Source organism: Cuculus canorus, chromosome 2 (assembly GCF_017976375.1).
Source record: "Cuculus canorus isolate bCucCan1 chromosome 2, bCucCan1.pri, whole genome shotgun sequence".
Lineage (NCBI taxonomy): Eukaryota > Metazoa > Chordata > Aves > Cuculiformes > Cuculidae > Cuculus > Cuculus canorus.
In genome coordinates this window covers 41,131,458-41,203,546 of record NC_071402.1, presented here as the reverse complement: position 1 = coordinate 41,203,546, position 72,089 = coordinate 41,131,458, and the positions used below count along the sequence as shown (strand labels likewise).

Here is a 72,089-nt window from a genome sequence, read left to right as displayed (position 1 = left end):
TTTTTTTTTTCCCTTTTTGTGTGTCTGTGTGGGGCTATCAGTCTTCCAAAGGAATGTCATAATTTTTTTCAATGATTACATTGTCCTTTGTGCTCTAATAAAAGTGACATGGCTGAGCTGGTGCTCAGAGTCATGCAACTGCTTGGATCTGGATTCTGCTATCCTAGCTGGAAAGCCTGTCTTCGTCTTTCTCCTTTGTAAAATCAAAGCAGGTTGTCCTAAATGAATCTTTATCACAACTTGTAAAAGAGTTGATTCTGGTGCTTTAAACTGGTCGATTCAAACAAATACCCTGATGGTATGGTAGGAAAAGTATATTTTTATCTCTTGAATTGTGGTCAAGATATTAGAAAAGGTGACTATTCATTATATACATCAGTGAGTTCTTATAACGTATTAATTAAAGGGAATTTAGTATCTAGATTTTCTAATTGCAGTTTAGGGCAAAGTTGCTTTGGGAAGAACACAGCAGTAAAATAAGTGTGCTAGGCATTGATCTTACTTAGGCTTGTTAAAATTCGGTTTGATTTTCAAACTGGCAAATTTAGTGTATATTCTTTATAATAGTATATATTCTTTTTAGCCTTGAAATACAATTCTTACTGAGAAATTTTGTCAGTCCAGGGAAGAACTTGTATCTTATAAGTGTTGGGAAGTATGGCTGAATGTAACACACTTTCAGCACTATCTTGAGGAGAACTTTGTATGAGTGTAGCCAGGCTGTAAAACTGAAAGATTTACCAGAGTGGAGTGTTCTTGATGTCTGATCTTTTCTACTACTTGACTTGCAAAAACCTATTTAAGAAATAGAGTATTTTGATAAGATGGAATGTCATCAGCAGAAGATGCCTGCCTTCTAGGTGCTTTTCCATTCCTTTTCCTTACCACAGCCCTTCCCTTTGTTGATATGGATAAATACAAATGACTAAGCAATGTGTAGAAATTTGGCAAGTGATTTCAGAGCAAAATTCACGGTAAAACATAATCAAAATAGAAACCTCTTATTCTACCACCTGTATCAATACAATCTGTGGCAATGTTTTATCATAAATGTCTTAAGATAACCAGATTTGAAAGGAAATGGGAACAAATTATTAAGGATTTTGCAGAGGAAGATTCTCCTTCGTTTCAGTGTGGAAGACGGCGATGAGCTAATTCAGACACTGATGTGTTGTGGGTATTGCTATAGGCTGCAGGTGGAAACAGTCCTGCTAGTGGTCCCCACTGGTGGCAAGAGCAGTCCTAGTCCTGCTCTACAAGCCCTACTGTGCCTGCTTGGTAGGATGAGGACTTTGCATGTCATGACAGGTCATGGAATAGGAAAGATGTTGTGATACTCTGCTGTAAATGCATGAGAGATGGACTTTGATGTGTTAGGAGCAGCGTGTTAGGATAGGGGTTGGCCCATCTGGGAGAAATGTTTTCAAGTGGGATAAAAAGAATGTTATCTTCCAGGCTGGCCCTCTTGGGGACTGTAGGAAGAACTCTGATATAATCATGGTTGGGTGCATTAACACAGAATGGATTGTGAAATTTAGAGAAGAAATAAAATAGACCTGATTCAAAAAGAAGAAAATTCATCTTTCCTGATGGGGATGGCTGAGGGCTATTGGTATGATTGCTCCAGGTGATAGCATTGGAGAGAGGACCTTTCTTTCAGCCTTTATATGCAGTTCAGGCAGAGTCCAAAAAACTGGGGAGGCACTAAATTCACTGGGATAGCTTTCCATCCAGTGGGACAGGGCAAGAGCCTGCCTGGCTATCCAGCAAAACCTTGGACAGTTTTGGCCTCAGTGATCATGATTTCTGCTTCTGATTGTTTCATAACCAAATAGAAGTGGAGAATACTGAGCTCAAGAGCTCATTCCACAATTGAAAAAGAACAACATAGGCATGTCATGGATACAGCTACAGTGATGAGGAGAAGTCCGAGCAAAACATGTCCTATCTAGGGACAAATGATAGGAGTAGAGGCACCATTTATTCACTCAGAGCATTTGAGCAGGGCCTTATGATTGCTGATGCTGAAACATCAGAAGAGGAGGAAAAGCACTGTCAAGGCTGAAAGTCTGCTATGTGGTTTTCCAGGCTTTTCACTGCAGATTTATAGTCAGTAAACTTGGCTTCTGAATTATAGGGATGTATTCAATTTTTTTTCTGGCTTCGGTATGCTGCTGATCTTCTGTGTACAATATTTTTCTTCAGAAAAATTTCCATTTCCTAGGGAATGGATTGTAGATTTAAGTTCTTCTGTTTTCTTCCCTACTGAAAATAATATACTTGTCTGTGCTCTAGAAGAGCTAATCAAGCTTTCAATGTTTGTGATGCTTTCTTTTACTGAAACAGCCTATCAAAGTGTTGACATAGTCACAGCCTCATACAGTATAGCCAAATACATTCACAATCTCAGTGAGAAGCTTTTTTTCAGTCTGGCTCAGGAAAAGAACAGATTGCAGTGGCAGTGAACAACTATCTGATGTCATGAGACTGATGATTTGTACAATGCTTGGGCACTGAAGAATACCCCACTTCACACATCTTATGTGGTAACTTCATTCTCTATTTAAAAAGATGATAGAAAAGCTGGATGTATTTGACTTATTAGGAATGTTATTGCCAGAAAGACACTTAATTTTTTTTTTTTTTTTTTTGCACAGGACATGATAAGAAAACAGAATTATGCTTCTTATTCTGAGCCCTTTTCTGTGCAGTCATCAGTTGAGAGCAAAGACAGATGAGCTCTACAATAAGCCATCATGCTTTGGCTTCCTGATAAATGTCCCATCTAAACGAAATAATAATTACCAACGCATCAGTTATTCCACACTCTGGTCATCTGAACTTTGTCTATAACTGTGTCATGAAGGGTCTGAATCCCATCAGTGTTTGAATTTGTGGTGGAAGAAAGCAACCTGTCCTTTTTTTTTTTGGACACAAAGATATGCTCCTCTATCAGGAGAGGGGTACTTACATACAGGCTGAGTAGCAGCCCTGCTGGAAAAGACCTAGGTGTTCCAGGGGACAAATAGAAGTCACATTCGAGCCAAGACTGTGTTCTGGCAGACTATAAGGCAAACTGCATAGAGGGCTGCACTAGGAGGAGCATGGCCAGGTTATAAGAGGTTATCATTCTCACCGAATCATCTAATAAAAAGGTGCAATAAACATAGGCTGTGGCCTGGGATGTTTAGGATGGACATTAAGGAAAACTTTTTTATTAGACTGATAGTGCAGCACCAGAGAGTGAGTCCAGGGAGACTGAGGAATCTCCTTCCAGTTTTCAAGTCCTGGCTGACCATGTTGTCTTGAATGGGAAGTTGGGTAGGAATCCCAAAGTGCCTACAATTCTGTGATAAGTCCTGAAAAAGAAAAGATAATTCTGCCTGCCTGAAATGAAAGTTGGCAAAGTTCAGTTGCACTTACTACAGCCCGTAAGTATTTTTCATGTGATTTAGGGATTACTCCAAACACAGTGACATCATTTACACAGCTCTGAGCTGTAGAATGGTTATAAAGAATCACTGCTGTTATTTCTTGGCTATTGATAGATGTCTGTATGGCACAAATTGAAAACATAAAGCCTCTACAATCCTCGTCCCTGGATACTTGCACGTGTATACTTCTTAAACAAGAAAAACACCTGTGCACTGTGTTTTAAATGGCTCTACAGCAAATGGCCCATGAATCATGAGAGGGAAGGGATCAGTCACCATAGCCTTCCCTGGTTCCCATGTGACTGTTATAAAGATGCATCATAGCCTTGGTGCTCCTCTTCATCTGTCTGTGTGCATCTGTACTAGTAAAGGAAACAGCTTTTAAAGAAAAATAGGTTTTTTTGTCCTTAGCAGTCAGCACTCTCTCAGACAATGTGTGGTCATGGTTTCCAGGACAGTACAGACCAGGGATGGCTCCCAAAGGTCACCCTGTTTTTGAGAGGAAGAGCGTTTAAGTTTGAGGACCTCAGTGACTTGACATCCTACTTATTATTCACATACTTGTTGTAACACAAAAATGCCCAAAGTTGTACGTATCCGCAAGGTGTCAAGTAAAAGACTGTTGTTTCTCTGGTGACTCACTAGACATAAAGATTCAGTCAGTAGCAAACATTGAAGTATTGCTAGTAGATTCAAATACCATGAAAAACTTGCTCATCTAGAATATAAGATTATTTATGTGTTTGCAGCTATCCTTCTAATGAAAAAGAACCTGTAATGGTATATACATTTGTATCTACAGTGCATTTTGTTGCCAGCATCGTTTGATATCTCCCAGACGTTTTAGAGCAGATTCTCTATTCACCTTCTTCATGCCACCATTGATTTCTAGACCTCTTATCCTATTCCCTGCTGTCTCCTCACCAGGTTTAGTAATCTTAATCTGTTCTACCTCTTCTTTACAGGAAGGCCACTCTGTGGTTCAAAATTAGTCTTGCTACATTTCTCTCTGTAAATTTCTGTTATGCCCTTTCAGTCATGCTCTTATTATTGGTAATGCGCATAATTGATTTTATCCAGTAGTATAATGACAGTTTTTTGTCTTGTCCAGTATTCATTTCCTAATAATTTCACTTAAAAAAATATTATTCAACACAGATATTTGATGTTTGTGTTGATATTTTCATGTAACCACATATTATGTCTTTAAAATCTCAATCATTAGTAGTAATAGACAATTTGGGACCATCATTAGAGTTGTAAGCATGTTAGGGTTATGTTTTCATGTATCATTTTACATTTGTTTACATAAATGTAATTTCCTCTGCTTAGTCACTCAGTCTCCTGAGTCACAGTTGACATTTACTCCTGTGTCTCCTTTTTTTTTCTGAACAGTTATAATGATACAAGGGCTTTTCCTACTAGCCTTTGTCAGTGTCTTTTTTTTTTTCAATCTTGTCAAATGTCTGTTTTGAATTTGTATAGGCTGTGTTAACTTTTTCTCCCTTGTCTGTAGGCTTCTTGATTCCTTTGAAGAAGAGCAATATGTCTGTAAGGCAATGTAGTACCTTTCCTAAAGTGCATTAAATTGTCTTTATTCTGTATTTTTGGTGTCAGTCATTTACAAGTAACAGGTATTGCCTCTGCTTAGTAGAGGTAGAGATATATTGAATGGTTATGAATGGAAATGGACACCTGAAACCATGCAGAAAAAATATTTCTAGAATATAAAATTTGTTTGCTTTGTTAGCACTACTTTAATAATCTTATGACAGAATTGCAATGATGTACGCATTGCACAGCCACTGTTCAGTTTCCTCAGTCAAGAAATACTGCTGATGCAAGTTGTATTTTCCCATCAAAAATTCCTGAGTAGTTATGCAAAGGCAGCTACCCACTAGTAAACAGATATTATTACTTTTTCCTATTCCATTGCAATGAAGATGTGCAAAATATAAAGCAATGCTACAGAATGTGTTTTGGCCAAACACTAGTCTGTTCTGTGTTACAACTAAGAAAGTAAAGGACTCTCATGGCTGAAAAAGTATTGTAAAAATAAAAATAAATCCTGACATTCTCATTGTATTTAACTGTTTCAGACACCAAATCTTCAGTCTTCATTATGATCAATTAATTGAAGAAAATGAAATGGTGGACATTGTAGAGCTCAAGTGTGGATGACTTGTCAGCCCCCTGTGGATTCCAGCAACAAGTACTTTCTCTACAGAAGAAATAGGATTACTTGACCTCAGGCCTGACCATTGACCTACAGGACCTTTTTGCTTAGTGGCTAAATGTCACTAATTAGTAAAAATGACTACTTATAGAGAACCAGCAGGTTCACACCCTCCCATATGCTCCCACAGCACCTTAGATGGTCAGCCATTAAAATAGGTTATTTGCTCTGAAAGAGAAGGATGCTGGAGATTGTATTAAGTTGCTCTGAGTCCTTTCTACAGGCTTGCTGTGACGAATAAATGCTAGATACTATTGGACAGCTGACATGTGGAGTTCAAGAACAGTCTCTCTTGAATCTCTTTTATCATCAAGCTAAACTGATCAAGTGGCATAAAGTTAAGTACTAGAAAAAGACAGAAGAGACACTGCTCTATTACTTACCCATACAACCATGCTGCTCTTTCTGTCTTGTTGGCTCCGTACTTGGACAAAATTAGCCCAAGGATGAAAAACCGCTGTGTGAAACAGAACCCATGCAAGAATCATGATGTGAGGAAAGCCTTTCTGAGGAGTGCAAAATGCAGTCTACTTTGGAGTTAGTTGATCCACATCTGTAATTGATCAACTGAATCTATAATTTAGAAATCCTTTTGCATTCCTTGATTGTGCTAAGTTCGGACATAGCATTACCCATGAGTAATGCTTTCTATTAGCTTTGATTGGCTAGAAGACCCCATCCCATGCTGGCAGACAGTGACACGTTACTCAGTTATTTATGCTTCACTTGCTTTCTGGCTGGACTACAAGAGTCTGATGTATTTGGTCACCAGGCTTTTCAGCACTTAGAACAATTCACCTAGAATAAAAAGCCCTCAGCCATGCTGTTTATTTTGAGTGTATCATCAGGCCTGTCCTCAGCTGTCTACAATCTCTTCCCGCAAAGAAGTCAAAAGCAAGATTTAGTCCTTCTCATCACAGTGAGGTTTTCCACAATGGCCAAAAATAATCTAGACTTCAGTGTTGAAAACTGTACTCATCTGTGCCTGCAGACCATTCCTTTTGCTCCCTATCTCAATTTCAGTAGGGATAAATGCTGTCATAAAAGTTGTCTGTCTAGGAGACAAAATGTTCTGGGAGACCAATAATAAAATTAAATTAAGATAGTGCCTGTATTTTTATCTTTTGCCTTTTATAAGAACTCATCTTCTTCCATGTTCTACCTCTTGAGAACTTGGCAGAAACCTAACAATATTGAACAGTTAAATTGTAATACATTTTAGTGACAAATAGAGTTCTGTGCATTTAAAGGAAATACATGCAATGGAACCAGTGTCTTGGAAGCCCCGTAACAGAGTCCTGTAAAAGTTTCATGAAGGACCTACGATATTAAAATAATTTCTATGTCTCATTTTCCATTTTATAAATAAATATGAACTCTGTACAGGAACAACTTCTTTTTTTCTGGTCATGGGCAATTTTGACCATTGCAGACAGTGCCATGCAAACACAAGTTATAATTATCATAGAATCATAGAATCACCAGGTTGGAAAGGACCCACTGGATCATCGAGTCCAACCATTCCTAACACTCCTTTAAACCATGTCCCTAAGCATTTCATCCACCCATTCCTTAAACCCTTCCAGGGAAGGCGACTCGACCACCTCCCTGGGCAGCCTGTTCCAGTGCCCGATGACTCTTTCTGTGAAGAATTTTTTTCTGATATCCAGCCTGAACCTCCCCTGGTGGAGCTTCAGGCCATTCCCCCTGATTGACATTGACCACATTTTCTCTACAAAAATGTAGTTTTGTAGCACTCCTCCCCAAACTATTCAGTTTACCTGAGAGCTTCACTGCTTAATTTGCAGTTACTTAACTCCTATGGGGAATTACTAAGCACCAAAGGCCAGGCTGGAGATTACACTCCTGGAATCTCGCATAGTAAGCTATCAAGTTAATTTATAGTGTTAATTGAAGCTTATTTGCTTTCAGAGTCTAAGTAAATTCCAAAGTCACAACAGAATCTTTCCTGGCACCTTTCTTATTCTTTGTAGGTTCTTAGCCTTACCCAGCAGGTCTCACTATGAAGCCTGCAGCTGCCTGATGTGCTAGGAACTACTACCCCATACACAGCCAATCCTTCTTGTTTACATGCCGTCTTGGCTTTTCAGCTTTTTTCAGGTATGGGACTTAATTTGGGATGGTGAAGCCAAGAGGTATGTTGGCAGAAGGCAAGTGCAGCTTATCAGATACCTGCTGCTCTTCACAGAAGCAAGATCTTGCATTTTGCAAGAAGCTTTTTCTCCAGATGTTGTCTGCAACAGTTTTCAGATATCAATAAAAGACTGAGACAGGCAAACTAATTTCAGAAGTTGGCCAGGATATTGGTTTTCTGTTCTCAAGTGAAATTTGAATGGCATTGGGATTGTCTTCAGTTACTTTTTTGCATGTGGAATACTCTGTGACAGGAACGAACATTCTCTGTATTTAAATGTGCAAGTAGTGTGAATGTTATTTGACTCTGTGCACAACTGTGTGCATATCTGTGCACAGTGATGTAGGATTTTCAGCTGAATGCACAACGAGAGGAATTCTTTTTGTGATTCCTTTCCATCACACTCTAATTTGAAAAATTACAAGTAATTAGAAGGACAAAGGAGCTCCTAGAATACTTGTTAAAAAAGATAAATATGACTGAGGGGGGCAAATGTCAAGGGAATAATTCGGTTTTGAGGATGTGTTGGTTTTTTTTATTTGTTTTATACTTAAATCAGTTGAGAAAACCAGTTTCTAGAGAGGAAAGAAATGATAGCTAGTCCATGATAGCACAATCCCTCTTTCTTATTTGATTCTTCATTTAATTATATGCATGTTGGCATTCAAATATTTTCATGGCCTGTTATTTATTCTATGATTCTATGATTTGAAAGCACTTATCTAACACCCTCCACAGCCCCATACGTTATCAAACAGAACATAAGAACTACAAACAGGAGAAATTCTCAACTATTTACTGATAAATAGAATATGCAGTTTACAGAGTTTACACATAGATTAATTAAAAAAAGACTTGGATGAGAGTAATTATTTTCCTCTTTTACATGCAATGTGTAAATTTATGCTAAAATAACTTACTTTTTTTACATTTTTATAAGAAAGAGGTAAAAGTCCAGATAGATTTAGTATGAGACTCAATGTCAGTTATGTGCTTTTTGAAAAATAATGAATAGAACTGTATTTGTGAAAGAATAAAGAGCAATTTTCACAGCATCATTTTCTGAAAAATCTTCAATATCATTACCTAAAAAGGACTAAATCTAAGTAACTCATTAATTCTCCTAATTAGTAGAGAAGTTTAAATTACTACTACCAATGTTTTAAAGCTACCTAGTTTGAATCCTTCCATTTCTGAAGAATGATGTTATCTAAGTAGTTGAAAATCCCAAATTCAGTCAAAGCAAGCATTAGATGGATCCATATGACCAAGAACACATGGTAAATGTAATCACAGAAATCGCTAAATTGCTAGCATGTAAGAGCTTCAGAACCATTTGCTTTCAGTCATTTCCTTTTCATTGACTGAATCTTCAACCAACTGAGTAATTTCACTCGGTGGACAATTGCAAGATAAATAGAAGGTATTAGTATCACTTTTGAAGGTGCCAGCTGTGGAGACATTTTTAGTTAGCCTTGATAATATTGTATGTTCCCCTCAGTGATGATATCTGAAACTCCCTCAACTGTATCTAAGCCTCTCTGTTAAATTCACAATGTCTATATTAATATATAGTTATTGTAATATGATATTTAGATATTAATATAATACTACCTTCATTAGTAATAAATTTGATGATCTTAAATTTACATTTCTGACACCATTCTTCATGATCTATCTGAGTTTCTCAGGCTGCAGTTGAAGCAGGACCCTCACTCCAATCGAGCCCTGTTATTGAGAGAACAGTCAGTAACAGAGGCTTCAGAAACGGAACTGCCGATTCCTCCCTTGGAGGGCGTTTTGCCAAAGAATTCTGCTGGAGACTAATGGAAATTCTTGGACTAAATATATACATGTATGGGACTGGAAAAGTATATACGAAGCATGTGTTTCTATGGGAATTCTCTTCACCTAAAGCATAACAAGATTTGTAAACAGTCTTTCTCTGTGACACAGATTGAAAATTAATGTGAGCTTGACAGTCTGTCTTATTGAACATTTTTACTAGATTTGCAGTAATTGATATTTGCTAATCGATATTTGGCAGAGAGAAGAAATAGAGCATGAAGAGGAAAGATGCATTTTTCAGTGCTTAAGTAAGAGCTTGCTAGCATTTTCCATTTGAGCTTCAAGCATGATCTCCTGACAATGTACTTGCTGTCTAAAGTAGAAATTGAAAATGTGCACCTGATAAAATAAGAAACAGAGATTTCCAAAAAGATGTAAGGTTTCACATTCAAGCTTCCTTATTTTAAAGCAAATAATTTCAGTATTGATTCTCCAGTCTCTCTCAATAAAGTCTGTAAGAACAGCTGCAGACATTGTGAGATTTTAACAACGAATAAAAAACACTTCTTCCAAAGCCTGGTGAATTTTATAGGACTTTTCCCACAGTAACCCACTTGTTCAACTGTTTACTAACTCATGTGATGTACAAATATTCAGCGTTCTACTTCTGTAAATGCATGCCTAATCTGGGCCAGATGAAGGCGACTCTTTGTGTTCAGTTTCCTGCAGCGACACGGATGCTTTTCTGGGAAGGCAGACTTAATTTGCACACTCACATGCACAAAGAGGGCTCAAAATCTCAGCGGTACTTGAGACTACCTGCCTGCAGTCTCCTTTGCTTTGGTCTTTTCACTAGCTTCGTGAGGAGTACGTGCCTGCAATTACGATTGACAGTTCTCAGCAAATTCACTAAATAAAATGTGTTAAAAGCTGAAGCGCATGGCTGATGAGCAGAACTGGTGGGACAGCCTGACGACACCTGAACCATATCAACATTAACTGTGATACTCTCTGTCTGAAAAGGATGCCAGGGTTCCTGGGAAAGCCTTTTTACTTTCTTGTGCTGTTACACATTAGGAGCTATAAAATGCTGTCAAATACTTGTGCTTTCCAATGGAAATTGAAATAAAAGCATGAGGAATTACAATGCCACTTGATGGGGTGTTGAAACTGAATCTAAATGTGTTTGGGAGAAAACATTCTTCAAGATCAAAGCATATATGGACCGTACAAATAATTTTACAAATGTATGTAGCAGCACAATGGGTATCTCTGCCCCAGATGGCTACACATTAGTTCCAGGCTATCCATATGGTCACTCTGGTTTGAATATGCCAATAAAGTGTAGCCACACACTATGTGGGCTTTGTAGAGCCAGGAAATGACAGAGCCTGTGGATGAATGCATTTGTGTCGCAGTATCTGACCCCCCTCAGGTAGGTGCACCAAAGAACTTATGGTTTTTATACTGCATGTCGGCATAAGGACATATTTTTTCCTTTGTTTCTGAGGGTATTTGCAGAGTAGCTGTTCTCAACGGGGAACTTGATCTGCTTTGTGAGGAGCAAGAACTAAGCCTTCCTAAGCTCTAGACCTGGACCACAAGGACATCACTATTTTTTGACACTGCTATACACTCTGGATGGCCTCATGTTTACAGCAGGTGAAAACATCCACGCAAGACATCTCAGCTGTGTTGTACCGCAGGGAACCTGCGTTAGAATGAGAAGTATAGGAACTCTCTCCTGGAGTAGACACTAAATTTATGACTTTTCGGTATAAATTAGACCAGTAATTTATTCATCTCTTTATCATGCCCTGGAGGACACTATTTCTATTACATGTTCATAACTGTATCTTCATCAGTCTTAACATGGCTGATGTGCACCAGCCCTAACTCTTCTGCATTTTTCTGTATCCATCCTTCTCTACACCCTATAAATGCTGGGCAGCCTCATTGGCTTCTGTTATTTCATGTTAACAAGGCTTTCTAAATTTGACTCTGTCCCACGTCTAATCTGGACCCAACAGTCTTCTGGGCATCTCTTTTAAATACCTTGCTGCACTTTTATAACAATTTGTCCTCTGGGTTTCACTCTTGTGCCAAATCTTTACTTATTGCCAGGCTTGCAACTAATTAAGATATTCTTAAGGCTGTTGTTAAAAACCTTAAAGGAGGAATACAGTTAGTGCCCCATGCATGTGAATGACTTCAGGATGCTTTAGAAGGTGTACATGATTTTTCTGATGCACAGGACAGTTTTCTAAAAATAAACCTGAAAGAATACTTTCAGGTCAAACCCATGAAAATTTCACTTAAACACTGAAACATTATTGAAAAGGATTGCTTTCAACAGGCAGGTGTGTTATTCAGTGCAGAGCACTCCCTTGTGCACAGTGCTTATATGGCACGGAACAGCCAGGCAAGATCTTAGAAGTATCAGCTGGATTGAAGTTCTTACAGTTTTATAACAGTGTTACATGAATCTGTTCCCTTTAAATTGCTTTCTTGCTATACAACTGATGGTTGGACTTGATGTTCTTAGAGGTCTTTTCTAAACTCTATGATTCTATGATTCTATGATTCTATGTTTCTATTCTGTCCTGCCATTGAAAGGTGAACTCCTCATTCTGGGGGCTTGTGAAGGCAGGAGATAGAAGAAGGGAGTGAAAGGAGGACAGACCCTGCAGACTCTTGCCATAAAAATGCATGCCTCAATTTGAATAGGAAACATAACCTATTGGCAATTGTGGAAAAAAAAAAAGAAAGAAAGAAAGAACAAGCCCACCTTTTGCCTTATAAGTTTTGTCTGTAGAATTTGGGGAGGAAGCACAGAGGGTGTGGAATCTCCCATAATTCACCCCTCCTGGTTCATGGGACAACAAGATGATGACCAGGGGAGTAAACCACCTCGCACTGTAGAGGAGGATCAGGTTCATGGCCACCTGAGGAACCTGAACGTATATAAGCCTATGGAACCTGATGAGATGCATCCCAGAGTCCTGAAGGAATTGGCCAATGTGGTTGCCAAGCCACTCTCCATGATATTTGACAAGTCATGGCCATCAGGAGAAGTCCCTGGTGACTGGAAGAAGGGTCACATTGTGCCCATTTTCAAAAAGGGTCGAAAAGCCGACCCTGGGAACTACCAACCTGTCAGCCTCACCTCTGTGAGGCTGTGCAACACTTCAGCGCTGCAACATTGTGTTGTAAATGGTGACAGGCCAAAGTGAGGGGCTCCCAAGCTCTCCCTGCCAGGTTAGTCACCTTTAAATTGCTTTCAAAGTTATAATGGGTCGTTGAGTAGCTCTATTCTCTTGCATTCTGGGCATGTTGCTGTCTACACCACCCTTAGGAAGTCATGCCTTCAGTGGATTAAACTGAAAACATTCACCAGTTTCTATCTGGGGAAAACCAAAACAGTTGGTTTGCCTCAGTTTAGCTAGTAGCTAGCTAATACCTCTGCACCATGGATGCCTGAGACGCAAAAGTACCAAGCAAAGAAGGGAGTGAAATAAATTATTACAATGTCACGACTATACTTAATATCATCAGTTTATTTTGTTAGTTCACCCATCACCCTCTATTCCAGATCAGTAACAAATGCACAAAATGCACACAGTCCCCAGCACAGATCTCTCTGGGGTTCTCCAAGCACCCCACCTCCATTCAGTTGAGAAATCAACTCTTCACTCTTACTAGTTGTCTCTACCTTTTAGGCAGTTTTTTATATTTCTACAAAGACCTTCACTTTCTGTTCTCTAACAGCTTATTTTTCATAAGTGAAAAACAGCGTTTCTAGTTAACATAGAATCTTTTAAGGTACCCTACCAATCCATGTGATAATAAAGAGATGAAAAATTCAGAATTTGAACCCAAACTTCCCATCTTCATTAGTATTCTTCCTGACATTTGCCTCCCCGAAGCTGTGAATAAGAAATGTGAAACAATCTCTTTAGCCAAAATCACAGTCCCTAAAGCTGTTTCAGAAATGAGAGCTAGTCATTCCTAACTTCAAAAGCATTTTTGAGGATAATATCTCTTAATGCAGAAAAAATCTTTCACTCAGCATTGACCTCCGTAGAGGCTCAGTGATGTCAGGCAGATTTTACCAGAGGGAGACTGTTTACCTAAAATACTAACTTGAACACCTATAACTAGTTCGATAATCATAGGAAAGATATCTGGTATTTTAATGCCTACCCCATTCAACTCAGAACCTATTGTTTCTGGCTTGCCTAATTAGCACAAATTTATTATAAATAATTGCTAATCTGTGAAGTGAAGAAAGAAAGAATAATCAAACTTGTCAACAGCACTGCGGTGTTTTGGCATTATATATACTTGTAATATATAACATAATTTTAATATTAGCTATATCCTTCCTGTCTGTTTTGTTATGAATATTAAAAGTCCAAGTATTTGAACTCATACTGCTAAGAACACAGAATGGAATTCCTTTACCCCATTTTGAAACAATTTAATGGACGTCTCAGGACAGGAAATCTCATCAAACTTCCTCATCTGCTAGTGGAAATAGATTGGTGTGAGGTGATTCATGCTAACAGAAACCAATTAGGCAATGAAATGAGTAACTTGGGTCTTCCATCTCACCTCTAGATAACCAAAGTGAAGTGAGGTGGATCGCACACTCACTGCTGTGGGATCATTCTGGTGAGCAAATATATTTTAGTATAAATAAGCAAGTGCTGCACAGTTAGATCCTCAGTTTAAGGCATGCTTCAATCCTGTGCAATGTTCTCTGAATTTGTGTGAGCATCGGGAAGGAGCATTCCTTCTATTTATGCTCAGGAGAGCACTTCTATGATAGGTGGTGATGAAAGGGAAGATTTTCATGTGCAAACAGAGCAAACGGCCTCATGATATTAAGAAGTGAAAATCAGTAAAGACTAAAACTGGTTTAATTACCATCCTTTGTTCTGTGTTTTTGTGAGGAAAAATGGGGCATCTAGGAATAAATGCTGTAGGCACAATGAAACTTTATTAAACCACTTCTATCTTGATTGGCTAAAAAAAGCCACCAACTCCTTTTGTATTTTGCCCACTTTTTGTCCATTCAGAGAATTTTACTGACTGCTGCCTTTCTCAGTGTTGTGGGCCAGCATTTTTCAGAGGACTTTCCCTTGCTTCCAAACCAAGGGAACTATTTTACCTCTCCTGTTTGTGCTTAAAAAGATGGCAACCAACTTCAGGCTGACCTTCCCTTTTTCTGAATCACCTGTTCCTTCCTTGGAGTCTGTTTCCCCAGGATGGGAACTGTGGACCAACTATAAGCTAGGTACGTATGCGAACACTTTTTCCTTAAATGGAAATGTGTAGAAATACTGAATTAGCTATTTTTACAGAATTTTTCTGTCCAGGATTACATGGTTTGGGACGCAGTGTCATCCAAGACCTTTCTGATACATATTTCCCAAAATGGCTTTAAGCGTCTGATTTTTTCCCCGTGTCTGTGGGGAGGTAGGAGTCCACTGGTATCACAGATGTGGTCTCTAGCACATTCTGGAGTACACTGAGAGCTGTCTTTTGCTTCTGCTGATCTATAGCAAATATGTTTCTTATATAAAAGAAATTGTATTTCTCTTCCTGATTCTTACTTTAGTTATTGCAGTGGCTTCTGAATCTCACGTAAAAGTATGTGCCTTCTTTGGAAAGATGATTGTGAAAAAAATGAAAATGGAGGGAAATCGTTAATTAGAAAACCACTGTAAAGTCTGTGCATAGCAAGCAATAAGCTCTCATGAAATTTTATATCTTAAAGGAACATTGCCAGTTTAAGTTTACCAGGTGGTAAACATATCTGTATAAGGAGAGCATGGTCCTATGTAATGTGGCTTAAATATTGAAAGGGAACAATTTTCTTCTAATTTGCACTCCTGTACGGGCCTGCAGCGTGGGTGACCCCCTCCTGTATTTGAAGTCATAGTTAGAATCATGGATCTTCTCTTAACTGGCAGCTGTTAATTACTGTGGGGACTCTCAGATGTGCCAGTTTACCAGTTAAGGACTGCTATTCCTTCAGCTTCCAGAGAAATGTAAGCTATAGATAATGAAGAACTTTAGATAACAAAGTAGACATCAAGTCTAGCCTGATTTCCTACTTTATTTGCTGTCAGACTCTAAATAGTTTTCAAAGACCTTTTCAGGACTATCACACTCCCTGGCTTCTTTCAAATTCTTTTCCTGCCCTGAAGGAGTCTGTATCCTATTCCTTATTTCCTGTTAACTCCTAGCATATCATTCCAGGCAGACTGGCAACCCTTTTGACTCTTGAGCCAGCTGTACTTAGCCCATTCTGTTGCAGAAGAGAAAGTATCTTTTGTGTGTAAATTTAAAAGAATATATACAAGATCCAACTAAAAAACCCAAGACTAACCTATAGCTTGGGAATCCGAAGTGGGAAGGAAGAAACAAAGAGATGGTTACAGAACATGTTCTAACCTGTCACGTTGAGGCAAGGCTCAACTCACTATGCGTGGATGTGTGTTCAGATATAGATGTGTTCTTACCCTCAGTTGGAAAATATTGGTGTGCAAGACTGAACAGCAAGTTAATGTCAAGACAATGTGGCATCCCATAGCACTTTGTCTGTGAAGCAGCTTTTAGCTAATTACAAAATTACTGTGCTTGAGCACCCACCCTATTCAGCAAACCTGGCTCCCTTTTCCCCAAGATCAAGACGGTACTCAAAGGAACCCTTTTTATGTTGGTAGAAGATGTGAAAAGTGATTGTAGTTGATTTTCCTAATTTATTAAATAAAAAGAGTTATGGGCAGTCCTGCATTTTTGTGTCGGATTTTGTATGCTTGCATCTGTATGAAATTTGGTTTCTTTTAAGAAAACAAAAAAAAAACAAACAAAAAAAGTGAGAAAAAATGCATTAATTAATGTTTTGAAGAAGGTGATTTTAGCGTACTTCTTAAAATTTAGTATGTGTGGCTTAGAAATTTCAAGAAATCGAAATCTTTTGGGGAATCCACTTTCTGATACACATAGGTTAGTGGCTACAATGATACCATTAATACTTACCCCCTTTCACATTTATATACTTTGCTTTAATTATATATGTGCTCTCCTTCAACACTAGACTAAAATCCCTTGCATCATTCTTTATAGGACAGTTGAATCTTGTGTACATTCTGTAATGCCAAAAACTCAACAAGCACATTAAAATATGATAAAGCTGATAATTACATTAGGTCTTTCCTGCTAAAATGAAAAACAAAGGGTTTTTAGAACAAAATTCGTAACACTTATTTTGGATACACTTCTCTGGTGATGAATTGCCCTGAAAGCTTAGCCTTAGCAAGGCACATCAGTGCAACTTGGCTGACTATATGGTCAAAAGCAAAAGTAAAGTAAATAAAAATACTTTAATATAGGGAGATGCCTAGAACAAACCCATGGGCAGTGCTGAGAACATCTGAAGAGCTACAGAGCTCTTAGTGTCTTAGAATGTGGAATTATTTAACAAAACTTGTGTAGTTCTTAATTACTAGGTAAAATGGCTTAGATAATGAAAGGAATTTTAATTTTATTCCTGGATGCTTTGTCTATTTGTATGTCAATATCTCTGTTGTTTGTACTGGGCTCATCATTGCTCCTGCTTTACAAATTCTTTTTCTTGAAGGAGCTGAGTTTGGTAAAAAGAAAAACATTTAACACTATAAGATATTTGTTGAGTAATTGCTTCATGCAGAATTGATGATTCACCTGTACTTCAAAAAAACCCTGTATTTGGCCAGAAATATGTAATTAATAATTCTAATAATTTTAAAATGCTAATAGTGAAAAGATAATGTTCAATAAATTTTAAGATTTGCAGGTCTTTTGACTAAGCGATTGAGCAATGGAGGAATAAAGCAACAGTTTCTGTCTTTACATCATCTTTTCGTCTTGAGTGAAAAATAGAGACAGTGCATTTATATATGTTATGTTCCTTATACTATTTTTTTGTGCTTCCCAGATTACAAATGCAGACATTGGAATAGCAAACATTTTCCCTCCATATTTAAACTACTAGTTGTATAGAACAATTTTATGAACAAGTACCTCTAATCATCAGCCTGTGTCTTGGTGAGATGACAAACAGTGCTTCATGTGAAGAACCATTGCAATGGTGTATTAAAAGAAATATCTGAGATTTCTGAATCTTCCCTATATAGCATAGGAAGCTGCCCTGCTACCTGGGGAATTCAGTTGACCCAAAGTAAACACCTGCATCTACACACCTGTAGACACAAACTACCTGCATGCCCTTTAACGAAAATGCAGCAGGGAAGTTGTTTGTGGACACTGGACAGCAATAAGGAATAAGGTGAATGGTGACTTAAATGACATCCAAAACGCATATTGAAAATATCAGTGTATTCATTTGTTAACTATATTTTTGAGAAAGAAGCAATGGTGTAAGTGACAAAGCTTGAATGCCATTTCCACTGACACAATACATATGATCAACGAACACCCAGGAAGAATGGAATTTATAAAAGTATTAAGCATTGCCTCGTGGCTGTTTAAGCCACAGCTACCCCAGGCAGTGCTGCCAGCTGAGATGAGTTAATGAAATGGATAACCATCTGATCATTTATTTGGCTTCAACAACAGTGCTGTGCAATGGTAAATGGCAATTAGATCTGCATTCATTGTTTTTTAAATTTAAACAGTCATTGTTTGTTAGCAGCTGGTGACATCCTGAAGTATCTGAAGTATTGAACAGAGACGCAGTATTGACTGAAGAAAGAAATGAGGATAATCTATAGTAGTAATCAAGGTAGAATACTTCTATGTTAATAACAGTTCTTTGGATGAATTCAAGCCTTTCCACCTCATTAAATTATATTAAGTATTAAAAATAGTAGGATAATATAGAAAGTAATAATGTTTTTCTAGGCATAAAAATAAAGAAATTAAGATTCTGTTTCTAGTTAGCCTGAGAAATTGAATAATCACGAAGCCTCCTTGTCTACAACCTGTAACAGAGAAAAATAGGGACAGTATCTTTACATATATTTTTCTCCACTTCCACCAACTTTTGTGTTTTCCAGGCAACAAATGAAGGTATCAGGACAGCAGGATCAAAACTGTTGGTCAAAGGCAAAAGTAATGACAGAGGAACAGTGAATTTCCTGACTTCCAGCTCCAAGCCTATTCCTTCACAATCATGCCATTGCTTGGGCAAACTGTGAGCTAAACATCATTCCATGCAGAGGCTAGAAGAAGATACAAGTTACTCATGAAAAAGACTTCATGTACTGTAGGATGTAAAAATACATTTTTCACTATGAGTTAGTACATGACGCTAGCTTCAAATTAGCTCTGAGTATCTTAGTGCATCTTTTTATAAATGCTGTCTTATTAAAATGATTTATGTTGTTTCTCCCACTCTAGGCAATCTTGCATTAGATTCTCCAATTTCAGAATTACTTCTTAATACAATAGGAGAATAAAATGACACCGGAAACTCCTAGGATCTAGTAAGCAACATGCCTGTAGCACATGTTCCAAGGCTAAGTGAAATTAATCAGGATCTTCCCCACAGTGAATAACACATTCAAATACTTATGTGTTCTCCTCTCACCTGTGTGCAAATACACCTATAGCCTTTGTACAGACTGGGAGCATCTGATGGAAACAAATTGTCTGTAGCTATTGTCTTGAGATCTTTGACTCTGTTTCTTGCAAGCACCAGCATTTTGATGGTGTTCAAAGGAAATCTGGCAAAGACAGGTCTTCAGGTTGGGCTGTGCTCTCTTTTCCCATCTGTTTCCTTTGGTTTTCTTTCTGACTGCACTATTCGTTTACTTTTTGAGATTAGTTTCACGCTTCAAAACTGGGATCCAAACAAACTCATTAGACCACCTTAAATAATGAGTTTTCCAGGCTGACATTTACAGAAGGTGATGAGGCATTTGGAAAACCTGAAGTTGTTCTGGAAATGTTTCATAATTTGACACGATAATGTCAATTTGGGTGATTAAACAAACCAAGTTATCAGAATTTCTGACAAAGTCCAGTTGTTTTTGTGATATCCTTCAAGTTACATCTTGGCATCTATTAAGATGTTAAAGGCTTAAGTATATAAATGAAGAATTTGAACAAATATGTGGTATAAATCATACTGTAATGATGATTTATAGGGAATATAGAAGGAATTTAATTGAGCGGAAATATATCTCTGTTGTATAAAAGCTGAACCAAAGCATGTAATATCTCCATGCAATGGCTGTCTTCACTAAAGCTGTGTACTTCAGGTGGTTATTCTGATTTGGCTATGACAGCGCATTATGTACCCAGAGAGAACTGCAGACATTTTGGATCTGAGCCTACAAGTCTCCTGCATAGTGATGACTGTGCTATAGTGTATTGCACATTTGTTTAATACATGGTACAATATTCTCTGCTTTGTGAAGATGCTTTAAAAACACTCTTCCTCCAGAAGGAGCTTCAATGTGGGGCAGGAACTGAGTTACATTGAGCCATCCAGCCTGTGGACTTAATGGGACAAGGTGCTACCCTGAACTTCTCACTCTACCTTGTGCTCTGGGAGTTAAGGAGTCGCAGGGTACCATGTACCCTCAAAATCACCTTAGCCCTTGCTTAGGTGCTCGGGGAGTGTCACAGAGTGGCACTGAAATATTCAAGAGGTTACAGAAATTGCTGAGAACTTAAAGTTTCCTGTAGTTGACATTAAGATTTATTTAAAGATTTTTGTTAGGTTACAAAGTGACCCAGCATTATTCAATTTTGGTTTTACTCAGAATGCATATAATTTAAATATGATGAATGACCTTTATAAAACACTCGATTCTACATCTTCCTCTATAAGCTAAATACACTCTGAAGCGTATATTATATTAATGGGTGTAAAATAAGTGCAAGAAACTGTATTTTATCTGACACTACAGATTATCTCTCTATCAGTGCAGCAACATGGGTAGATTCAGCGCATGGCTAATCCTGCCAATCTGCTTGTCTCTTCTTTATCAGTTTCACAGAGAATCAGGACTGCTCCCAAAGGAGTAAAACCAAGGATAAACTGCCTGCCAATCCCATTTGCAGCTTCAGTAGTAACAACATTGGTTTTGTGTGGAGGAATTACTAATAAGATGAAAGGCTCAAAGAAGGAAAGCACACATTTCTCAGGGGTTCTCAGTAATTCTGAGAAACTTCTTAAGTGGTACATTATATTTTAAAATAAAAAATAATGTTATATTAAAAAATAGAAACAGCATTCAATTGCATCTTTGGAGCTTTAATAGGAAGGTCTTGGCTTACAGTTTTAGAGTTATGTTACGTTATCCAGCTCATGTCTTTTCTGCACAAACAAAAAATGAAATATTTTCTGGCATTTTCATAGAAAAGAATGAGTTACTGATTTCTAGGGCTGATAAGGAGATCTAACAGATCACTGTGAGACTTAGAAAGCATAAGCTTTACAAATTCCTTCTTGAGACAAGCAGATTAACCAGGAGAAATAGAACCAAAGAGTGCCCTTGGCTGAGACTGCAGCAATACAGAATAAGGCTCTGCAGGGTGGCTGTGCAGAGCAGGTGTAACATGGCTTAGAAAATAAAGCATCTTTTTCATTATATTATTCTTCATCATATCTTAATCTGTGTATATAGATGGTAAACTTACAACCATAAATGTTAGTGACAGGATTGGCATATTTTAGTTAAAGGAACTGAAAAAAAACCATAGGTTACAAACAGAAGAGCCCTTACAATGTGCTTTTTGGCTGCAAATGTTTCACCCTGACATATGAGATTTTTAATGATGGCTAGTTCACCAATTCTTAATGTCTCTAACAGGTAACTGCTTCAAATTGGAGCCTCATTTTACAAGGCATTTTAAAATGTATGTCTCTCACCTCGTTAGCTCTGTTCATGAGTTCTGCGGCACATGAAATGACATTATGTATTAAGCATATTCAGTCCCACAATACATTCACAAATAAAATATCATGCCAACTTGCGTAGTCTTCTATAACCATACTTCAAAAAATTGTAGATCTAGAGCCAAATTGCAACAATCAGGGAATCCCAATACTCAACATATTTTTTTTGTGGTTGAGAAGCGAGGATCAATACTTGCAGGGATCAATTTAGACTTTTTTCTTCTCTCTTTACTAAGAAGAAAAGAATATTTAGATTCCTGATAGTTTTCAAACTATAAATCAATGAACATTTTTTTCCAAAGAGACAAACTTCAGATAACTTTCTCCTCTCAGCTAAAAAATATCCAGTCATATCTGAGTGAACTTTAATGAATTTACTGAATCTGACTACATTGAAACCACTGGGATTTAAAAAAAACCTAGGTTTTTAATTGGAGTGTATACTCTCATAGGCATTTGTAGCCAGAAAGGAGTTCACAAGGATGGGATTAGTTAAGTACAGTAGAAGTTGTGTTGACAAATGCGGATGGTAGACAACCATTCAAGATTCTCTTTAATTCCTCAGCGTGGAGTTCTAAAAGTTGTGCTTTGTAGATTCCCTACTTTGGTCTGAAAATTTATTGGTTTTAATCAAACAAATTATGAATGCCTTATTAGTATTTCTGAATAGTTAGTATTTTTGGAAAATTAGCATGAGGATTGATTTTTATCGATTAACTACCAGCATGTAGTTTTGTGTAACTAATCTTTGAACTTTGGCTCTTATGGAATTTTTTCCTTAAGGACTTTTAGGTTCTAATTTCATTCAGAGACAGTTGAAGGAGCAAGATGTCACTTCTCTCCAAATACAAGAAGAGATTTTTGCACAGAAGCCAGCTCATAATTGTCCAGGAATACATGAGATATTCCTCCTATCTATATTTTCCCATAATTTACAGCAGCTATATTTTACACTAAAAAACAGGCTACCTCATTGAAAAATCAGTCTCTGAAAGCAATACAATACAACCAAAGCTTTTTCTTGGTCACTTAACACAATACCTATGTAACTTTACATTTTTAATGATTTTTCAAACATTAATCAGGAAATTGCCAAAGATTTCTTGCACATATTCCTCAAAATACTCTGTCAACAATTTCCTAAATAATGCTACTAAGGTCACTGAAACTAAAAAGAGAACTGTGTGAAGCAGTTTGTAGGTCCAGACTCAGCTGCTGACTCCAGGGACCTAACCTGGGAGACAACACCTTAACCCAGTTATTTGGCCCCAGCAGTGTACTTCAAATCTGCATAGGAGCAGGTAGGGTCAGAGGAGGAATCAGATGCCTACAGACTTCACCGGTGTTCAAAATGCAGCTGCCTACAGCAGGTACTCGCTGCAAAGCCATGTCTACGAACTGACTCTTCTGTTGTAGGAATATTATAAAAAAAATATAGAAGAATCAATTACCATACAAACAATTTCTATAAAAGATTTTTTCCCTGTCTGCTTCAGCTGATTGTGGGGCTTCATCTTTGTTCCTTCCTGAATAGAGAACATTTTTTTTTTGCTGCCACTACAATTTTACAAATGCTCTTTCTAAGCCACAGCTTTTGATAAATGAACGGATATCAGTCTCTAGCTATGGATTAAAACCAAGGCACATGCTTCCTGTGGAACTGTGTTTAGAAAAGTGCTGTGTCTAACAAGGAGCACAGTAAGTGGCACAGCACTGCACACAGTCTATTGGTGCTCACTGCAGTTCACTCCTTTTCAGAACACTGGTTCCCAGTGCAGCTCACCAGTTAGAGAACAGCATCCCACAGCCTCCTTCTTCATGTCGGCTTTGTATGAACTGCATGTTGTCTTGGCTCTGAAAGAGCAGCTCTGAAAGAGAAATATGTTAAATGCCATGTGGGTTTTCTTTTTCCCCTTTCTGCATGAACACCAGTGTGCTTTTACCATGCTTTAAGATTTTGCTCAGAAATTGAGAATTCAGAGCATGAAATGAAGTCAAACATTCCTGCCTGGAGTTACTGACTTTCATTGAGAGCTCAGATGAAAGCAGTATGCTGTCATGAAATGAGAGACTGGCTTGTGGTGAAAACTGAGTGATTAAATACAGTTTTGAAGAATTAAATTGCATGCTGACCAATGTCAAATATCATACAAGAAGAACATTTTCTGTCAAAGAATAAACATGATGCCAAATTAATTTTTACTGAATTTTTTCAATTAGATGGCACTTGAGGTCTTCAGAATATTTTGATTTCAATCCTCTTAGTTCCTACTGAGTGCATTATCCAAGCTCTTGGGGATCTTGAGGCAAGATTTGAAAAGTAGTGCCAGTTTTCTAGGAACAAGACTGATGAGATAAATATTGAGTTAGCCTTATTTTTTTAAAGAAAAATATGCTTTATAAATAAATAAAAGATTAATTCATTATATGTGTTCAATAGTTCTTACATTTGGCAATAACACATTTTGCACTTTCATGATTTAAAAGGGGGATATGAATGACAGACCAAGCCAAGCCTTTTGGTGAAAGCCCATCCACCAGTGGAGACAGTTACTGGAAACAGAACTAGTCCAGTTGTTATTCCCAGTGTAGTATCCAGGGACATTTTTTTAATCTTCTAAACTGAACTACAGCTTAAGATGTATATTAGAGACAAAAGTGGGCAGAGGAATGCCATACAACTAGATTTTTAGAAAATAAAACTGTTGTTTCATCATGATTGGGTACATATAACTGGGTTGACTGCAAGAGTAGTACCTAAAGGACTGTTTTTACTAAACTTACCTGCTGATTTTGCAGGCGTATGGCAAAGGAAAGAAGTGACAGCAGATGAGTCACATACTTATATTTCTAAAGCAGGAAAATGTAAAGTCAGAGGCATGTCTAGATAAAACTTTTCCTTTTGAATGGCATACATGATCCTGCTGACTACATACTCTGCAACATAAAGAAGAAGAAGAAAGTGGTTTCTGGTGAAAAAAGAACCAAAGCATTATGAAATCATAAAACTTTACTTTTGAGATGTATTCTAATACAGAAATAATTTAATTAGATAATTTAAGAATTTTTCCCCTTCCCCTCAAGTAGTCTTGAAAAGGAGTCTCCGGTCTTCTTTGCTCCTGCTGTAATCAAAGTGGAATAAATTGAAAACACTTTGTTTGTATTGTGAATTTTGATGAATTTTATACAAGCCCTGCTCCAGCCCTAATGAAGTTAATGCCCACAGTGATTGTGGCAATGAAAAATTCCAAGCTAAGATATACTATATGCTGTTCTGCCCTCCACACACCTCCTCCTTTTCTTCTGTAGGTGTTGGGGTGACAGATAAAGAGTCCAGGCTGTTTCCATCCAGGAGAAGGCCTCACTAAGCTTAATATATGCTACTACAGAATGATGAATGGTGTAAGCACTGAAAAGACAAGATGATTGGTACTGGACTATTGTACTGGTTAATTCAGTGCCTGCAGCCTCTCCCATCACTACAATCATACAACACCAGATACTACCAGCACCACCACCAATATTCTCACTCAGAGAAGTGTGGTACCTCCTAATGCAGATAATGAGACATAATTGAGAATAGTGGGTCCTTGAGCATAATCTGAAAAGTGAAGAAAGAAATACCTGAACTTTCATCTGCAGAAAACCTGGCATGAGAAAGTGTTAGACCACCTGTATGCAGGAGTCCCTCCCACTGCACAGGTACAAGCCACATTGTCTTTCTTCTGAGGAGATAAGACAGGCTGTAGTCAGACAAGAAAATATGCAGTGAGCTCCCTGCACCACTCAGGCAATGTACCACCATCACCTTATTCAATACATTACCTCCTTTTGTATCTGCAGTCTCTTTCCCAGGTGTTCAATACGTCAGCATAAGTTGCTTAAGCTAAGCATTTATGACATCTCCAAGAAAAGTTATGAGAATGTAGATCTAATATGTAATGGCACATGACAATACTTATCTGACACTCTGTAGGCTCCCAACAATCCTGCTGCACTGAGTGTGCTGTTCAGGTGTCCATTGTTACAGGTCATTAAAGCTGGAAGAAAGGCCTTGCAAGTCTAAGAGATATACTAAAAAAACTCCTTTATAACTAGATATTCCAGAATTGTTCCATTCCAGATTAGGCTCTACAACTAGATTTGCTTTCTGGGGGTTAAATATCCCAAATGCTTAAATATTCCAGTTCTGGAGTCCTCAATGTAAAAAGGACATGGAGCTGTTGGAAGAAGGGCTACAAAGATGATCAGAGGGCTGGAGCTCCTTCCCTTAGAGGACAGGCTGAGAGGGTTGGGCTTGTTCAGCCTGGAGAAGAGAAGGCTCAGAGGAGATCATATAGCGACCTTCCAGTGCCTGAAGGGGGCCTACAGGAAAGCTGGAGAGGGGCTGTTCGTAAAGGCTTGTGGTGATAGGACCAGGGGGAACGGGTATAAACTGGAGAGGGGCAGATTTAGACTGGTCATTAGGAAGAATTTCTTCACCATAAGAATGGTGAGACACTGGCCCAGGTTGCCCAGGGAAGTTGTGGCTGCCCCATCCCTGGAGGTGTTCAAGGCCAGGTTGGATGGGGCCTTGGGCAGCCTGATCTAGTGGGAGGTGTCCCTGCCCATGGCAGGGGGGTTGGGACTGGATGATCTTTACAGTCCCTTCCAACCCAAACTATTCTATGATTCTATGATGCCCAACTGACCATCTATGTCTCTGTAAGAATTTATAATTGAGAGATGAATTTTCCTTGAATGATGGCCCTCTGTCAGAAGATTTGTCAGCATTAAAATCACGTTATTGAAAGCAGAAAAGTTTCTATTTACTCTGCCTCCTGGTTCCTCATGGTACGAGTCTGTTTGAGACTATTGGCAAAGACTTGGTACACAAGAGGGAGCTAGAAGTCCACACATCAAGGGGAGCTCAGCTGTGTGTGGGCCCTTTTTGTTACAAACAACTGCCTGACCACTGTGGCATCCCAGATCACCACTGTACATGAATCTAACTATCTAAGGAGCACACTAGCGTTTTTTGAGGGGGTAAATAAAATAAGACAAGAGCAGTAACCAAATTCTTTTTGGTGGCTTTGTGCTGCAACATCTGTTCAGAGCCAGATGTGTGTCCCTACTGCATGTTTCTGTTTGGCTGAGGGCCCACAGTCTCTGTCCTCCTGCCCTATGTGTCTTCAGAAAGGAAAGGAGAAACATCTCTCTCAGTCCCTCCGCCTCAAGTATTTGGAAGAATGATGCACCGTGGGCTGAGAAATGTGTAGAGGAACATCTGAAATGATTTTCTGTTGAGAAATGCGATTTAGTGAGGGACTTGGAATACTACATTTTTCCCTGATGCAGGCTGCTCACTCAGGCATAAAAACAACAAATGCACAGGGGGCAAGAGTAATACTCCCTCACAACGAATCCTCCTAAAGGCCAAATGAAATCCAAAATAACAGCAGATTCCTTCAGAGCTATGAAACCAAAGCAAAGATAATACATACTATCCAGATTAGTTTTCTACAAACATTAAGCAGATGGTAAACTAGGAATGAAAGCACAACCTGAATACCGATACCAATATGTGCAGCATAGAATCATTTGTGTTGGTAAAGATCGATGAGTCCAACCATAAACCTAACACTGCCAAGTTAACCACTAAACCATAGTTGTGCCTCCTTGAATGCTACGAGTCTATTAAACAAAGCCTTCTGATGCCAGCAAACATCGGGAGCAGGAAAGTCACTTGCCATCGTGTCAGCACTAACTTCAGCCTCAGCTGTTACAGACAGAGTATGTTTCATAGTACGGTTGCACACATTTTTGATTTACCAGAGTGCCCAGGCACATTTGTCTTAACGTTCCAGAAACATAGTGAGGAAACTGTCAATTTGGTGTGTTTCCAGTTACAAGATGATCTAAAAAATACATCTTCTCCTACTCAAGGCCCTTTTCCAACTTGAGTTCCCCTGGTATGTGCCACCACAGTGATTTTCACACTGCAATACTTGCCTGTACATTTTGGTCATCCATGAGAATAAAAAAAAAAATGTATTACCCAGACTTGAGAGAGGGAGTTGACTCTTAAGGTCTTTTCAAAATCTGCATCTGGAATGTCACAGAACTTTTTCCCAACCCTTATGCCAGCACTGTTGATTAGAACAGTAACATTCCTGACTTCTTTCCCAACCTGAATAAAGAAAGGTTAAACAGAAAGATTTAGAAGGTATGCTTGCCACTTGTGCTTCATTTCTGAAAATATTTAGGGATAATTGCCATTATTTATATCTCTACTGGAAACAAGTATGTAAGAACTATCGTACTGCATCAGATCAAAGGTCCATCTAGCCCCATAGTCCTTGTCTCATGTGGAAAGCAGTAAGAAAAAGACCAGGACTCTCAAGTCTCCTCCAGTGTACTCCTCAACTTTTCACACTTAGCAGCTTAGGATGTTCCTGAAAGACTTAAGGTGTCTATATCTTTGTATTTAATATATCCCCATGATTCTGGCTTCTCCCGCACAACACTCCCCCCTTCCCCCCCCCCGAAATTTATCTGATTGCTTCATGAACTCCAGAATACTTCTGGTTTCCAGAGGAACCTAAGGTAATGAGTTACAAGGCTTTAGTGTGCACTGTGAGCGTGCTTCAATTGCAACCTGAACGCCCTCTGTTTCTGGTATTGTGAGAATCCGTACTCCTCAGCCAAGCCTGTTCAACCTCTTTTCCAGATAATATCTGTGGAACAGGAAAGAATTCAGCACAGATCCCTGCGGGATACTAGTCCTTTGAATACAGAAGCATGCACGCTGAAACAGATAACATCACTTGGAGGGAAGGTCAAAATCACTATTAACTCAGTTTGGGTTTGTTATAAAATGTTTTTATTCCATGATCTGCATTTGTATCAAAGCAGATGGCCAAGGTTTACTTATAATATTAAGAATCATGAAGAGATTTCTAAGTTAAAGGCAAATAGTTATTTGATGCTGCCTGGCAGTTTGGAAATGGGTGCTTGGATCTAATGCCCCAACATGTGACCTTCCTTTGGCTCTCTCAGGGAATCTTAGTTGCCAGTGGAGACTCATTTGATGCTCCTTCAGCCATGGCAGGCTTTCTCTTTGTCATAGACAAGCAGGACTCAGATACTGGCAAATTTCCACCTGCACAAATGAATGCAAACCCAGATACTTGTTGAGTATGACAGGGACTACCCCACTCTTACTTTGCTGGGTGCATCTGTACTTTCTCCCCTCTCACAGCTTTTAATCACTATGATCCATATGATCAAAGAATCACAGAATCATTTAGGTTGGAAAAGGTCTTTAAGATTATCAAGTTTAATCATAAGCCTAAGACAACCAAGTTCACCACCAAACCAGGTCTCTAAGCACCATATCTACACATCTTTAAAATACCTCCAGGGCTGGTGACTCCAGCACTTCCCTGGACAGCCTGTTCCAGTGCTTGACAACTGTTTCGGTGAAGAATTTTTTCCTTATATTTAGTTTAAATCTCCCCTGGCACAACTTGAGGCCATTTCCTCTCATCCTATCACTTGTTACTTTAGAGAAGAGATCAACACCTGCCTCACTATGATGATCCTCTTTTTCATCACTTGGAAATATAGCAGCATTTTTTTAATCTGTCTTCCTTTGGGCTGTTTACTCATTACCCTCAAAAAGAACTTGGGAAGCCTGACTTCCGTTCACAAAAAGTCAAGCTAATTATTCTACATTATCTTCTTCTCTAAGTGTCTATTAATTCTTTTCTTTATTATGATTTCCACCAACTTGCTGTATAACAGGTTTGTAGTTTCTTGGTGTCCTCTCAAGTGCTCTTTAAAACTGGCATATTTGCTACTCTTTGTTCTTTGGTCACCTTCTGCAGCAAAACATCATCCACACATTTCTAGCTCATAAGATCCATATCTGATTTCCTTTGGAATTCCCAGGTGCCTGATCCTCAAAATTAGCTGCTACTGACTTTTCCAGTTCATTCTAAAACCTCTTCTTTATGGATCTTGATGGTATGATTTGCCTCCTAGAAAGTAAAATACGTAAGTTTTTGTGCAGTGATATCCCAAATCAAAGCAATTAATTTAACTTTTCTGTTCTTTCTTGGTCTTCTGTGTCCAAGATCAAGATTTTTCCTATTATCAATAAAAAAATTGCAAGCATTTACAAGAGTAGAGGAGAACCCTGACTGAAAAAGTCTTTCTCTAAAAAAAATTCCAGGCTCCACTCTTGCGTTCATACAAATACCTATTAAGATATTGGTACTGTTTACAATGATTCAAGATCTCAACAGCAACTCCTGAATCTGAAACAGGTCTTTGAATTTCTGCTTGTAGGTCAGTCTGTGCACTTCAGAATACTCTTTGCTAATACGGTCACAACAAACCTGGCAGGCTGAGACCCTGTGGATGATTTGGTTAATGTGTTTGGAGATTGAGAATTCCTTGAGTTCAAACAAACATTTGAGATTTTGCCCAAATAAGAAGAAACAAATAATTTCAAAATAGTTGCATCGACGGGAAAGTCCAACAGAGTAATTACTTAACAAAAGCTTAAATAAATAATTTTGGGGAATGTTTTTCCAAGAAGCAGGTAGCATTTATAGGAATAGGGATTTAATTCCAATTTAAAATGTTCTTAGAGACATTTGATCCTGGTAAATTCTAAAGTGAGTTGTTTTTTTTCTTGTAATAAGAAGATTCTAGAAAAATTGCTTTTTGATTTGTAGTATCATTGCAAATAAAGATCAAGTGTCACTTTTGAAGTACTAACCACAAGTTGCTCACATTGATTTTTCATTTCACTGGGAAGTGATAACAGACATTAAGATAGTTGAAATTACTGTGATTCTTACTCCAAAACTGCAGGAGTCGTAATCAATGTCTTACACAGTGAGGATTACATCATCTGTACTGCCCAAGTAATTGGAAGAGATGTCCATCTTGAACACTATGTGTTAAGTCAGTACAGAAAACTCAACAACTTGTACATCTCTGCTGACATATTATTATAACGTGATATATCCTTACCCACACTGTCCAAGCAATACTATGATGCCACTTGTAGTTCTTAATATCTACAAACAATGGCCCCAAATGGAATAATTTTTTTTTGTTAGTTGGCTGTGCCCCAAGTGTTGCTAACAAGTATGGATAAAACAACACCTTATTTGCTGTGAGCATGAGAATTGCAGTTCCCAGTACTTACAGATCTAGAATCCAGTGTACCATTTAGAAGTACTATTCATCAGGAGCATCTCTTGAGGAAAGACATTTACAGGCTTTCAGAGATGTGTTCAGAAATAATTAATCTGTTTTGGTTAAAATTAAAAGCAACAACTACAAAACAAAGAGCCCTCCTGACAACTCAAAGAAGATTAATGTTACAAGGCTAAAACAATCTATTGACATTCACGTATCATGGAATATTTTAGCTACTTTCTCTGATGTATGCCTTTGGACACAGAATGTCAAATATGTGAATTGAGTCATATATATAAATACATATACTGAGAATTTGACAAAGAAAGCATTTATTCTTCAATGAAGCATCAACTGAATTATAAGAGAGGTTATAGTGAGAAATATTTTCAGGCAGTATGTAGTTAAAGGTCTAGAACGTTAGTAATGTTAATTTAATGTCCAATTTCTAGACCCTCATAAGAGAATAAAAAAAGAAGTAGTTTACAAAGTCTAGATCAGCACAGCAGAAGAGTCTTATTTAAAATGGAGTCCTTCTATTCCTTACTTTTCTTCTGTATTGACCGAAAACCAAACTGAAGCAGAATCATGAATTTAACTGGAAACCAACCACAGCCTGATGATATTTCTGAAATAATGTGCCACATGGCCCTTACAGAACTACAGTTTTCTAAACAAATGGACAAAGAAAAGGACTCACCTTTACAATTTCCACTATTTTTGACAAAAAATAATTCTTGTTATTTTAAAGAAATTTTAAAGCCCAAACAAGCTAATACATGGAGCTAACCTCGGCTCTTAATCTGAAAGAGGTTACTGTCTCACAATGAAGACTGAAAATGGATAAATACAAACAGAACACCTTATACCCAGCTAATTTATTGTGAAAATAATTTAAGTTCCATCTAGAAGTTACTTGTCAAAAAAAGAAAGTTATTGTCCCTAGATGATTATTTCCATTTAGTGAACAGTACAGTTTCCAAAAGAAAAAAAAAGTGCCACTATCATATACTACTAAAAAGAAGAAAAATAAAAAGGAAATAAGAAACCAAATCAGAAGCAAGAAGGAGTATCTTACCTTGTCTACCTGTTCATAGACCTCCTGCCTATTGCTGCAGTCACAGTGCTAGGCAAACATTTATTTAGCTCCATTGGGGTTTTTTTGGCTAATTTGCTTGTTTCTTAATAACTTTCAACATGAGTGTCCCAAAGAACCACAGTTGCTTCCAAAGGAGCAAGATTTAAGGCAATGAGGTCTCCCCTCAGCCTCCTCTTCTCAAGGCTAAACAATGCCAGCTCTCTCAGCCGCTCCTTGTAAGACTTGTTCTCCAGCCCCCTCACCAGCTTTGTTGCTCTTCTCTGGACACGCTCCAGAGCCTCAACATCCTTCTTGTGGTGAGGGGTCCAGAACTGAACACAGAATTAGAGGTGCGGTCTCACCAGTGCCGAGTACAGGGGCACAATAACCTCCCTGGATCTGCTGGTCACGCCGTTTCTGATACAAGCCAAGATGCCATTGGCCTTCTTGGCCACCTGGGCACGCTGCTGGCTCATGTTCAGTTGGCTGTCAGCCAACACCCCCAGGTTCTCCTCTGTGCAGCTTTTTAACCACTCTTCCCCCAGTCTGTAGCACTGCATAGGGTTGTTGTGCCCCAAGTGCAGGACCCGGCATTTGGCCTTGTTGAACCTCATGCCATTGGTCTCAGCCCAGCAGTCCAGCCTGTTCAGATCCCTTTGGAGAACCTCCCTACCCTCCAGCAGATCCACGCTTCCACCCAGCTTAGTGTCGTCTGCAAACTTGCTGAGAGTGCACTCAATCCCCTCATCCAGGTCATTGATAAAGACATTGAACAGCACTGGACCCAGCACTGAGCCCTGGGGAACTCGACTTGTGACCAGCCTCCAGCTGGAGTTAACTCCATTTACCACCACTCTCTGGGCCCGACCATCCAACCAGTTTTCAACCCAGGAGAGTGTGCACCTGTCCAGGCCAGAGGCTGACAGTTTCTGAAGCAGAATGCTACGAGAAAATGTGTCAAAGGCTTTATTGAAGTCCAAGAAGACTACATCCACAGCCTTTCCCCCATCCAGTAGTCGAGACACTTTGTCATAGAGGGTGATCAGGTTAGTTTGGCAAGATCTGCCTTTCATAAACCCATGTTGACTGGGCCTGATCACCCTGTTCTCTTGCACGTGCTTCATGATAGCACTCAAGATCACCTGCTCCATGACTTTCCCCAACACTGAGGTCAGACTGACAGGCCTGTAGTTTCCTGGGTCCTCCCTCTGACCACTCTTGTAGATGGGTGTAACATCAGCCAGCCTCCCTCACTCCATAGTCCTTCAGCTTCCATCTAGATTTTTATAAATGTTCAGTAACATACATTTTATACATGTATGTTGTGATAATGACTATAAGAGTATTTTGTTTTCATTAGAAAAATGATACTAGCTGAACAAAGAAGTAAAGAAAACACTGGGGTGATATCAGCCTTAGAAAGGAAGGTGTCCTCCTTAGCAGAAAATGTGATCTGCTGTTTCAGAAAGCAGGCAATAAGAACGTATCCACACCATGTATATTTTCCAGTGCCATATGGCTGAACCCACACAACATATTTTCATTTATCAGCAAATCATAAAATCATATAAATATAGAACATTTTGGGTCGGAAAGGATCTTAAAGATTGTTTAGTTCCAACCCCTCTGCCATGGGCAGGGACACTTTCCATTAGACCAGGTTGCTCAAAGCTCTGTCTAACCTTGCTCCTGGAATGAGTCATCCATGACTTCTCTAGGCAACCTGTTCCAGTGTCTCAGCAACCTTGCAGTAAAAAATTTCCTCCTAATATCTAATCTAAATCTCACCTATTTCAGCTTAAAACCATTGCCCCTCGCCCTGTCACTGCACTCCCTGATAAAGAGCCCCTCTTCAGCTTTCCTGTAGCATTCTTCGGGTACTGGAAGATCACTATAAGGTCTCCCCAGAACCTTCTCTTCTCTTCTCTTCTCTTCTCTTCTCTTCTCTTCTCTTCTCTTCTCTTCTCTTCTCTTCTCTTCTCTTCTCTTCTCTTCTCTTCTCTTCTCTTCTCTCTTTTCTCTTCTCTTCTCTTCTCTTCTCTTCTCTTCTCTTCTCTTCTCTTCTCTTCTCTTCTCTTCTCTTCTCTTCTCTTCTCTTCTCTTCTCTGAACAACCCCAACTCTCTCAGCCTGTCCTCACAGGGTAGATGCTCCAGCCTTCTGATCAAGTTAAACACTTCCTACTATAGATCATAAATTACTCTTCTCCAGATTGCCCACTTCTTGGAATGGGAATAAAAACGGAGATTATGATCATGAACATCTCTCTATAAAACAGTGAAGCCACCTGATAATCATTATTTTGCATGTTTAAAATGGTAGTTGATATGCTATCCAGCTTTAAAACTAAAGTCCTGCACCAGTGTAGTGTCAGTATTTATTTTTCCAAGACTGAAAACCATGTTCCTACTTAGGCCCATGAGACTGTTCTTTTCCTGTTATTTTCTCAGCTTGTCTCTATCAGCGTGACAACTTCCGCACACTGTTAATGTGAAAAGGCAAATGAAGAGAACGCTGTTTATTTGTGGTACTTTGCATTTTAAATAAACGATTCTTAAGGTCTTTTCTTGTTTATCAGCAAGTCATAGAAGAAATTGAAAGTGGTTCATCACTCCTGAGAGTGATGAATTGAGTGACTGCGAGCAGCTCTGCAGAGAAGGACTTGGGGGTGGTGGTTGATGAGAAGCTTGACATGAGCCAGCAATGTGCGCTCACAGCCCAGAAGGCCAACCGTATCCTGGGCTGCATCAAAGAAGATTGGCCAGCAGGTCTGTGATTCTGCCCCTCTATTCCTCTCTTGTGAGACCTCATCTGGAGTATTGTGTCCAGTTCTGGAATCCTCAACATCAGAAGGATATGGAGCTGTTGGAACGGGTCCAGAGCAGGGCTACATTCATGTATTATCAATATGTAAAGCTTAAAACTCTACTGCCAAAAATGAATAGATATAGTAGAATGAGATTATTTTATTTAAGTGCTGCATGAAAAACTATATACTATATTACCAGGCAGCTGAATGACTTGTGTCTGTCTTTTTAAAATGTAATATAAGCCATTTGCATGCTGCAGAGATGTGCCGAACAAATGCATTGATAACTACAGACAAATGAAGCGGTATTTGAGTATTTTCTGACAAAACTAATTTATACAGACTCTAATCGTGCTTTAGATCTCTGCTAACTTTGTAAGAGAATTTTATTTCAGACACTCAAAAATAGTTTGATATTGTACCAGTGTGTCCTGGTTTTGGCTGGGGGTGCACAAGAGATTGAAAGGGTATGTGGCTGGGATATCTAGCCACAACTGACCAAAGGGACATTCCACACCACATTATGCCATGCTTAGCACATGAAGCTGGGGGGAATGTTGACTGGGGAGCTGCTCAGGGACAGGCTGGGCATTGGTCAGTGGGTGGTGAGCAATTGTTTTTCATTTGCATCACTTGTCTTTCTTGGATTTTATTTCTCTATGTCTTTTTATAATTATTAATTATTTTATTTCTATTTTTAAGCTTATTTCTTATTTCAACCCATGAGTTTTCTCACTTTTACTCTTCCAATTCTTTCCCCCATCTCACCGGAGCTGATCAAGTGTCTGTGCAATGCTTAGTTGCCAGTTGACATTAATCCATGACACAGTGCTAACAGTTAGTATAGCTGTGTAGATCATATGGTCAAGTAATTTCTATTCACATATTTGGAGAAACAAAAGAAATTCAAAGATGCCTAATGCCTACAAAAAGGAGAAGTATTCAGCACAGGTAAGGAATGGTGAGGGAAAGGAGTTCTCTGCATGTCACTAATATTCAGTGATATTAGTGAACTGATATTATTAAAAGGAAAAAAGACCAGATCTATCAGGGCCTGGAAAGAAGTTTATAGCTTCCCTTTGTGATACTCAGTTTAGTCATGTGACTAAATGTAATCCAGTATGGGACATGAGTAACCCACTTATCCACATTAGTAATCCACTATGGGACATGAGATAAATCAAATATTGGAATCCCTTATTACAAAGGATACGCAGCAATCTTAGCTCTTCAGCCCTTCTTTAATAATTTTAGCTTTCAGAAGAGCAGGGAAAATCCAAATTATCTCCTAAGTGTCTGTGTCAAAACATACTTTTTATCCATAGAAGTTAAAAGTATCAGTTTGAAATCTTAGTAGATAGCTGAGTTTTAACCTAAACAAAATCAAAGGAGGCATTTTACTAATTCATCAAAAGGTAATTAAATTCTCAGCACAAATTTAATGTACCTCATGGATCTGTGTGTATTATCTCTAACAGCTTTGGCCAAACCTCAGGACTACAATAGAGCACCCAGGAGGGAATACATTCTGCAGTGAACCTGGTCATTTCTACCTCGAGATGAAATTGATAAGGGCTATGAAGGAAGAGGCTGTGCACTCTGTAAATGAAGAGTAACAGGAATCCCAGCTCACAAAACTTGGATATTGTATCCTGGATCAAAGCATGAGATCCTTTCTTTCCAGGGAATAGTAGGGAGCAGAGAGGACCTTCTTTCCTATGTTTTTTTCCTTACTTCTAATTGGTTCAATATACTTCATCTTGTGATCGAGAGGTGTTCAGATATGTTATCTGTGATAGTACAATCATGGCTAGTGTGAGTCAGCCAGGGCACCAGTGCTTGTCCAGGGCTTCTCTCCAGGGAAAACAGACAGCTGATAGTACCGTCCCTGAGGAAGAGGGCACAAAACCTAAAAACAATCAAGGATTTCACCTAAAAACAATCAAGGATTTAAGATGCAGAACCCCTAGAAAAGTGTGTCATTTGGAAAAAAATATACTGTTGACTGTACTCTTCACAAGGAAGAAGCCAGGCATCCTGGAGACAAGTTTAGGCAAATAAGCAGAGGACAAAATGATAAAGTTTTCTCTTGTATATAGTCAGGTCAATAAGAAAACTGGCTTTGCTTTCCAGGGTGAAATGGCCATATTCCCCAGAAGAAGCAGCTGAGGAGGAGAATGATGTATTCTGTAAGTTAGTCAGGCATACAAAGTCTTTTCTTATGTAGTCTGACCAGTTCTATCCATCAAATTTTGTTCCCTGGCCTCCAACTAACTGGAAAGACTGAAATGATTTATGACTGTGAAAGTATATATTCTTTTCTCTCTTTAACTCTTCTTAGCTTTAATGATAAGCAGGTGGGCTATTTCACTAGGATGGGTTGTTTATTTGTATATGGATATAATGGTACTTGAACATACTCTAATAATTTGCCATTCTTTTTGTATAATGAAGAAATCGTCTCTTATATTGGTGATAGTAGTGCTGAGGACTACAGATGGAGTCCTCTCTGATCTCATTGAGCCTGACTGAACAGTACCCAGTATCGCTGTGCCACTGTAGAGCCAAACAGTTGTGGGTGTGGGAAAGAAAAGGAAAATATTCCTGCTCAGGAAGGACTGAGACCAGGGACTCTGGACTCCAACAGCAGTAGAGACAGGACAGAGCAGAGGGCAAAGGGGGGATGTGCTGATGGACTGGCACTCAGACAAGCTGCTATGCTTTATGCTAGCTGGAGCTTTCTCAAGGAGTCACTCCATCCATCAAACAAACTTTAACAATCAAATAGTATGAAAATCACTAAATGGACAATAATGTTACCCAGAAGCAGTACAACCAGGAGCCCAGAACAGCTGGAGGGCGCTAAAAGTGACAGAACCACAGAAGATCTCAAAGCTGTTGAGGAATTTGAGGGGTGAGTGTCCTGAGTAGTGAGGGATATTATTCAAAAAGTTATTTCCTCTAAGCATTTTTCTTTATCTACTGCTATGTCTATTTATTTTGCCTCAGGCTAAGCTTAGCGATTTAATTGCTCTTTTCATTAAGATATTGAGGAAACTGAGTGGTGATAGTATTCACCTTTACACAAAGAAGGTAAAGTAGATATGATGGCATATTGCCATTTTTTTTTTTGCCAAACCTCACCAGTGACTTTAGCCTTTTGAGGACCCACAAGGATTGGTGTTGGAAAAGTGAAGGCTGGTGTATTTAAAAGTCATTGGCAGGTGCTACGTGTTGTGTATGGTCATGACGCTGTGAACAGATTGAATTTATGCAGTGCTGGTGCAACTGCATGATCACTGAACAATTTAGAGGGAGAAGCATTTACTTCTGAACCTCATAAGCTAGCCTGAGAACCCCATTTAAGTAATTTTGGTCTCAATTATTACAGAGAAACCTGGGTGTGAAACATCTCCCATACCTTGAGTCTGTTGATTGCCACAGCTTGGCAAGAAAAATTGAAGCACGCATGGGCTCCTGTGGGAGTTTTTTTGCTTTGACCATTTTCCACTGCTTCTATTCAAATGGAAGCTGACAGCTTTTGTTTTATTTTTTTTTTATTTTCTGACTGATGGGAAGGGAATGAGTTAATAATTTTCTGAGAATGGCTTTGTCACATTAACTGTGTCATTAGTTGTCATAGTGTGACAGCTATGGCTTATTAATAAAAAAAATAAATAAGAAAGATATTCTGTGGAATCTTTTTGTACATGGAGAAATGTGGTGCAGTTGAAGTTTCAGCCCCATTTCCCACCTTTGTCAGCTAGTTATTTGCAGAGATGAAAGTGGAAATGCAGAGAAATGTGAAAGTCTCATTGTAAAACCCATTTATACTGCAGGTCATGATTGGAAAATGGTGGTGTATATGTTCTAAGAAAGGCTTATGTGGCTTATCTTCCTCAGCCGCTTTTATGAGAGAAATTCAACTCTTATTTACACTGCTTTTGCTATTGTTTTCTGCTTATGAGAGAGAAAGAGAGCTACCCGAAGAAGTGTTTTAAAATATTTTTTCCAGAAGCATTGTCTAAGAGTTCGACACAGATTCTCATAGGAGTGTATGAACAGTTTTCATTACTCAGTGTCTTGTAGTTTTATGCAGATTGGAATCAAGATGAGCTCTGGTCTGATGTCTGCACACAGATAAATGCATACATTTAAACGTAGTAAGAAAATAAGGAGTTGGTAGGATCTTTTGCTAACAGTCACTGTTGGGCTGGAGAAGCCTGTGTTGAGAAAGGGAGTAATGACAGAAAAGCAAAGAGTGAAAGTCACGTATGCCCCTGCATACCTACATACGGAGAGCTATGGAAAGGTTTGGCATGCATAATCTGTGAACAAGAATACGTCAGCCTTCTTGAGGAAGCACTGCAGTGGTTTTAACAAATTATTTAGCAGCGTGATGTGCTTTTGTGATGACTGTTTAACCTTCAGAGATTTCGTTCCATGGTTTCAGCAAGGATTACAGTAAATGCTCAATTTAGGTAAAGTCACAATCTAATTAACCAAATGCAGTCTAAATCCCTGCTGGGCCAGTAAAGATTTGTCTGTCAAATACCTCTAAGCATTTTCATTTTCTATAGCAACAGTTAATTGGATACACAACTGTCAGTTTAAATGCTTTAAATGAGGCTGATGGGATTAGTAATTGAATGCTTGGATTAATGATTTACAGCTGGCTTTGCTACCCTGTTTGTTGCTTACAGCTACCTTCATGATAGCTTCCTGCCCTTATCAGGTGGGTGCAGTAGTGGTCTGTAACTGCAATAGTTACAATATTATGATATACATCTATGATACAGCTGTGATGTGTTAATCAATGCATTCCTGCTGATTTGTACAACTATTTTTTAATGATGTGGGCAGCACAGGGTTATAGTTAGGACTGAAGGTTTCAGTTGTTCTCCAATTAGATGTACACAATAGGCTCTCTCCGCTTGGGTCAGAAAGCAAACCTCAGTGTTGTGGGTGGTGAAACGACAGCCAAGACTGTGAGTGGAAGCTAACAAAGGGATTTCTATGGTAGGATAGCAAAAAGAGTGGAAGAGATGAAGTCTGTGCACTGCCAAAGCAGCTGCTCTTGCAGAGAGACCAGACTGCAAAATTTAGTCAGGTAAAAAAATTTAGTCATCTTTAATGATGTTTGAATGGCCCATCTTGGTGGGGACTGAAGAGAAGCATGAAAGTTTTAAGATTCTGATCGGGAAGTAGTTACACTGTTCTCTGTGTGGCTTTTTACACCCCACTTCAGTGCTTTTAAAATTCCAGAAATATGGTATGCTCCTTGGGGTTGTCCCGGAACCCCATTGTAAATAAAATGCGTTCTGGGACTAGCTAATCCATACCAGGAATTTCTTCATTCTCAAAACAACCTAGGGTCAGGGAATTTAACCATTCATTTCCCTTTGAATTTGCAAATTCTGGGATGATCCTGTTAGCATAAAAAGGAATGTTGCTGTTTGTGTCCAGCTGAGCTTTGTAGTGCTTGAGGAAGAAGGCTGTAAAGAAAATTTTCTCTGGCACTGAGATGTATACATAAATTCTAGGTTATACTATGAATTTGTCATTTTGCCTTATGTGCAGGCCTCCAAACCCATCCTTAACGACAGAGAGGCCCTGACACACCACCCATTCAAACCTTTGTCTCTTGTTAATTAAGTTTCCTTCAGAATTAAAATGAGCCAGTTCGTATTTAGAGTCTATGTTAAACACAGTTTAATAATACTTATTTCAGTACATTAAATTAGAAAATGCTTTTGGTCTTATAAAGATTCTATCTTGGGAAATATCTGAAACAGCTAACAACATTGATGTTATAATTATTATAAAGTAAATTGCTATAATTATTTAGAATTAATTACAAAATAATTATTGTAATAAGAATTTTGCAGTTACTTATATTTATATTTATTGTATATCATACTACATACCCACTTACCAGAAACCTCTCCTTCCCTCCCCTTCCTCCCCCTCCCCAAAAATTCAAGGTTATGCCTGCATATTTCGGCTCAGAGAGTATGCCAAGTTCATCTGAGATGTGGGAATGGCTCTATGACCTTTTCTCATTGCCTGAAGATTTAAGCTTAGGTTTTCATGCAGAGCTCCTCTGCACGCAGTTTAGTATTCAGAAGTCATTCTATTCATCAGCTTCTCTCTCCCTCATGATCTGCTACTGTATGTGAACCCCATTTGGTTCAGGACATCCTTTTTTAGTTTTTGGCTTTCTTCCTCTATTTAGTTCCTGTTAAAAAGCCCAACTCATCCTTCCTTAACTAGGCGGCTTTTTTTCTTCCTATTCTTCCTAATACAGAGTCATTAATGTCTTTGACTGGTCTAGAGCCTTCCAGCAATTACTTTTTGTATTCAGTTTTTATTATACTTAGTATTCAAACTAGCGATACTACATGCGATTATACTGTGGAATATTGATTGCTGTGTAAAAATGCCAAGTCAATGATAAAAGCCAGAGAAAGGAAATGCAAAATCTGGCTTTTGGTCTCAGGATGACATTTCTTCTTTCAGAATACTCTTGCAATTAATTTTCTCTCCTTTCTGCTTTTAATTTGTATAAAGCAATACAGCTGTTTCAATAAAAACAGCTGACCCTGGACAAAACCTGCTGGAAAACCCTGCCAAGCAGCTATCACCCTGCCCTGAGGCTGTCACCTTGCCCTGGAGAGATGTTCTGGTAGAGGCAAGTGGTGGAATCCAACATGGCGAGGGAGGAGGTGGCAGTCACAGAGTGACTTAGATGGGTGCAAGGAGGTTCAGCCCTGTGTTAGTGGCTAGTGTCCTCTTTTCCTCTGAGGTGCAATCCTGGAATCTCCTGATTAGCTCCTTACTGTGAGGAGCATCACTGGGGTTTGCACACACAGGTGTCTGCCCCATGTCCAAGCTGTCCCAAGATACCCTTAAGCCCTTCTAGGTCATAGCAGAGTGACGTTTCCCTTGGGAAATCATTTCCGTCAACTTCTCTGTAAGTGAAGAAACAATTAAACAAAAGGAAATGCTTTTACACCCCCAAGTGTCGAGGTGAGCTGGGACAGGCCCTGGCCAAGGGAGCTGTGGGGACTGTGTGGTGCTGGTGACCCAGGCAGTGCCTTTGCCACTGTCCCCAGGGTTGTGACAAGCCTGTTCCTATCCCAGTGACAGGATTTATGTGAATTTCTCCAGCGTTGTAGGTTATGGGTGAGCTTGCTTATTCTCAGTGGTCTCACATGCAATGCAGGAGGCAGACAGGATTAATTTGGGGCTGGAATTTGAGCTTTCCTGGATTCCTTCATCTGGGGTTGCTGCAGCAATGGTGTCCTTGTAGTGCTGGGCTTGGTCCTTACTGGGCTGAACCCATCTGTGGCCATCTGAAAACAATGTTCCTGAAGGCAGGGGCTCAGTGGCTGGAGCCCTTGTCTCCTATGGGGATGGGTGGTGTCCCCAGGAGGGGAGTTGGCATGACCATCCAAAACCATCCTACTGAAGGACATCAGCTCTGATGCAACAGCATTTTGTGGGAATGAGATGGTTTGGGTGGGATGCTGAAAGATTTTGCTGTGATGACAAGGGAACAAATGGGCTTGGAAATGCCCTGATGGGCTCTAGTGCTGCCCTTAGCAGTGTCCTGCTCCCAAAAAGCTCTCCTTTGCCATGTCCCTTTAGCTACAGGCAATCTTGTTGAAGTCATTGCTGCCCCCTCCCTCGAGGTGTTCAAGGCCAGGTTGGATGGGGCCTTGGGCAGCCTGATCCAGTGGGAGGTGTCCCTGCCCATGGCAGGGGGGTTGGACCTGGATGATCTTTAAGGTCACTTCCAACCTAAACCGTTCTATGATCTTCTGTGTTCTTGATCTTCTGATGAAGAGGCAGTCTGAGGAATTTACTGTAAGAGGAAAATTAGGGCACCCTTTCAGGACCTGGACCTTTTTCATCTCCCAGCCCAGTGGACCCTATCTTCAACTTTAGTTTTAATTTGTGATTTAGTAAAGTGGACTTCATGTAACTTTGCTTGATTCACTGGCACATTTTGAGTTGATTTAATCTGAAATGTTAATTACTGAGAATGTTAGAACACTTTAGTGTCAGAGACACCCTGAGTGACGGCATAATGGAAAGTCATAAGAAATTCCATATCAACAGAAGGAATTAGATATTATTCTAACTCCACATCTTTTAAATTATGATGTTTAAAGCAAGAAAGTGTTGGACTGAAAAGAATGAGGACTATGCAGCTTTGCTGTTTCATTCAGAGAATCAAAGTCACATCTCCCTTCCATGTACATTGCTACCTGCCTATCCAGCCTTGGAAGAGACTTAGTCCTCCACTTTCCTTGCCCTCATTCCTGTTTTGGGCTGCATATCCCAGTTAGGTGTTCATATAAAATACTTTTTTTACTATATAAATTGACATAAATGGGAAGGTTAGTAGATCAAAATGCTTCATTCTTCGAGATACACACTAGGTCTCCAGAACTTTGTGAGTTTTATTCCTCAATAAATCACCAATTTTTTGTTAACTGTGAAGGATGGGTGACAAATGGTAAACTTTTTGTATCATCAAGTACAACAATGCCTGTTTTAGTTAGAAGGCTGGCAAGAGACTCTCTTTGAAGTAGAGTAAGAAAGTTCTAGGGAAAATAAATGTTGATGTGAAAGACTAAGGATGCAACTGCATTGTGCCTGAGACTAATGGTCCAGTTTTGCTTGCAACATGCTGCCATTTTATTTCTTTCTGGAGTGTATGTTTGAAGTAAATCTGTTGCTGACACCTGCATCCCATGCATGGTTTTGCGCTGCAGAGCAGGCTCAGTGTGCACAGCCCAAAGTCCTTGTGGATGAAGCATTCCAGTGGTGTGTTCCGGGAGCCTAACTGATGTCCTCCAGCCACTAGTAGGCAGGTACTATGGATGTAAAGAATAGCAATACGACTTTTCCTGTGCCTGGTGGCATCTTGAAGATTTCCCTAGAAAGCTAATAAGGAACACAACTGAATCCTGAAGAGACCATCTATGGAAGGATCTTGCAGACATCTGTATTTTTTTGTGTTTTAAATTTTGATATTATCAATTCTGTACAACATGAAAGGTAAAATAGGTGTCCTGCTTTTTACTAAAACAAAAGGAACATCTTACAGTTTATGAGCTCTTCAGCAGAACGTGGGCCACTTCAGATCACCTTTATCATCCTCTAAGGGTCAAGCCGAAAATCATCACAACTAATTGCATGTGATGAGGCTTTAAGCACATATTTAAGCACAGCTTAATTTTCAAAATTCCTCAGTGCCTAAAAGATTCCACTGACTTGAACTTAAAGAAAAGTCAGACCCTTAATTTGCCTCTTGTGTCAGTAAGTAGTGCTGTGCAAGACTGAAATAGATACTGAATGCAGAGCCAGATTGTTTTAGAGATCTAGCTCCCACAAAATACTTAAGCAAAAATCATTTATCTAAACAGGTTTGAGGATTTTGATTGTAGAAACTTTAAACTATCATGTTAATTTAAATGTGAAGTAACCACTACCTAGCAGCGGTGGATAGGAGAAAACAGCTCACAGACTAAGGGGGCAATTAGAGTTATGAAAGAAGTCCACATTGGGATGGGAGCTGATCTTCGTGACCCATACAAATGCCAAAGGATCTATAATGTCGGTGATGTTTGTGTTGCGTTTTCTGTTTGTTCTCAAATTTACTTATAATGCCTTTTTTTTTTTCCCCCAACAGAAAAGACCGACCAGCAGTTTCCAATAATTCAGTAGTGCCGAAGTGATTTATACCAGCTGAGGAATGAAACACAAAGCTGTTCCATGGTAAACTGTTTGTCAGGTGCTATGTACAATTATGATTTTGAAATGTTTCTATGCCATTTTGGGTCACGCTTATTTTGCACAAACTGACTTATTTTTTGATTTTAGTGTTTATGAATTTCAGGATAACATACAATCCTATATTGGATGGATATAAAAGGTGTAATTAATAAAATGTGGCATTGTGTTGTGCACAGGAGAAATGTTTTTAAATTTCATGCTTTAAACGAAAAACACTTAGAATTTTTTTCATGGAAATCGGCTGAACATTATGAATTATATATTTAGGCTTTAAACATTTATTCTGTTAACCGGTTAAAATGAAAGCAGTTACAGCAAATACAGCTATATTCACTTCAGAGCATATTTATTATTCTAGTATTCCAAGAAATTGAGAAAACTAGAGACAAAAATGTGTTTCAGATGTTGTGTGTGCAGTACAAATTCTGTAATTAGAAAAAAGACCTTGGCATTGCTCTGATTGCTTAAAGAAAAATTGAGATGATGTTTGATTAAATGACTAAAAGAAAACAAATAACATTTCAGAATGTATGCAGTTAGGATGAAGAATTTATTATATAGACACTGTTAACCAACTCTACTGCAGATGTACTTCCTCTTTAAAGGAAGTGAATACAGTAATCAAAATAGTTCTAGCATGGAAACTACAATACAGACTGAAACTTCACTAAACCAGAAATTAGTTATTTGACTTGAAAGAACACAGAACCTGAAACAACAAATCACAGGTTGCATCATTAACCAAGGACAGTAAAAAACTGTACAGTACAAGCAACACATTACAATAAGTTATGACCGATAAGGCAGTCTTTCTCATTTAGGACAAACGAGGTAAAAGGAAAGGTATTAAAATCGCATAAATCCACCATATCTCTTTTCCATTTCTGGGACTTCTTTGGAATAAGTTTCCCCATCTTCTTCTGAAGGGAGAATGGAGTCGGCGAAGCGCTTAAGAAACCCACCATATCGTTTCTGGTAATCCAGCCACCATTCTGGCCTACCCACTCTTCTCATGAAACCACCATATCTCTTTTGCAGCTCTTTGGCTTCATCTTCTAATTCGGGGCTGCGCTTTATGCTTCTCATGAAGCCTCCATACCTTTTGCTGACATCCCCGTCGTTTTCATTTATCTCTCGGTAATGCCCTGCTTCAGGACTATCCCCTGCTCCTAGAAGCTCTTTCAGCAGATCAGAGGAATTAGCAAGGGCATCATCATCTGAGTCTTTCTTCATAAACCCTCCGTACCTCTTAGCTAGCATTTCTCCTCCATTAGCTTCATCCTCTGGTTCTACCCGATACAGCTCATCCATTTTCTTCATGAACCCCCCGTATCTTTTCATGAAGCCTCCGTACTTCTTTGCAAGCAAATGGTTCTCATCCAGCTCTTTCTTGTCTCCTGGAGCAATGTTGGCATCCTCAGAAAGATCCAGCTTTGCCAGCTGCAGGAGCTCCTTGCAAGTCTCCCAGGCTTTGGCAGTAGGTAGCTTTCCTTCACATTCTAGTGTACATGCCTGAAAAAATGGATGTGGTTTGCTGAGAACAATTTGATAGTAACAAGTATCTCACTGCCACTTTCTCTTAGCTTTACTTGTTTTCAAAAGGCCACAAGTGAGCCTCTTCTTCTGAGTGGCTTAGAAGGGCTACTCTTTATGAACAGCTGATTTGGTACCTGTCTGTTCTGAAGTTCTTCATGTTCCTATCTGAAGGACACATTACTCTCCACTCTGAGACAGAATACTGGACAAGATGGATCATGGGAACTGTGCGTCAAGGCTGCCTTTGTGTTTCTGTTTCTGCCTTTACACATCTACAATACCTGCACCTGCCTTACACCTAGGTGGGTTCTTAAGACATTTTTGGTATTAACTAATGGTAAGCTAAAAACCAATTGTAGTTTGCTTCACAATGAAAGTAGAAGAGGATTTAAACTTCTTAATTGAAAGTAGCATTCAAAAATTTTTGGAAATAAATGACAGCGCAAATAAAATATCACTGTTGCTAAGAATTGAGCTATATTGTACTGCTCGATATCTTTGACACACTGCACAGCTCTACTTCTATCCACTGTCATTAGGTTATCTTTGTGGAACAGGTCTTTCAAATGTGTACCAATACAAATGTAGGAATACAGGCTTTCTTAGGTAGAATCAAAGTTCCGGTTTTATTATTTTGCGTAGAAAGTAATGACAATCAGAAAGAAGGAAAAATTCGTAAGCTGTATCGCTTCTGATTATAATCAAAAATTTTGAGGCTAAGAGATAAACAAGGTAGTACCTGTATGCATATCTTGTAACCTGTCATGTAAAAGAATAATATATATATTAGCTTCTACTCTCTCTGTTGTGTTAGGAGAATTTCCTTCTTGTGAAGCCACACTCTTCATTTGCAAAAAAAAGGCGAATCCAGCAGTTTTCCTTCTTGTCCATATTTTTCATACCACAATGATAAAAAAAGAAATCGGTATTTTCAACAAGAGAAACACTTATTCTGCATATGGATGATGTTTTCTAAGGACCCTAGCACAGTTTTCTCTAATAGCTAACTGACCAGCTCTCTACCTCTGTCCTTACCTTTGAGCCTGAGAAATTTATATGTGGTTTTGATACAATCACAAGAAAATTAAAGGCATCTATGTATTTTGCAACAATAATTTATTTTTAAAAGCACTACATGCTTGTTGTTATGTATCATAGTTATGCTATAAAGAGAACGTGATCTCTGCCTCAGCCTGACTTTGAAATTCCTCTAAATCAAAGCAAGAATAGGTCGTTCCCATCCTTTTCCCTTCTCAATTAGTTTAAAGAACTGCCTGTGGCCAAATTAACATAAGCCGTCTCATAAGTGTGAATGATCAGGAACAATGTAATAGATCTTGTATCTTACAGATACAGTGTGATAAAATCAGTTGATATTACTGGATGCTAGTATCTGGAAAATTTTGTTTCTAGAAGCTGTTTGTAGCTGTACAAGGAATATACTGTACTGCACATTGCTTCTTTTCCCACTTCATCTAGTAAGCGTTGTCGTGGAATGGGACTTTTTCCTGAATAAATACTGAAGGTGTACAAGAGAACATGGACACCTACAACATATATTCCAAAAAGCTCATATACCTCCCTCTGAAAGAACAAACACTTCCCTCCACCCCTAGGTTGATATTAAAGTTTGACTAAAAGCTAATGTAAGCAAAAGTATAGGGCACCGTTTTACCAGCCATCCTAAGACTATTGTCCTGATAAACTTGCTTGGAGTAAGCAGAAGTACTCAGTGATTCCTAACCTTGTGTAAGAATAGGGTACAGTCCTTCTTTTTGTGTGGCCCCAAATAATCATTGACATCATAGAAACAAAACTTTTCATCGTTCAGATGCAGTAGGAGCGTGATGCCTCAATACACATCTATTTGAGACTAGGAACCGCAGCTACTGCTGGCAAAGGACTCAACAGTCTGAGTTCCCCCTTTTTTCAGGGAGGGCTGACGCAACCCAGAGTTTTGCTGACCCCGATTCTTACATTTCAAGATGAGTTGTCTCTGTGACTGTATTTTTAAATAATTTCAATATCACTGAAATTATCGACTATCACCTCTTCCCCCCCCTCCTCCCATTCTGGAGAGCTTTTAGCATGATTTGTCGCATGAGATGCTGTCAAAGTGATCTTTTATGGGCAAATTCCTAACACTGTGCAGCACTGTGAAAAGAGAAAGGAGCAGCGGGAGGTATTGCTACTCAAACAAGACTTGAACCCCACTTATCCGTGATATCCAGCCAAGTTTTCAGGCAGAACTGCTGCTTTCCAGCTCGACAGCCATCCTTCCCAGAGAGAGCTCATCCCATCGGGGACGATCTCCATCTCGCGTCCCTCCCGGCTTCTCCCTGCCCTGCTGGGGCTGAAGCTCCAGTGACTTCTCTTTTCAGTGCACAGCTGCCTTCTCCCGGATTTCCCTTACGTTTTCCCTTGGCTTTTTCCTTTCCTGAGGCTGCCTTGTGAGGCGTACATTCCTCCGGCCCCGCAAGCCACCCCAGGCTGATGGGCAGCGGGAGGGATGGGTGAGCCGGGTTTGTGTCCGGACCCCCTTTCCCAGCACCGTAGTTCTTCAATTTAAAGTACATTTTCCCCCTTCCTGGTGTGTTTCTGGGAGCACTCTCCCCAGCCCTCATTCTGCTGAAGTGAACAAGCCGTACCCTTCACTTTTCCTTCTTGAGACAGGCCCTTTTCATGTGAATGTTCTGCTCTGGGTTTGCTACGCTTGGAGTTCATAATTTCCGAGCGTGAGTGATGGGACCAGTACACTGTATGTCAGCTGAAATTTCATTAGGGCATTAATGCACAATATCTCCCCTGGAGGAGAAAGACACCTCAATTTATACCTTCTTAGATCTCATTTGCCTTTCCTAATGCTGCAGTACGTGGTTGTCACACGCTTCTCTGGTAACTGAGATGCGGCCAGGTCTTCATACTTCAGAACTAACACGAAATCTAGTACTATTATTGTATGAAAATTGTGCTTTCTGCCACCTGTTAGTGTTTACATCAGCTACCTGACTCAGATTAACGATGCTGAAATGACTGTCTGGAGTGTCGGGACGCCCTTTCTCCCCTTCTTCTCGCTCCGTTTCCCGCTCCACCCTCCAAAACCGAGTCTTCCAGTCGACTCCGGACGTTTTGCCTATAATTTTTCTCGTTTCCTTCCTTGCCCCCCTCCCCTTTCGCTCCCTCCCAGAGGCGGCGCGGGGCCGGCCCCGCTCCCGCTTACCCAGGGGTGGATGCCGGCGCGGGGTCCCGGGCGGAAGGCGCAGGCGGCGCAGTCGCGGCCGCAATCCGCCCGCGCCCCGAGGAGCAGGCAGGAGCTGAGGGCCAGCACCGAGCAGCCGAGTCTCAGGAGCAACGCCATGGGGCTGCAAGAAGGAGAGGTCAGCCGGCAGCCGCCTGCCCCCCCCAGCTCCCGTCCCCGGCACTGCCTCCCCCCGCGGCTTCGGGGCACGAAAACGCGGCACAAAATTGTTTAAAACCAAATCCCGGGGCGCGCGCAACTCCCGTAACTCACACCCACTGGTTTTGCAGCCGGGGGGGCTGCGTTTGCGAAGTAAAGGGGCGCTTAAAGGTAAGTAAGCGCTTAAGGCAAGCGGGGGCTTAAAGGCAAGCGGGGGCTTAAAGGCAAGCGGGGGCTTAAGTAAGCGCTGAAGTCAAGCGGGCGCTCAGGGCAATGGAGCTGCTCCCGGAGAGCAGGAGCGGACCCGAAAGATGAAGCGACCAGAAACTCCCGTTTGGTGCAAACCGCTCGTTCCCAAACGCTTTATGCCGCCCTTCCCGCAAATCCCTTGCCCGGGTAGAGCCCCACCGGCGCGGTACGGCAGGTGGTGCCGGGCAGGGTTTCCCCGACGGCCGCCCCGGCAGAGCCTCCCCGCTCCTCACTCACACACACACAGGCTGCCCTCGGGGCGTCTCTCGGGACGGAGCTGCGCCTCGCTGCAGTCTCGGCGCCGGAGCCTCTGTTCTTTCTAGCGAGGCCGAGCAGCCTCTCGGAGAAACCACGGCGGGGTGGGGGGAACGGGCAGCCCGCGGGGCTGCGAGCCGAGCGGTGCGGAGCGGCTGCGGGCGGCGGCACTTTATGATTAGCGGCAGCGGGGAGAGCGCAGCCCTCCCCCAATCGCCGCCGAGGCTCCCGCTGACGCAGCTCCTACGCCATCCCCCCCCGGCGGGGCTCGGGATGGGGGTGCGCGAGTCCCTGCCGGCGCGGGACCGGCGCTGGGACGTTTGCACCGGAGGCGGTCGGGGATGAGGCATCGGTGTGAATCACACGGGGGAACAGAGGCGTCCCCCACTCCCCGGGGTGGCAGCCGCAGGTTCCCTCCAGGGTGTTGCACAGCGCAGGAGAGTGGTGTTGGGTTTGGGCGTTTGGAGTTTGGAGTGGGTTTTAGTTTTGTTTTGGTTTTTGTTTTTTTTTTTTTTTCGGTCCGCCCTGCCAAAATCCCAGGCTCCCGGTGCCGATGGTGCTGGCTGCATGACTGTATTTCCCTTCCTGGCCTCAAGTATAAAACATAGAATCATAGAATAAATAGGGTTGGAAGGGACCTTAAAGATCATCCAGTCCCAACCACCTGCCATGGGCAGGGACATCCCACCAGACCACGCTGCCCAAGGCCCCATCCAACCTGGCCTTGAACACCTCCAGGGATGGGGCATCCACAGCTTCCCTGGGTAACCTGTGCCAGTGTCTCACCACTCTCATGGTGAAGAAATTCTTCCTAATGTCCAGTCTAAATCTGCCCCTCTCCAGTTTATACCTGTTCGCCCTGGTCCTATCCCCACAAGCCTTTATGAAGAGCCCCTCTCCAGCTTTCCTGTAGGCCCCCTTCTGGTACTGGAAGGTCACTTTTTGTGCAAAGGACATTTTATTAAAGTGAGTGAGAAGATGAGGTTTTTGGTTTGAAAATATTGGAATTTCACCTGTATCTGCCTTATTTTCACAGCTTTGATGACCAAGAAAACACGAATAGGAAGCAACCAGAGGCAAAACCCCAAGCACTTCTGCAAGGTTCCCAACCCCAGTAGCTGGGGCAACTCACTCCTCTCCTCCGTTTGTCATCCTTGGGGAACTAATGTAGAGTGATGATGCTAATACCTGACACCTCTTGTTTGTAGAGGGCTCTGCCCCATCCATGCTGAGCTGTATTTCTTTGACTGTTAGAAGCCACCATCTATTTCCAGCCCCAAATTATTTTTAATTGGTTTATATTTATTTGATCTTCTTTCAGCATTGTTCTTCAGTTTAAAGTGCATGTTTCCCCTTCCTGGTGTGCTTCTGGGGTGGAAGCACTCTCCCCAGTCCTCATTTTGCTGAAGTGAACAAGCCGTACTCTTCACTTTTCCTTCTTGAGACAGGCCCTTTTCATGTGAATGTTCTGCTCTGGGTTTGCTACGCTTGGAGTTCATAATTTCTGAGCGTGAGTGATGGGACCAGTACACTGTATGTCAGCTGAAATTTCATTAGGGCATTAATGCATAATATCTCCCCTGAAGGAGAAAGACACCTCAGTTTATACCTTCTTAGATCTCATTTGCCTTTCCTAATGCTGCAGTACATGGTTGTCACACGCTTCTCTGGTAACTGAGACGTGGCCAGGTCTTCATACTTCAGAACTAACACAAAATTTAGCACTATTATTTTATGGAAACTGTGTTTTCTGCCACCTGTTAGTCTTTAAGTCAGCTACCTGACTCAGATTAACAATGCTGAAATGAATGTCTGGATTGTCAGAAATATAGCCGTTCAAACCAACGACTCTTGTGTGTGAGAAGAGAATCAGGTGCTCTGTTTGCATAGTTATAACAGATGATGTAAGTAAAGCCTCAAGAGAAGAGGTAGACATTTTAAAAATCATCCCAGTGGATGCATTTATGTTAGCATGTCAGGGATCTGCATTTGGAGCAACGAGGAATTTGCCATGCTACTGAATCAGCAGGAATGCTATAAAGTTTGTTCCTGAGATGATTGGGGAAGGACTGACTAACTCCAGAAGTGACACATTTAGTGCCTCTTTTGCTGTAAGGATGCTCTGTACAAGCAGAGATCTTTGTGATGGACATCATTAGATTATTTCTCTGGGTCAATTTCTGATGCTCATCTCTGCCATCATTTATTGGCTTGCACTCTAGTAGTCGGCATGGTCTGTTGGGATGCATAGCCCAGTAGTCTCCTGATTGTTCCTCCAGCAGTGTACATCTCACATCCCTGAGGTGACTGACTCCTGCTTTCATTGTTCTGCACATGAGAGTCTTTGCTCAGCCTACCCACTCAGCTATTCAGTCTACTGTCCTTCATTACTCTGTTTAATGCCACGTATTGTGTTTAATCTGGTTGTGGTGAAAACTCATCCAGCGTCAGAATCTTGGTTGTGTACAGAGGTGCAGACAGTCCCTGTAGATAAAATAGAGACTATAACTGGAAAAGACAAAGGAGTAAGTAACAGTAAAGCATATAAAAGGACCAAATAAATGGCATGTAAATTTTGTATAGGAGTAACGGAGAGGGTTTTTTTTACAGTGATTAAGTCTTACGGCTGCTGGTTGGGACCAGGGAAGAGGAAAGGATGGAAAGAGATTAAGCGTGAAATGCTCAGATGCAAGGACACAGTAAGAGAGAGAGAGGTGCACAGCCACCACTGGGCAGAAGTACTCCAGCTGTGTCTACTGGAAGTGTTACAGCTATCCCTGACTCTTTCGCTCATTTGCTTCCCCATATCCTCTGTCATTTGAGTTCTTGAGTGGTTTTTCTCTATCACTGCTCCTCATCCAGCATCTTTATGGAAGTTGTATGAGGGTCCCCAGGGCCTGGCAGGATGGGGAGTGGGAAGGAGTTCCTAGCTGGAGTCTCATTATACTCTCTTCCCACTAGGTCTAGCAGTGCCTGCTACACAGAGTCCTCTCCTTCCTCCTGAAAGATGCTAATGTTCACAGAAAATAAGCAGTAATACAAGGAAGGAGTAATTAAGAACATATATCTTGACGAGCTCATTTTTCCCAGTGTCAGCAAACGAAAGCTCTGTAGTTCCCAGTCTGAGTTCAGTTTTGTATGAGGAAAGTATTCTTTGCAGAGAAAAGAGGATGAACAGGAAAATTTTGACAAATTACTACAAAGCAAAACTACATCAGGAAAATTACTAACTGTAGGAGTGGAGGCGAATATTTCCTCAGCAACGGAGGACTGAGAAACAAACAAATAGGGAGGCATAAAAAGAAAGAGAACACTTTTCATGACAGTAAAGATGATAACTTGTTGCTCACTACTAACTTTATAATAAAAATGTCCCAGTGTTGGTAAAAACTTGGGCATTTATATGATCCAGAATTACCACAGACACCAACTACTTTTTATTTGTCATCAAAACATACCAGCCCAAAGAATCCTGTTTGTGTTACAGCAGCACTTGCAGCCCCAAGGGCTCTGTTGTCCTATGGATTGTCCAGACTCTCAGACATAAGCAAGAACAAAGTGAAGCCAAGATGAAATAATCTAAATCATCTTCATTTTAACGATCGATAACATAATTTGAACTACTTTACAAAGTCTTGCCAAAAGTGGGAAGCCAAGTTAGAAACTAAATCTCTGTCTTGGATTTCACATCAGTATTTTTACTGTAGGACCAGCTTTGCTTTCCAAACTATACTCATCATGCTAATTGCGCTGCTACAAAATCATTAAATAAAGATGAATTTACGGAAATATGAAGTAAATGTGCTGTTAGCCCCCCAAGCAACTCATCTCGCAAAGCAGAGCCTTTTTGATAGAACTGAAACAAGGAATAGAGAATGTGGACCAGCGTGTTGATTATTTTCTTCAGCTCAACGAAAAAGGTCACAGCATTTCTTAAGACCAAACAGTCAGGTTCCATTTAGCTCAGTCTGCATGGGCTTAATTTTTAATGTGAAAGTATATAACTGATATCAGAGCTGAGAAAGGCATTGTAGGTCAACTCTTGTATACAAACATCATCAAATCAATTTAGAGACATGAGTTTTTAATCTGTAGATACAAGTTATACATTACTACATTTTAAATATCTTTATTAAATTATGTCTAATGTAAGCAGAGAGGAACTGGAATACAGAGATACTTAGTGTATGGTTGGTGTGGTGTTGCCCAAAATGTGCCTTTACAGGAGAGAGATTCACTTAATTACAGTGCTTTCCATATCTCTGTATATCCCTTAACATACATCCAAGTGTATCATTTATGATATGAAGAAATAACGAAGGTGTCAGCGATGTGGACATTTCTGCTCACAGCTGCTGAAGACAATCTTGTATGCAGAACTGGAATGCTAAACTTTGCGTCTTGGACAAATGCTGGGTCTTTTTAATAATATTTTTGCCCTTGAACTATTTATACCTTTGTTAGGAGGTAAAACCATGCACTGATCTAGTGATGATGATGAGGTGTTTTCACTGAAAAGAGCACTGACAGCTGCTGTCCCTGTCTCGTGGCTGATGCCAAGCAGTTTTCTAAGGGAGAAGGAGGTTTCATGCTACTTTCTCTGAGTGAAATAAAGAGTGTGACATGCAGTTAGTGTAAGAACACAATAAACACAATTGTTTTGTGCATTTCTTTACCTGCAGTTCTATCAGACAAGAGAAGAATGCAGCACAGAAGTTTGTACTGTTCTGTGAGGATACATGGAGACTCACTTAATTACGTGCTTCTCTGTCTCTCGCAGGCACACAAATGTGTGCACTCAAAGATTTCTGAGATTATGCTTGAGCTGCAGTAAGAGAATGTACTGCAGAGTAAGTAGAACAAACTGTACAAAATCTATGTTCGTTATAAAAGCATTATGTTGCTAATTTCCACAGAGGCCATGGGAGGGGTATTTCTAATAAAATAAGAAGAAAACAGGGTACTCAGTAGCAAAATGCATTGTGATGGAATCCAGGCACAGAGATTATTATTTAAGACAATAACAAGCCCACATGGCAGGAGTGATCTATCCTTGTTTTTTTTAATTAAGAAAACTCATCCATGAATTACAAAGGAAATATTAGGTTCTACCTACAAAAAGGATTGCGGTATCTAATGCATATGTGGATAGATTAGCTGAAAATTGTAAATGAGAAATTTTGATAACTCCAGTCATATTAAGAAAAACAAACAAGGAGAGTCTAAATAATGCATCTGGACTGGAAGCTTCAGCTATTTTCCCATTGTTCACATTCACAGAGCAGAATTTTGGAGCGTTTTCCCCAGTTCCAGCCACACATTTTCATTGCTAGTATTTTATTGCCCAGTTGGGGAGTGCTGTGTTCACACTTCAGCACAACATTGAAAACAAGTTGTTTGTGCAGACTGGAGCTGTAAAGAGAGCCTGACACATCACACGCAGACAGGGTAAATGCTGGCTGTCTTACTGTGCTCCTCAGGGGGCACAGCTTGGTGCTGCAGGGCAGGCAGAGGTGACTTGAAACTCCCATATTTTGAGAAGTTCAGAAACATTATTTAAAACAGCGTTGGTGGTTGCTGTGATTCCCAGCAGCCCAGCAGGGAGTGTTTTACGACTGAGCACTGAGCTCTTTCCTTACCACTCCCACCATGGCTTGAGCGTGACCTCTCTTGCACTGTCTTCAGGCTGTGAAAGGAGTGGTAAAGGGCCATGTCTGCTTTCCCTCTTATGCTCTTGTGCTGGAGGGATTCTCCAGAGGTGTTCCAGGTAGCAGTGAGGGTCATACTTCATTTTGTTATACCTCTGTTGGAAATTACTTCGTCCATACTGAGAACCTGTCTGCCTTACAGCCTGCTGTTGCTGTAGCACACACCCGGTGCGCAACCAGCTTGGAGCCTCTTGTGCTCTTGAAACATACCTTGGTCTAATGGTGGGCTATATTTCTCAGCTGCAAAAGCAACTTTATGTTCATTTACAGCAGAGTTCACTCTAGATTAGCTACGGCCACAGCTGAATCCCTGCAGAATTGCCAATACTAAACAGATGACATTAATGAGAAAAAATGGAGTGGGAAAGGTGCGTAAAGCACAAGGTTCTCGCAGGCACCATGTGAAAGGTCCACCACTTTTTTTTTTCCATGTAAATGATTTTCAGTTGCTTTATGTGAATTGGGGCTTTGGTTATGTTCTAGAAAGTGCTCTTCATAGGAAGGAAAACCGAAGTTTTAGTTAATAAAGCTATCTGTCTAGGACAGGGAAGAAGATGTTGATGTAACAAAACATCCCAAGAGTGCTTGAAAATGAAATAAGAAACATTATCATCATATTCCTTTATTTTACACATATTTGACCTATCCCAGTGGCCACTGTTTGTAAATCTTTAGGTTTTGTATTTCTCTTAAAAAGCCTGGAAACAGAATTCTGACCTTTCCATTCTCAGTTTATCAGTCTACATTCCTTTTCTTGATAGCTCCTTTCTTTACGCTTGAAAGTCATTTCTCTTCTCCTGCTGTATAATTGAACACTCCAGAAACTAAAAAGCAGCCTCAGCCAGCTGAGCCCTTATTGTTTTTCCTGGAGAAAATATTTCATGAAAGTTGAAGCTGAGAATATAACTGGGGCTCAGGTTAGACCTGAAGATTGACTTTATGCAGAAGCTTAGATGACCCTGAATGATTTTTGGAAGGAGAAGAGTTATCACATCCAGTGAAAGTGCATAGTAAAGGAAAAGGAAGTGGTAAGATGTTTTGTTTATGTATTATGCATGTATTGAAGGAGATCACCTTGTGGTTGACTTTGTTCCCACCTTCCAAAGATACATCTCACATTTTGTTTTTTTATGGCCTCACTATCATGATACTTAGCTTTGCCTTTGTCGGTTTGAAAGCTTACAAAATCAGAGTGATCACCGCTGCTAAAGTGGAGGTATAATACAAGGTCTGTTTTTCATATGAAAGTGGTCGGAATGACATTGTCACGCAGCTAACTGGCACTTTCATGTCTTTTCTACTTCTGCCAAAAGCTTTCTGTCATCTCAAAGTGGTGAATTCACCACTTAACTCTAATGTAATATAAATGCTATCAGTCATGACCTGATACTACTTGGCTTGGCAGCATTTTTCTAGACAAAGTAATTGATGCTATTTCGTAGCCTTTAACTGAGTTCATTGAAAGTATAAGGTATAATATTTACGCCTCTGGGACGGGTCTAAAATATCAGATATTTTAGACTTCTATCTTAGTGATTTGGACTACCTTCAGAGTGCCCCTTGTCTATGCTGGTATTCTAGGATTTAATCAATTGATGCATTTAGACACATCTGAGGCAAACAGATTGGTGTATGCTAAGGTTTCAGAAAAAAAGACATAGATTATAAAATAATGCAAATACTGCAATATTAAAATACTGTTACATTTTAAGCAGAAATGAATTGTACTTTGTCTTAGTTGAGTGTATCAGCACTTTGAATACAGAGAGTGAGCACTGTAATCAAATAACTTGGAGAGAAGAAAAATTGAGTCTAGGATGAGGTAGAATGGGAAAAGTCACAGCTGTGAAGTTTTTATGAAATTGGGCTAGCTTAAGTCATAAAGCATTCCTCAAGCTGATTATCTTCATCTGACTTTTCTGCTGTTACCTGGTGTGTATTCACCACTTCTCTGCAGGCGGCAATGCCGGTAAGTGGCCAAGGCAGGCTTTCCAACTGATTCTGAGAGCATCCTAGTAAGTGCCTTGTCACCTCAGTATGAGGTGGGGTTTTATCATGGGACATGGTGACTAGAGATAAATCATTTAATGAAATGAGGACAACTCTTAAAAAATGCAACAGCAAAGTTTCTGTGCTACAATGTTGACAAAAGTGCTCCGCTAGTCATCTTGGTTTTTATGGTTAAACTAGGCTGTGATTTCCAGAATATTTAGGATTGATCTGATGTACATTTTGTGCTAAAACTGTGTGCAATGTGTGTGCCATTCGAGTGATGCCAGAATTTGGATAAGTTTTCTCTATTGGTGTTTTCCTGCTGATTCTCTTAATGTCAGTTTGGTTTTGAAAAGTGGTAAGCTTGTTATTTGAAGACTGCAAAAGTAGATATTAATGAGTATCTTTAAAGTGATAGCAAACAAAGTGATGTGGCAAAGTAAGAGGTATGTGTATTGCCTGGTCAACTGATCAGAATACCACTGTAAACCAACAGAAGGAAGCGTGAGGCTTTCAGGGGGGTTAGAGTGCTATGCAAGGATGACCTCTAACAGCAGTCTGGTTTTTCAGCTCTTGGCTCCAGCACTTGGGGACAAAGCTGCATGTTGTCACGCAGCTGCTTTGCTTTCCTTTAAAGATGGGAAGTATAAAGTAATTCCCACACGTAAGAGCTGACTGTCATTTTGAGCTTTAGCCCATTGTTTTACTGCTGTTTAGCTAGTGTAGGAACATACAGGATTGCCTATAGGTGGTGGAGAGGTCCCCAGCAGACGCGTGTCAAGTTTCATCACTGACAGAATATGCAGGCTGGTCACCTTCTAAACATGTCTGAGAAGTCAAGTTTTTCTTCATGGCACATTTCTGGTTTTGTTTGGACAATGCTGGAATCTCTGGCAGGATAGAATCAAGCTTCTGGTTCTTCTGTTAAGACCATGTATGGATCCAGGAACAGCATTACAGATGGGATACCCAACATGGCTTGCGTGTATGGAAACCCACTGAAAAGATGTGTGAAGAAAACTAACTATAAGTCAGTAAACTATAACTATGAATCGATAAACTGTAGACATAAATGTAAAGAGTTAGAACTCCTGAGGAATAACGTCAGATGAAGTACTTCATAAGTTTGATTTCCAAGTTTTTAAAAATAAAGTGCATGTGGAGGTCATCTAGATGGATACCATCCCAATGATTTTAGCTTTATCTTGTCTGTAGACTTATTGTCTTCTGGATGTTTGATGGCCTTCAGGTTCTCTGTGTCTCAGCTGGAGTTCTCTGTCTTTTTATGTGGTGAGCCATGGCCAAATGTATGTCTTTGATTAGCACTGATGAAGAATGAAGCTGCAGCAACTGAAAAGAGATGCGAGAAAGTATAAGACACACAATATTTTTCAGTCTTGCCAGTTATTTTTATTATGAAGAAAATCTTCCAATTATCACCAGCTTTAGTCTGATATCCATGTTTGTGTTATCCTTTTCAGGAGCCATTAATAGGTGCTTTGAGGGGGAGAAGTGGTTACTCTCTTTTTAACGTTGTATAAATGTGCACTTGAGTCCAAGAAAATAATTACCAATCCATTTTAATAAAAATATTTTCTTTGTGGAAATAACCCGATGTTTGAAATATAAGGTTTGTGCTTTGGACCTGGCTTGGCTGATTAACTGTGATGAACCCCAGTGATTGCTACTGAATCTCAGTGCTTTGAGTCAAAATCACATCTTCTTTCCTCCCATGAGCTACCTGCTTTCTCTACTAAAATCCATGGGAGCGTATATTTTCTATTTTACGCCCTCAGTGGTTTTCATCAAAAAGTTAGACAACAGAATGCTAATTGAAAGCTAATGGCAGGGAGACTCTTTGTGGATTATTGTAGTCTGTAAGCCTACAAGGAGAAAAAGGAAGAAAAAAGGCAGGGCAATTCACTGTTAATTTATTTGGCATCTATGACTTAGGTATTATTTATAAGAATATTTTGCAGTACCATACAGTAATTGTATTATTGCATATGCATTCAAAAATGGAACTGTAATGTAAGACATTGCAAATACTCAGGAAAATGGGTTGAGAATAATGGAAAGAGATTTAAGTTTAATTTCTTAAAGGATGAGTGCATTTTTAAATTTATCAGATATGGATTAATTAGTTTTCTTTGATCAAATATTGCAATAAAAATGCTAAATTAAATACAAGTAGTATGGAGCAATATGAAGTTCAAAGAAAGGTGATGCCTTTACTTCTTAATAATGTCTTAAGTTAGAAGTTTAATTAAGGTATGAGCTTCCTTACAAGGTTACCACTATGAATGTGCAGAATCCAGTAATGTCCACTAATGCACATAGAGAAATGAGCAGTACATATGTTTTTACAGGATGAGAACATTCCTGTAAGCCTTTCTCTCTGAAAGAATACTATAATCAAAGCGAACCTTTGATTGTATTTTCTATTTATTATTCTATTTTCAATTTTTTATTCTATTTTCAAAAGCATTTTACAAATGCAGAATTAATGCAATTCTGTAAAATTTTGAATTTAACTTTTGTAAAAGTTAACGACTAATTTATATGTGGCTAAATGATGTTCAGTTCCAGGAGAACAGTTTAAAGCAGAGATTTAGTTTTAATCACAAACTCTCTCCTTGATCTTGTGTGAACAAAGTCTTCACTTTGTTTGAGTTGTGATAAGTATCTATTGTGCAGTTATCTGAGTTATAGATTAGAACATATGAAAGTTGCAGGGAAATAGTATTTGAAGTGCAGCAATCTAAGTCTTAAGTGATTGCTGCTTTTATGGATAATTGCTTGTTGAACATCAACTTAAAATAGAAAGCAATTACAATATGCCACAGATAAGAGACTCATGGTATTTGTATGCAAGCTAATATTTACTCTCTGGGTTTCTCTTCCTTTTTGTTCCACCTTTTCTGAGCAGGAGGAAAGGGTTACAGGTAACTTACTGTTTGGGGTAGTATGGGCTTCTTGAGTGGCCACCAAATGTCAACATTTAACTCTCTCTTTAGTAAAATAATTTATGTAATCATGGGAGTTATTCAATGCTCCACCTTTCCCAACCTGTTCAGAGCAACCTCCTGCCTAATCTTGCTTAATCTTTACCTAAGAATTAAGATATCGCAGTTCCATGAGGAATCATTTCACGACCAAGGATTACAAAATGTCACCCTTGAGAAATTTAATGCCAATATCTTGGCTGGTCCAAATTCATGTAGCTACAGTGATACCATATTTTGTATTCTAGATGAGGTTCAAAACCACTTTTTCTTGTTTGCATGTCATGTAGTTGTGTTAATATTTTTTCCAGTCTGCCAGTTTTTATGGCACTGATCTTTTTAGTTGCTCTGCATCATTTGATTTAATTCCATTAAAGACAATGATTTAACAGTTGTTTTTTTAAAGAAAAGCAGAAAAGAAGGAGATAGATGCATGACTGTGAGCAGTGATGTTAAACTAACATCTGATGTACTTTTCTGGAAATCCTTTTAGTGTAATGAAGTGTTTAGGCTGTTACCCAAAACTAAGCTGTATGTGAGGTAAGTGGCGGCACCCCTGTTGCTTGATTTAGTTTCAGCCAGTTGATTTAAAGTGGGAAACAGTATATCAATACAGCAAAGATGTTTAGGAAAGGTCACTCCACCTCTTATTTTGATGCAATATATTTCAATGAAAATGTACCTATAAGCCCATATATATCTATATGCTGATGATAAGTCTTGCAGACCTTGTTAATTCTGTTACTATTGGCAAAGCCAAACTTATCTTAAAAAAATGAAGGAAAATGAGTTTTCTGTTAAAATTCAGTATAGTGTTGTTTGCTTTTTTTTTGTTTCTGTACACTTTGCATCCAAGCATCATAAAGCACTTGCACTGAACAAGATAGTCAGTCTGCAAGGGCAGTACAGTCTATGTGGTTTAGGAATGAATGCATTCATCTATGTAAATTTCCTACTGATGCCATGTTACCTGAATTGCCTCCTCCTTAATCAAACTATTTATATTTTTTTCAATATGCCATTCACCACTTCTGTGTGCTCCTGTGTGATCTGAACCTTTCTGATTTTTTATTGTCCATTTTATCTAATCTCCTCTAAAAATACTGGGGAGGTGACATTTCTTTGTTATCTCAGGTTTGTACCATAATCTGATCTCATAAGGATTATCTATTGCTTCAATCCAAGGTTGTGCATGAGTAGTGAGAAGATCCGAACTTTGTGATTCCCATTTCCTTGTCCTCCTGAATGACATTTCCCATTTAACATTTACACTGTTGCATCTCAGGCAGTATTATAGAACAGACAACCATTTATTTTGCTGTCAAAAGAAAGTTTATATGACTATTTTTAAGTGTTGGTATACATAGATTTCTAGGGCTTATAATGTTTCGTACGCAAAATTAATGTGCTATAGATTTTGCCTGTAATTTTAATTCAATGAAATTGCAGTTGCATGTTTATCATATAAATAAACAAATCATAGAGTCATATAATCATTTGGTTGGAAAAGACTTTTGAGATCATCGAGTCAAATTGTACCTGTCCACTACTACCATGTCCCTGAGCACCTCATCTACCCATCTTTTAAAAATCTCCCAGCATGGTGACCCAGCCACCTCCCTGCGCAGCGTATCCCAGTGCCTGATAACCCTTTCAGGGAAGAAATTTGTCTTGATAACTAATCTCAGCCTCCCCTGGCACAGCTTGAGGCCATTTCCTTTCATCCTGTCACTAGTTGCTTGGGAGAGGAGACCAGCATCCACCTCTCTACAACTTCCTTTCAGATAATCGTAGACAGTGATGAGGTCTTCCCTCAGCCTCCTTTTCTCCAGGCTAAACAATCTCAGTTCAGTTCTCTCAGCTGCCTCTCGTAAGACTTGTTCTCCAGACCCTTCACCAGCTTTGTTGCTCTTCTCTGGACCCGCTCCAGCACCTCACTATCCTTCTTGTAGCGAGGGGCCTCAAACTGAACGTAGTGTTTGAGGTGCATATATATATATATATATATATATACAAACAAGTGAAACAATTCTCCATATTTAAATAGATATTTACATTTATTTTAAAGCCAGCTGTATCTTTCTGTTCCTTGAGTTTTACTCTGTCACGCAGCAGCTTTACTGGTTCTGTTACAGATGACTCCTCATGCTTCATATTGATAGGAAAACAACTTAGTTCAATTTCTTGAAGTTTCCAAATCAATTCTGTAAACAACTTTTAAAAATGTAGGTAACAGTAGATAATGATCAGAAAATGTTAACTGCCTGTCACAGGAATTGTTTATGAAAACAAGAGAGCTATGCCTAAGAAGCCATTGGTATCATCATGGGTATGAAATTTTATTTCCATTGATTAGACGATGTCTTTTACTATTCAAAGACAGAAGACAGAAAGTATCAGCTTTTCATAGGAAATTTTTAGCTTTTTCATTTTAGCAGAAGCAGCAGAGAGGCGGCAGGATGCAAAACAGACGAAATAAAGAATAAATGTATGTGATTATAGATTTCAGTTAAAGCAATCAGGGCTGTGTTTAAGACATGTCTACATTTGTCAAATCCCAGACAAACTTTGTAAAGTCTTGGTAAATAATGTGGAGCTGCAGTTTGCAGGGCTCAATCAGACCGAACTTATCTTAGCAATAAATTCTTATCCATCGCTCAGTGCATCTTGGTTTATTGCAAGACAGATGTGATAGGATAGGATAGGACTGTTTGCACAAAGGATAGCTTTCCTCCATTTCAGACTGCTCATCATAGTCTGTTATATGTACTTCTCAAACTGAAAAGCTATTTTCTCTGTAGTAACTTGATGCATATGGAACCAACCTTTGGAAAGTAACCTGGATTTCAAATCCAGTCAATAGCAAGCCAGGTGACACATTACCTTGGTAAGTCTTGCCTGGTAATCAAAATCTCAGTGACAAAAAAATGTTTATTATTTTTATTTTAAAAGTGACTTTCAAGAAGTAAGAATCTGTGTTTATTCATCATGTGTAGGTCTTTAATCGAAATTCAGTCCTGGAAGTCTGCAACATAACTCTGCCTGTTTCATCTATAGCCATAGGGAAGAAAACAGCTCTTCATCCCTGCTGGCATGTAGAAGTGCTGCAGTGAATGGCCACAAGCCACTCAGGCTGCTGAGTGAAACGAGCCAAAAATGAGAAAACACCAAGGAACCTCCTGGCTAAGTCAGAGCACTGAAATGGCAGAGGGTACTCTAAAAAACTTACTAGGAAGCTGGGAAGGAAAAGAAGGTCTAGTGGTGTTGATCTGCACACAGCAGCTTGCAGGCACAAAGCAAGTAGAGAAACACCAACAGATTAATGCATTTTGAATGATCATTATTCTTTTGAGGATTTCCATCGCTCAGGTGCAACTCTGCTAACTCAAATTCACGAAGATTTTTGGTTTCATCCAACCTATGCTTGGTTTTTATAGATTTTAATAGTTTATACCAAATATGCCAGAAATTCCAATATAATTCTGTGTTGTCTAATCTTACAGATACCACAATTACTTCCTTCTGCTAAAATGCAGTACATGGGTGAGTGATGCGACTGTATGAATTTAATGTCACTGTCTGTTGTGTGCTACTCCCTGAAGAAACAGTGCATATGTCTCCACGTTCAGCTAATTCTTTTTACCATTATGTATCTTTATTCAATATAGGTATTTTACATTACTTTTATAATGAGAGAGGAAATAAAACAAATAATAAGTTCTTATGGTTTTATTTAAATCCCATGTACCCAAGAATGATTCATGCTAGCTGTCCTTTAAAGAGACAGAGCCTTTGCAGATGGAGCTAAACCCATAATTAATAAATCCTTATAATTTCAAAATACCGAATACAAATGTTAGTTTCTCTTTTAAATGCATCCCTTTCTCTGCCACTCTGAAAGACAAAGGGATCCTTTTTTTGTTGTTAGATGATGAAGAGTGAAAATAAGATTTCTTTAATGAGGAATAATACCAATAAATGAAGAGCAAAACCACCTAGTGGCCTTCTACCATTGATAGGAAGGATTCATTTTAAGAATAATGAAAAGGTCACATTAATGGCATTTCAAACTACCATCAGTATAGAAAATACTCTTTTCCTGAAATCATTATGTGAATTAATACTAAGGTCTAATAAATATATTCTCAGGCCACTTCCCCTTAGTAAATTCCATGAAAATAGTGCATATATAACGTGTTATCGCAATTAAGTTGGACACAACTTCATTGAATTTTACATAAGGAGAGGACTCTCATTGAAAGTTCAGCTGCCTTTTTAGCTCTGCTTCCCTTTTGCCCTAATGAACCACATTAGGACCTCGAAAAGGAACTATGCTATTCAACATTAAAACCAGAAGTATTTAAATTGTAGGACTTTTGCTTTGCTGATACATGTGTAGAAAGGAAAATTGGTTAAATTTGATTAAATTTTTCTGTGGTATGGTTGTTACTTCACCAACAAAGCTTCTAAGAACTGCTCATTTAAACTGAAAGTGTTAGTCTCCATATTTCGGAGTTTAAGACAGTGGGATTAAATGAGGGCAGCAGAACACAATGAAGAATATCTTTCATTAATTACCAAGTGACATAAATACCAGCCTAGATTTCCAGCATTTCATTTGCCATTCATGACCACTCTTTATTTTTCATTAAAAACATCAGGTGTTAAATCTGGGTTTCGTGAAATGATTCTCTAAGGTGCATCTATTTAAATTTCCTTCTTCAGTTTCTGTGGTTTTAGAAAGACTCAGATTCCATTTAAAGTAGTTTTTCATTCCTGCGTGCATAATTCCATTAGAATCCCCAAGCCTAGATGCATCAATCCATTGGAAAGATTTTAAGATGCATGTTATTTAATTCTTTAATTTGGCATTCTGAAAGCGAGTACTGCAAAACATTCTTGAACTTGTATGAACTGTCTTCAAGCACCAAGATAAATGCACTTTCATTCGCCTTTTACTGAGCTGTATGACTACAGCAGATTGCCCTTCAGGCTATGGCTTTGCTCCTAAGTACTGTGGTATTCCAACAGCAGCACTTGCATTAGGCGAAAGTTGATTCCATCAAGTCTGCAGAGTAATTCTTTACCACATTTTTCAGCTCTCTAAGTTTTGTTTTATGTTATTTTCTCTTGATTTTAAGATGAGAATTGACTACAAAGTCAAGTCTTATTCTCTTGTTATGATAGGTCATTCAACTTTATCTAGTTACCCAGGAATGGAGAATGCTCAGATTCTTCCCATAGCTTTTTCCAGTAATTAACCTCTTTCCTCATCATTAAGCAATGATGCCTAATTTTTAATTTAAATAAGTTTTGCTTAGGATTCAGCTCTTGATCCTTATAATCCTTATTCAGGATTACACAGCCTTTCCTATCTGATGTTATCGTTCCAGGGCAATATTTATGCAATGTAATCAGATCTTTTCTAAATGTACTTTTTCAAAATGAGCCAGTAATATCTGTCTTGTCTGGTCTCTCACAATAAAGGTTTTTCTCCAACTCTCAAATAGTTCTTGTAGTTCTTATTAGAGAAATGCCTTTAGAAAACATTAATCCCAGAAGTGGACTTGTAATTTCAGAACTGATTTCTATCAATGTCTTTATCTTAAAGAAGGAAATCAGACTTTTTTGACATAACTCTTTTCCCACACTGACAAGCGTGAACTACCATTTCTTATTCATAAATGTTACGTGATTTTCTGTTGAATCTGTAATTACTTCAGCTCATACTTAGAGAAATAGTCTCCCTGTCTCTAGCATAAACAGGAATTTCAACAAACTTTTATGCTAAACAAAATAACCAATATTTTTCCCCCTCCAGCATGCTTAGGAGTGCCAAATTCTTAACATTCTACAGATTTCAAGTTTCCCTTAAGAAGTGTTTATCTTCATCCTTCTACCCCTCCCCTATTTTCTTATAATCAGATGCATCAAAATCTCTTTCTCATGGGAGGAGAAGGGATTGCTCTATGTGACAGATGATATAAATTCTTTGCAAATTCGGAATATAATTGGCAAGTTTAGAAAGCAGGGGCAGAGATAGCAATGGGGTATTGGCACTCTCTGATCTCAGAACCTGAAGGAAAAAAAAGCTTCTTTCCATGCCATGATGCGTTTGCTAATCCCAAGCTAGTTTTGAAATTCACTCCCAAACTCTACAAGGCAGTTGCAAATATTCTGACTAACATATTTCATGAGAATCGCATTGATTTCTGCAGAACCACACATGCAGCCTGGCATTGCTCAATGTGACTGAAATAAAGAAAAATTCGCCCCAAAGAAAATGACCCATGCTAGTCTCCTTATGCAGTTATTTTAATAATGAAATAATTAGAACTAAGCCTGACTATTTATCTTGTTTCTTTCTCCGCAGCCCACCAGCAGCTCTATTTTATGCCAACCGCTGTCACCATGTCCAGGTAGCTGACGGCTGTTTTGTTAACAAGAGGATTTATGATTTTTTTCCCCAACTAGTTTGTACTCCACACAATCCTTTTATACAATTGTCAAATTAAAAGGGCTTAAGTGCAGTTTTAATGCATAAATATAAGGCAAAATTATAGCATTTATTGAAAGACAAAAAACACAGAAAGATTATAAATAATTTCCTGGTCTTGATCAAACAACCTGCAGCATTTGAACCTCATTGATCTGAGTGTTTTACCTGTCTTATAGCTTGGGACATGCAGAGTCCTGAGCGTTCTTTAGCTGCCCCTTCGGCAGAAAGGAATCAGTCTCAAGAGAATGGTTTTGAGAAAGGATTGTTAATGTGGAGGTTCTTAAGGGAGGGTTGCCAGAAAGCACCCAAGGTTTGTAGAGCTTCCTGATGAGATAACTCCTATTTCATGACAATTTTTATCTAGGAAAAATAATTATTCTTTTTCTAGTATATTTGTAGGAAATAAATTGGTTGCCTCCCTGCCTCTGCAGTCCTCTAGTCAGAATTTCATGACTGCTGAGTCCTTAAAATCAGTGGAAAACAAGATGTAGCTGTGAAATGTTGGTTTTCTGAACTAGAAATGGCTTTAACCTGAATACCAGTGACATTTTGATGGCAAAAAAAGCAGAAGTCTGGATGGAGACATGCATTTTTCCCTTTGGTAAAATAAAGCAGAAAATATAGTGATCAGAAACTGAGTGATATTTTTTTTTTCCTGCTGAAAAATTCTGCCTTCCTTCTCCCATCCTAATAAAATGAGCCATCTTGGCTAAGACCAGCAATCTGTTTAGTTCAACATCCAGTATCCCACCATGTCTGTAAGTACCCAGTTACATCACTGTTTAAGAACAGGCCAAACATCTGTAACACTTACTCTTATATTTTCTTAGCCTTTAGTTATTTCAGCACAGATGCCTTTTGAGCAGGATTTGTTTCTGTATGTCCTCTCACATGAGCAGCTCCCTTGGAAACCTCTCCCTTTTCAATTTTTAGCCTTCACGATGTTATCTCTCTAGGAGCTGTGCAGATCCACTGCTCCATACGTGTTGCGACAGCTTCCCCCTAATCCTTCTTTAAGCTGCCTCCCAGTAGCTTCACTTGTAGTTCTGGTATGAGAAGAGGCGATTAACTGTTGAATTCTATCCACGCTTTCCACAGCACTAATGATTTTGCAGCTTTTTGTGTTCTCCATGAGTCTTCTCTTTCCCAGACTGAAACGCATTGATCTATGAAGTAGTTCCTTGCACAGAAACTAGTTATGACTTGATTTCACCTCCTGCCCTTCTCTGAAAGTTTTCCAGTTCTGCCCTCTATATCTTTTAAAGATGAGGAGATCAAAACTGCATGTTAGGTTCATGATTTGGATTAACCATAGATTTATAGAGTAAATTTTTCCTTGCTACATTTATAGTCTGAACATTTTCATCAGTCCGAACTTCTCTATTTGCCTTTAGAAAGAATGGGAACGAGTACTGACAGGAAGTGCAATAACTGTTCTAGGAGTTCAGGGGAAAAGGTTGTGCATGAATCTGAAAATACACAAGAAACATGCAACATTTTATCCAGTTTCTGAAATACTGCTGTATATATGCTTGGAGCTGAAGAGATCTTTTCATTCTTTTGGGCTGAGATATTTTTAAGGACTACTAAAGACAGTTTACGTGCACAAGAAAACGGCATTTGGCTTCACTAACCTTCCCTCTGCTCTAAGGTGCTGTCACCATCATCCCCATTGCTTACCACTTTAGTGTTAAGATGCGTATGAGTAGTGTTCCTGCCCTATTCTTGGGAACGTAGCTATGAAATAGAAATAAATGCGAAGTTGTTTTTCATATAATCTCAGGTATACACTTGTTTTACAAAGACATTTTAAGTAAAAGTCAAGTGCATACAGAAATGTGCAGATTGTACTTTTCGCTATGTTAGTTAACTATGGAGAGTAGATGGATTGGTTTTCTTTGCATTGCTGTAGCTGTATTTGATAGAAGATGTAGCACCACAGCACAAGTAGCACTGTAGTGCACATTATGTATTTATGTGATTTAGTTTTACGTTAGATACTAGTTCTGCAGAAGATCTATACTAATAAGCTTTTACCTTATTGTTCTGTAGGCAAAATGAAAAATTTGAAAGGTAATTCCAGGCTTCACTGACAGCAAGAATAGTGCTTGTTTCCTAAGTAGTATTCTGTAGAGGCATGTCAAGGCATTACTGATTCTTCAATATCTCTGACAATATGATGCTCTGAGAATATTTGTCGAGGAAAATGAACAGCAGGCTGTTCACGTCAGTTTCTTTTTTTTTTTTAAGGTTTTCTTTGTTCTTTGCAATAGAATTTTTATTTAATCTTGCTGCTGAAGCGGCTGTTCTGCTTTACTTTGGTGCCCCATCCCACTTGATGGGTTCTGAAAGACATGGTGGTAATCCAGTTATTTTACTCACTTCAGAAAGATACTAGCTGAAATCCAGATTCAATTCTATTCTCCAGTTCCTCTTTGAGGATGTGGGAGCCCTCTTTCTCTTAATCTACTTTCCAAAGGGTTTCTTGTCAATGAAAAAGTTCCCCCAAAGAACACAACTACTACAATTTCTAGAAGGCAAATGATGTTATGTTTAGCCTACTTTATATTTTCCATGAACTAATTCTGTGAAGCTGTTCCAGTGAAATAAATGCTATAAGTGTCATTCCCAAGAGATCCTGGGATGATGTAACTTATGACCAGAAAGGATCTGTATTATCTCTTTAACTGCAGAGCTGGGATTTTATTGGAATTTATTCAGTACAAAATATCACAGAGTTAAACGCATGGCAAGCCACATGTACTCCCCTTGATTTGCAGCAGTGTTACCGAAAGTCTCTCTCTTCTGCTTTTATCTATGTTTTTCAGTATTACAACGGGACTGTTTGTCTACAGCCGTGCAGAATTTAGCTGAATTTGAGAACAGCTACACGGTTCAGAAAATCAAATGATGTTTAGCAAATTAGCTGCATAAAAACAAGCAGCAACCCCCGACCCCACCAAAAAAAATGAAGACGGTACTGAGTTTTTAGGTTTATTTCAATAAAACTCGGCTGGAGTTCTTTAGAAGCTAATGGGTTGAATGCCTATAAGGGGTATTATCAGTCTGGATTTTCTGCAAAGGCAAAATTGTTTTCCATGGGACTGGAGAACGACTGTTTAGTTTACCCGTTTCTATCCAATGTTTTTTACTGGCTAATGTCTGATCTGGAAAGTCGTAAAATGTCTCTTGGGCACCTCAGCTAAATATAATGAAGAATGAGTTCACAGTATTTCTTTGATATTTTGCCTAAACCCAATGAAGAAATATTAGTTAGAATGCTGATGTCATTCCATACTGAATTATTCTTTTGCTGAAAAATATCAGCACTATAGTTCTGCTTAATATATCACTTTGTATGCTCTATGCACATAAACCCAGGGATACTATTACAGGAACTGTTGGCCTTAATTTAGTATAAAAGCAGGATTTTTTTATACTTTCCTTCTAGCAGGGATTAAAATATATTTAAAATGGTTTTGTGATTCTTTTGGTTCAAGAATGGCATATTCATGTACAAACCAATAGAACCACGTAACTTTGCTACTTTCTAAGGGTAAAATTACACTATTTTCAGGCATTATTAAAAGGGATGCTATTCACAGTAGAGTTAGCAGCTGTAAAACTGCCAAATCAATGAATACCCTGTGTAGGAAAATTACTGATACTTAATGAAGATGTAAGCTATTCATCTTTGAATAGCAAACATTACAGAATAAGATGAGGATAGAGGAGAAGATGAGAGGATGAGGATGGGGTTTTCTTTTTGTTTAAGGTGATAAGAGTTAGAGCAAAGTGTGAAACATCTGTGCTTTTGGGTGAAAGTTACCAGATGAGTTTCGGGGCTCGAAATGAAGAAGAGAGAACTGAGCATATTTTGGTAAAGGTTTGATGTCAGGTCTGTTGAGAGTGGTGTATACGGGTGTGGTGGTGTGACCCCCTCCTTGGGCTGCTTGCCAATCCAGGGAGTGTAGTGATGTGGCCCAGGCCAATCAAGGGAGTGTAGTGATGTGACCCCTCCCTGGGCCACCCGCCTATCTACGGTAGTCAGGCATGTTAGGGAAAAATATTTCCATTGTATCCTCACCTTTGCAAAAATGCAGCAAGTCTGAGCGTGAAGGCACTCCCTTAGTGCACCCAAAACTCCTGTGGCTGGGAAAGGACCATTCTGAAACTCAGTGTCTGGAAAAGGACTACTTGTGCTTCAGAAAGGAACTGATGATCCCCTCCTGAAAGCATGGTACACCTGCCACCTGGATTGTAGTCTGAGCTAGAGAATAGCAGAATTATATGATCTGGAAAGTTCTGGACATATATAACTGGTGGAAAATGCCAGAATTACCTCATCCGAGTCAAGGACAGAATGAATAAAAAATTCTGACCAAAGTCAATTACCTGCAACCCTATAAATAACCATCTTAAGTGAGACCCTTTGAGGTCTCCAGGACTGCAGCGGGCTGCATCCAGTATCTCCCTCTTAACTTGAATGCCTTTCAGGGTCGACTGCTGATAAGAGGAACAGGGCAAGTCCAGGCTCCTCACAACTCAAAGACTGTCCATTGAGAATGCTGATATGTTGAAAGTGAGTATTTTACTAATCTTGAGTGGAGGGAATTTTTTGCCATAGGTATATCTCTGTAAATTTGGATCTATGAATCTTTCTGTCTGTGTGTACATCTCTATGTGTGTATGATTTAACTTAACCTTGTCATAACTATAGTGTGAACCTTGCCACTTTCAAATGTGTAGGTAAGTTGCTGATTTGATTATAGCATATCCTGTTGCATCACTTGGTTAATCAGCCAATGATTAAGTATTAATAGAAATCATATATATATATATTCTAATTTTGTGATCTACATTGTTAAATTCTAAATTGCTGCTAAATCAAAGTCTTATAAATTTCCATCTGTGACAGGTGTAGTCGGCAGGATCCTAAACCGAGGTTCAAATACAGAATTATTGAGCTGCAGGTCACCACCTCTAAAAATAGATAACTTCCATAGGAAAGGGACATTATTGCTCCT

General features: G+C 39.3%; 2 protein-coding genes and 1 long non-coding RNA gene across 5 annotated transcripts in view; 1 reads left to right on the top strand and 2 right to left on the bottom strand.

Moving 5' to 3' along the window:
• Positions 1-23,794: 23,794 nt before the first annotated feature.
• SDR16C5 (short chain dehydrogenase/reductase family 16C member 5) lies at positions 23,795-38,118 on the bottom strand. Its single transcript, XM_054057863.1, is given in 7 exon segments — positions 23,795-23,877; positions 24,378-24,502; positions 25,492-25,595; positions 27,571-27,702; positions 31,807-31,884; positions 31,887-31,995; positions 38,036-38,118. Coding segments are annotated over 7 exon segments (714 nt in total).
• A 6,545-nt stretch (positions 38,119-44,663) lies between these two features.
• On the bottom strand, positions 44,664-50,044 carry PENK (proenkephalin). 3 transcript variants are annotated; one of them, XM_054060620.1, is made up of 3 exons: positions 49,763-49,780; positions 49,178-49,319; positions 44,664-45,933 (listed from the first exon to the last, which is right to left on the bottom strand). In XM_054060620.1, exons 2-3 carry the CDS (start codon positions 49,313-49,315, stop codon positions 45,268-45,270), a joined length of 804 nt encoding a protein of 267 aa, XP_053916595.1. In that variant the 5' UTR covers positions 49,316-49,319; positions 49,763-49,780; the 3' UTR covers positions 44,664-45,267. The 3 variants fall into 3 exon arrangements, with proteins under 3 accessions (XP_053916595.1, XP_053916593.1, XP_053916594.1); XM_054060618.1 differs by lacking the exon at positions 49,763-49,780 and adding an exon at positions 49,841-50,044 and having other exon boundaries at positions 44,665-45,933; XM_054060619.1 differs by lacking the exon at positions 49,763-49,780 and adding an exon at positions 49,845-50,044 and having other exon boundaries at positions 44,665-45,933.
• Positions 50,045-71,170: 21,126 nt separating this feature from the next.
• LOC128851382 (uncharacterized) overlaps positions 71,171-72,089 on the top strand; it is a 5,537-nt gene continuing 4,618 nt past the window's right edge. Inside the window, exon 1 of the long non-coding RNA XR_008448744.1 lies at positions 71,171-71,644. This is a non-coding gene — a long non-coding RNA (uncharacterized LOC128851382). The remainder of the gene's footprint in view (positions 71,645-72,089) is intronic.

Coding starts and splice junctions, on each gene's coding strand:
- PENK (XM_054060618.1), bottom strand. CDS start 49,315: ATGGCGTTGCTCCTGAGACTCGGCTGCTCGGTGCTGGCCCTCAGCTCC. Junction 45,934..49,177: donor GCGCCGGCATCCACCCCTGG/GTAAGCGGGAGC, acceptor CCATTTTTTCAG/GCATGTACACTAGAATGTGA.